The following is a 69,587-nucleotide window of genomic DNA, read 5'->3' on the forward strand; positions in this document are numbered from 1 at the left end:
AAAACACACATATATGAGTTGATTTGTCGGTTTTTGGTATCCAGTTCTTGTGTATTTGTTTAAATGATATATGTACTGGAGAGGTATTGATATATGCTTCTGCTTGTTTACCGAAACCAGATTCTCTATGAATAAAAATATGTTTAAACCAAATTCTTGGAAATGAAGGCCGCATGGCGCGTAGGGATATGGGGATTCCCCACATCGCGGGTTTCCTCAGAACGAAACTGCTGTTTTCATTTTAAATAGCGTTTTTTTAGATCGAAAACTGATATGGGTAGTAAAAAGAATAACCAACTCGTGATGGAGAATAAGAAGTTATCTTTTCTTCGTTATATCCAAGGCTTAAGAATTACGTAATTAATATAACTTGGGATAGATAATCTGTCATTCCCGTCACTCGCTAGTCATTGTCTAAATGTTACACAAGCAATATCTCCAGTGGAACACAGTTTTGGATGATAAATTTTATGTTATATCTTTTTGTGTAAAACCTGATAAAAAGTTTTACCCTGAATTAAAAACTGTCCAACACTGAAGACGTTGTGGAGTCCCAAGGCAGGATACATAGTCATATTATTATTTTATTTGTTTTCTATTTCTTTAATATGCCTGCTAAATATCGATCTATATAATCGCGAAAAAAATGAAACATTTCTCGCCAATGACACTCGGTTCGGTTGATACTACCCGTGTTGAACACAACTAGTGATGACACCTACTGTTGTTAAAATTAGAATTATCCCCGTCTGGAGGTAAACAAGGTAACAAAACAAAGGAACCACTGCATTAATAAAACACACACACACACACACACACACACACACACACACACACACACACACACACACACACACACACACACACCGGCCCCCCTTCCCCTTTACACATGATGTTGTTAATGGCCCAAGTGGGTGCCCAGGTTATCACCGCTGAGGACGGACTACCATTGCTACTACTACTACTGCTGCTGCTGCTGCTGCTTATGATGATGATGATGATCCGCGAAGGTCCGGGTTAGAATTGATCTTCAGCAACCCATGCTTGTCGTAAGAGGCGACTAACGGGATCGGATGGTCAGGCTCGCTGTCTTGGCTGACACATGTCATCGGTTCCCAATTGCGCAGCTCGATGCTCCTGCTGTTGATCACTGGATTGTCTGGTCCAGAATCGATTATTTACAGACCGTCGCCATATAGCTGGAATATTGGTGAGTGCGGCGTAAACCTATATAATGATAATAGTAATAATAGCGGTACGAGATCGCTTTTGACATTAGCCTCTGTAAAGCTTTATTTCATAAATAAAGCTTTTATCAGGCCCTTATCTCTCTCCGCTAGTGTGCATACCACTTTTCGTTCGCCCCCAAAACTTCCTGGTAACTATGACTGCAACCAACAATTTTCTGGTCACGCGAACTATGACTCAAGTCAACACTTCCTGGTCATGTGCACTATTGTGATCACTCTACAGGAAGGTAAGTGTTGTTTGTCCTAGCAATGAATTTTCACATCAATAAACTATATAATGTTGATCTCAGCGAAACAATTTAATGTGAATCTCCTATGATTTCTTTGGTTTTCGTAATGAAGGCTTGTTGGGCTTGTTGTATCCCTTGTTCTATGTACTTTTTTTTCTCGTCCTCACTGATGGCAGTGCTTTTACGAGACTTGGACCGAATCTCTTGTTTCATTCTGTGATATTTTGTGAGTTCTGAGAGTACCAAACGAAACTCTTCCTCTGAGATTTTACCCTCCGTGAGTGCGGTGGAAATATGGTCGTCTGTTGTGTTTACCTTTGCTTCAGCTAGAATTCTAATTTCGTCGTGTTTCAATGCTTTACGATGTAATCTGCGGGATTCAAACTTAAACACCAACCCCACCAACCCTGACACCCCAGCTGTTATTTCAATACCTAGCACTATAGGCGCGGCTACGATGGTCGACAATAACCCGACACCTGCCGCTCCTAATCCCATGCTGGTTGCCATAAGAGTGGTGTCAACCCCATCCACGAAATTGAAAGCTTTATGGTATTTCTTACATAATGCTGTCCGTATGTTTATGTTTATGTTTTATGTCACATAACTGTCTCAACCGAAATCCGTCTACGGTTTCCAGTGTTTTTGCTACTTCATCTACTACTACTACTACCCATTCTGTGTTTGTGTGTTATATATTATAAGATACAATTTAATTGGTTTTTCGTTAATTTCTTATCAATGTATTTGAGGCTTATAAGACCTTCAAAATCCCTGAGGCATCAATAGGCGCATCTAGGTCCAAAATACGGACCCCTCGAGGCTTACTAAGGGTGTCGATCCTGGTTGTACTATGATACGACAACGTTGGTAATTGTGCCTGTCTTCCCAGATTAATACCAACCCGTTTAAAGGGCTTGCATCGTTATTAGTGTTTCCTAGATAGACTTCTATGATGAGTGTGGTGTCTGGTCTCATAGTCAAAAGCTTCTGCTGGTACTCGGGTGATTCTGACCTTAAATATACAGTGTTATCCCTTGGAGCTAAAATGTTGCCCGAGTGACCCGGTATTCGTTTAACTTGTATATCAAAATCCGGAATGAAAGACCCGAGAATGATACCGTAGTTCTTAATCTCGGAGACGTAACCATTTTGTTTAAACGAGATATAAGGTGCGGTGAGGGTTATGTTGATCAACCATTCGGGCTCTTTAAAATCTGCTAGTGACACCCGCTCGTACGCGTTGTCTTTTAAGTGTAGGACGTTCAAGGTGTTTTCTTCGCCGGCCTGATCGAATCCCTCCGTGTCTCCAAGATCACCAAGCGTGACGTTGGGATGATGTTGTTCATCGTCTATATCAAAGTGTTATAAAATAGTTTCCAATTGTTTTTCTGATAATTTCTCAGGTGTGCACTTCAACCCCATGAGATGTATGTTGTTGGGTAGGAAAATTTTGGTGAGAGATATCGTGTCTTCCACGGTAATAGTGACTCCCTGCAGACTGGTGTGGGAATCTACGTTCACCCGCACGTAAACAGAACAAACGTGATATTGATGTTGTTTGGTCAACCGGAGTTTGATTCCTTTCACGATTTCGACTTCACGTGGTGATGGTTCACCGAGGTAGACTTGGATGACCAGCGTGGAATTATTCGGTAGACTTTCCAGGATGTTGACAACGCCGTCGAATTCAGACACTATTTGCAACCCCACGTTTTGCTCCCCGGGTTTACTAGATAGCATGTGGGCTTCCATACTCGAGAGTGCGCGGATGATTACACTGCGTCTATGCGTCAGGACGTAAGCCACGAGCAGGGTCCGTTGTTCACGACTTTGTTTAGGTAGTGGTCTTTGTTTTCCGTCAACACGTAGGGAGAGCCGAGCGTGATGTTGAGAAACCAGTCGACTCGAGATTGTGTCAAAACCCATTTGTTGTCGTCGGTGAAGACGAGGTTGTACTGCTTGTTTCGAGCGACGACCATGGTCTCGACGTCGTTTAAGTCGAACAGCTTGCCGCCGAACGCTGGGTATACCATCCACTCATCCTCGTCGTTGCGGACTAGGTTGTACGGGGTGTTGCTGAGAGCTCTTGATGTATCGACAATATCGTCTAAGTTACTGCCAGATCCACCGACGGCGGGGACTTCGACGCGTTTGTAAATATTGTTTTTCAGTTGCAAGGCGTACAGTTTACCGTCTATTCCTGGTTCGTCGAATCCGCGTGTGTCCCCGAGGTCGGAGAGACCACTATATTAACGCATATCTTCAATCGCATGGCCGTTCCTGGACCTTGGGCGCTAGTCATTATCGTATGTGCAGCGTCACACTGAGGTATCCTATAGTCACAGGATTATGTTTTATATCTAAAACAGATACTTTTAATTCCGAGATTGTGCCTCGGGTTAATTTCTTGTACTGCCGTGACGAAAACGATTCGGTTCTGCCGTCGTTATACTTTTCCGTTTTCACCGGTACCGCTCTCAACAGCGTGGAAGGGCGTTTACCTTGAATGTTGTCCATCGTGCTCAGCTGATCGAGATGAATGCACAGTTCACGGTACAGAGCGAGATCGGGTAATTCCGTGCCGCTCACGGTGGTTTTTGGTGGAATGTCGTTCGAAGTAAACATGAGCTTTTTAGTCAACGGCTTACTGAGTCTCAAGTCGTTTTTCCCATTGTTGGCTAACACGACCGTGCCATTAGAGTCGTTCATTTTGAGTTCGGCTCCCACTGGTTTGAAGATTTCTTCGTTGAGAGAGCACACGCTCTAGTAGCCGTCCATTATTTGGTTGCGTTTGTCGTTGTTGTTGTTGTTTTTGCTGTTGATGTTGGTCCATCGCGGGTAGTAGGTGATGTCGCAGAGTGCGACTTCGAGCTGGTCGGACGTGTTATCGATCATGTGCAGCAGTTGAATGGCCTCACCGCTCGTTATTCCCGGAAGCGCCACGTACATATTGGAAGTATATATTATATATAATATAACAATTCAACATGTACAAACCGGGAGTCTTTTATTCTAAAAGCGATAACATAAGCGCTTCCGATTTCACACACATGAAGATCGTGGTCGATGGAGATGGGTTGCATTTCAAAGCACCATTTATCGATGTGTTTAAATATTACAGGTTTTCGGTGACGAACGTCAAGGCAGTCCACACTTGGTTTAACAACCCGATGCAGTTCTGGCAGAATCAATTCAATTTTGACGTGTGGTGCACTACAACGGGGTGCGGTGTGATGTTGAGCCACACTCGGCATGGTCCGCTGAGTCAGTCTGTGTTTATGTTTCACGTGTACTACCAGATCAGGCGTATCCTCAAAGAAATCAGCGCCCGGCTCCCACATGACAAGGCATGGGATGCAGTGAACAATCCGTACAAACAACGGGCCTACGAACGCATTTGCAACGAATTCGAACTAGACCTGAAGACAGATTGGCGTTTGCCGGGCCCGAACCATGGGTTGGGTATCCCAATCTTTCACAACATGCCCCTCGTGGAAGCCAGCAAAAAAATTAAAGAATGATGTTGCAAGTCGTATCATCACGTCACGACGAACGAGTGGAACGACGATTACATGGCTTTCAATGACAGCAAGGATTATCGCGTTTGGAGGTTTGAGCAGGGGCCTGCGGACGATTGGAAAATGTTCATGCTCGACATGTCGAAAGGGTTTACTCATGCCGGCACCGAACACTTGAACGACTTGATACGAACGTACGTGTGGGCGCTGCTGGGAGCACGCGTTCCGACATCGTGGGTAAAGGGACAGCTTACGACGGGCAGAAACAGTTCGTGACCAATGTCGAGGATGCTATCAATGCTCCAGTTGATCTACTGGAAGCCCAGAGTTGTTAACGTGTGACGTGGCATGAAATATTGTTACTGCCATTAGGGCAATTGTAACACTGTGTTACAATTGCCCCATATAATTTTCCCTAGTGTTATGATAATAAAACAAATTATGTTAGTTCTTTACTAGGTTTATCATAGTAGAACATTTTCAGTTTTATGTTGATAGTTTTAGCCTCGGGTGAAAGTTTTTGGTGTTAGTCTTTGTATTATTTTTTGGGCATACCAATACAAGAATTTTAAACGAAAAACATTTTAAATGTTGATGGTGATAAAGGTTTATTGTTAATCCATTTCCGACTCAACTGATCAAGATAACATCTTTCCACATTTTATTTTGATTTTATTTGGGAAATAAACACATGATAGTGAACTTGAATCGACACTGAGGTTTAAAGCCAAGAAGCCAATGTACTACTTAGTACCGATTAACTTTGTGAGCTGTCGTCTGGGATCGAATTACAATAAGTTAAGTAAAAAGTGTTACAATTGACCCCGCTCTCCCCTATTATTATTATTTTTTCACTCTTTAAATTGGCAATGCTTTGCCGTGATGATCGCCGCCGTCACCGGAGCTAAAAACATACCGTATTTGTGGTACAACACACAGCTGACAGCGCTCAAAGCGTGTTCGATGAACGGATCTCTCTCGAGATTTTCCCACAGATAAAGTCGACGTTCCGGGGGAATAGGAAGGAAGTACGACGCTAAACTGGTTTAGATCTGCGTCATGGTCGACCCATGTTTTTTGTTATCTCGGCCCTGAGCCGGGTTTCGTATCTCGCGTACAGCTTATCGATCTCATCGGTGGGCATTTTCTGAAATTTATCTGGAGTGATATTGTCCCCACCAAAGTATTGTTTGGCTTTGCCGCCGTCCGCCAGCGCCACCAGTCAATCTCGCTTGTCGTCGCTTTTATCATCCGGCGCCAACATTTGTTCGAACAGTCCGTTGCACTCCATTTTATGATATAACAAACGATTTTTAATTCTAATAATATAATACCCGATGCACATGAAACATAGCGAGATGAAAGTTAAGTTACACACGATGAGGATTTCAAAAGTCGACATTTCATATAAAACTATAAACTGGTATTTCATATGTCTCGCTGAGATCAACATAACCGAGTGACCAGGAAAGTGTTGGCTCGCGGTCATAGTGACCAGGAAGTTTTGGGGGCGAACGAAAAGTGGTATGCACACTAGCAGAGAGAGATAAGGGCCTGATAAAAGGTTTATTTATGAATTTACCCCAATATAATTGATTCACAGGGCCTCTTTGATAACGTTTCCTAATAGTGTGCAAGTACTTTCATGTTTGACGATACAACCCGCAATGCATATCGATTTCAGTGTCGACAGCAATATGGGTCAATCAATATTTTCTTTTGACTCGCACAGTTGTCATCACACGATGCAGCTTCATGTACTCATAATTGCCGTATGCCAGCCCCGTCAGTCGGCCCAGAGCTACAGATAACTTGTTAGGTTATTGAGTTATGTACTCGCTTGTGTCAATCTCATTTGGGTATCCTAATTTTACTTTGAGTAACCAAATAAATTGTACCCACCTCATTCAAACTCAATTGGTTATTTTGCCATATTCCATTAATTGTAAAAATATACTAAAGTTTATCTGTTTACGTGTTTGTTATTTATGTTGGATCTGTAATATGAGAAACGATAAGAAAGATTGCAAGTTGCAATGTTCAGATGATGAAATAGAACCTATCAATATACCTCAGTTATTTTATCTATTTTTGTTGGTACGCATGTAAGATCAGATTCATTGAGTATTTACAAAAATTCAAGCCTACGTGTACGCAATAGACTAAACAGGAATTGAGTTTTCTCATAAATATTTGTGAGTAGTGAGCAACAGTACCCTGGCGCCTTTTTCAAAATGGCGGCACATCCGGTCCCCCTGGGCGCCGCCATCTTGGATCAGTCACTTCCGGTCAGGGGAGATCACTCGGGTTCCGGTTCCGGTGCTTCCGGTTCCGGTGGGTGTGCACGCATCGCGATGACGTCACGTTTGGTTCCGGTGGGTGCGCGCTCATGACGATGACGTCATCTCCGGGCCAAGATGGCGGACGCGTTTCAAGAGGGCGGCCCATCCGGTGGGATCGCGTGAGATCTCGCGGGATCGCGTGGATTCTCGCGGGATCTCGCGAGCGTAGACGCCTTTCAAGATGGCGGAACGGACGAGCGGCGGACGGGACGGGACGGGACGGAGAGGGAAGGAGAGGGAGAGGAAAGGAGAGGAAAGGAGGGAGAGGGGGTGAGGCGGACACGATGGCGTGGCTAGACAAGTGTTAGTGTGTGTGTGTGTGTGTGTGGTTAAAACACATTGGATGGAGCCTTCTTTCGAGCGAGGTGGGTGGCCCTGAAAAGGACCGTTGGTATGTGAATCAGTCAGGCAGGTTAGCATTCACAGAGGAGTTGGAGACCCCGAAAAAATAAATTTTCCGGGGCACACATCATCGTGTTGTTGCTGACCTCTCTTGATGATGCCTTCCCCACAGTAGAGGCATATGTAGAAGGCAGCTCCTGGCACGACATCAAAGGGATTGGAAGGATACGCTTTAAAACAGGTAGGGCAAATAATCAGGCGCCATTGGGATGACCATTTTGGTAATGTTGTTGTTGTTGTTGTTGGTGGTGGCGCTACCGTGTCTCCTGTCGTAGGTGGTGGTGGGGCTGCCGCTGCTTCTGTTACCGTTGTGGGCATCGGTTCTGCAGGTGTTGTTGCTGCCTCTTCCATTTTGATGTCAGCCTTCCCTTGTAAGGTAGGGCTGCATCGCAAGCATTGCCGTCTACTACAATTTTTCCTGTAAGGCACCGGTCGCATGACTTTCACTTTTCTTGTATCCATGTTGCATCAAGATAGCCCTCACTGATCCATGCTGGAGTTTATATATGGGCGACGAGACAGCGATGACGTGTCGTCGATGACGTGGTATCGATGACGTGGGTATCGATGACGTCATGGTCGCGCGTGAGGGTAATGACGTGGTATCGATGACGTCATGGTCGCGCGTGAGGGTCATGACGTGGCACCGGTGACGTCATGATCGTGAGCTCTCACTATATAGGATGAGCGGGGTGACGGAAGCAGTGTTACAACCAGCAATCATGTCTGGAGAAAACTGGGATCTGGAACTTATGTCCTTGGAGACAGCATCACCACCCCCCCTTGCCGGCATGGAAGTGTCAACGATGTTATGGCTCCCTGCCCGTGTACGCTAATGGGACTGATGACTATCGTGGTACCTTTCAATGTATCTACTGTCGCACTGTCTTGAAGGACACTTATATCAGGCGTTTAACTCATGGGAGTAAGTGCCCCGTGAAAACAAAGATGACCATCCATCCCTGCCAATATATGACCGAACTGTGGTCACTGGAGTGAAGTACACACCACAAAACGGCCCTTTTCAGGGCCATCCATCTCTCTCAAAAGAAAGCTTCATTTCAATGCCAACAACAATAACAACAACACTAGGTTGACATTTTTTCAAACGTTTTATTTCCCCCCGCTAACAAGAACACTTTGACAAAAGAGACAGGATTAGGGGCGTCCCTGATCTTTTGTTTACAAACGGTATGAACTGTAACATCATAACTGTAACATCAGAACTGTAACATCATCACATCAGAACGATAAGGTTGTGTCCTTTGGCAGGGGTGTGGATCATGGCCAGCGTTGTTGTTGTCTGTCAGGCGTGTGGGTTGAAACCAACGTCTTACACGTTCTTCATTGACGAGGGTATCGTAGGGATCAAACTGTTCCATCACTTCGTCAAAAGACCATCCACGGGCACGATGAGCCAGTACATACAAACAGTACATCCCACAAGAGGCACTGAACCAGGGTTGAAGTGATTGGCCATTCCACTGTTGTTGGAGCCATCCGGCGAAGGTCATGACATTCCGAAAGTCTGGATGCTGTTGATAGGGATGAAGTCCATAACTGTCAAAGTAGTCCATGGCACCTGGTACTGGACGATACACGCACACCCAGTGTTGTCCTGGGAGATGGCTGGGGTCCGTGTTGACAATGTAGGCTTTAGGATAATGTCCCTCCTGCTGTTCACACAGCACGGTGGTGGCAAAGTGATCTCGGGCAAAGGTACCTTGGTAGAGGGGTCGCAGCAGGGGATCCTGTTGTACGTAGGCGTTCAAGTGTCTGGTCGTCAAGCCACTGGCGTCGTCGTCCATCCTTAGACCATCAGAGCGTTGCGGAACCGATCAATTTCCAAAACGCTTTCGTATTCCTCGTCAGCAGACGAGCGTGACGGGCGTGGTAGGGTTCTGCAAACTGAAGTTCAAGTCCCAACTTGCCCGTCTGTCGTGGGTAGTTATACCCTTCATCTGCGCCCAGATCTGCCGTCAGATCCACCACCCACACAGTGAATCCGTTCCTGAATTCGTCAGGGTGAGGTTGCAGGGATGTTCTTGCCACAGGTGTCCCGTGTTGCGGAACAGGTTCATGTACAACTGTTTGAGCGAGGCACTGTTGTCCTGAAAGTCGCTTTTGATTTCGGTGCCATGCACTTCTTGCCCATTGAGTTTCAGCTTGAGACTGGTCACGTTGTTGTGCTTGAAATGGTAGGGGTTCTTTTCCTTGCTACCAGCAAAGCATCATTGTCCACCAATCCCAACACCACTCGTTTGGGCAGTTGGCCTCAATCAGTTGATCTTTGTGGAAATCGCGTCCTCCTCCTGAAATGTCGTGGGCTGTGACTTGGACTCGGGTCAAAGGATATTTGGCCGTGACTGCTGGTGACATGTGTTTCACGTGTTGTTCCCGTATGGCAGGATCAATGTTGACTTGGCGCACGTAAAACTCGGCTTTGGTCAGTTCAAATCGGCACTCGACGTCTCCAGCACTCATCAAGTAGAAATCACTCGGGCTGCGAATCAGTTCTAGTTTCATGGGGACTCCATCCACCAGGTACCGGTCTTGGAGAAACAGGTCACAGTGGAGACGTCCTGTCAGTTCCACGTCTCGGGTGGGTAGAATGACCCCTCGTCGTGCGACAAGTCCTGCGTTGGCATTCTGGGCGACAGCATTAAAGTCCTCCATTTTTCCAGCTTCATCGGTGTACCATCCTGGACACTGGAGATGGGTCCCCTTTGGCTGCCTTCCCATAACTCAGCAGCGTTTCCAAATAGGCTCGGTAGGGATAGGTACCCATGGAAGTAGTAATTTCCAATTGGTTTGTGTCCCACTTGCACGCACTTCACGAAGAGGGAATGCATCATGTTGTTCACCGTGGACACGGCGAGTGCCCCATCGCCCTCACGAACTGCATTCGTACCATCTGTATTCTTGATTTTGAGGCAGATGCGGAGGTAACACTGGCTCAAAGCGATGTAGGCATTGACAGGGTTAGCAATGTTAAATTGGAGGGGGCCCGCGACCGAAGGGGGTGCCAGAGGGCTGTATCGAATCCACTGACCTTCTTGGACGGACGTCACCACAGGGGGCACAGAAAAGAGATCCAGTTGGGCCTTGGAGCATTCACAGGCATCTCGGCGCATCATCTTGACAGCTGATCTGGACCACAGGTCTGGACCACAGGTCTGCACAACAGGTCTTGACCCTACGGTGTCTGGTGTTGAACTGAACTCCTTTCCCATCGGGGTGGGTCTTTATCTCTTTCTCTCAAAACAAGGGTTTACGTTTCTTGGTGGATCCCACAGGCTGTTTCCGTTTTCGTTTGCGAGCGGGTGATCCTGGTGGTGGGTGCTGTCGCAAGGTGGCAAGTAAGGCTTGTTTCCCATGATGTTTCAAACTGTCCCCCACACTTCGGTGTCCTGAACTGATATCTTGCACCAATCCCGACAACATCTTGACGCCTGATTTGAGAGCTGATTTTCCCACCGTCTTGAGGATGGAGAGTGCTGAACGTCCCAAGTTTCCCAAGATGTTACCGAAACCTCTCCCTCGTTGATGAATGCGTCCTCGGTACCATTGCCGCCTAAGCCTCCTCCTCGCTGCTGTCCACCCAAGCCGCTGCCGCTGCGGAGTCTGATACACTGGTGTCCTACCATGTTGAGTCTCAGTACGTACCCAGACGACGGGGACGGTAATGAAGTGTCACGATGGTCTTCCCACTCTGGAATGGCACAAGACGTCCTACGTCATCCGTTAAATAGATTCGAATGGCATCCGTGGTTCCCTGACGCAATCCCATGTAGCGTAGGTGCTGAGGAGTTTTGATCACGACGCTGTCTTCCATCATCTGGCGCGACACGGGGACATACATCAGTAAGGGAGCCATGGTATCCCCCACGATTTGATCTTCCACCGCATCCGAGTAGACGTACACGGTATCAAAACCAGCCAGATGGTGTGCTTCCTGTTCACCCACGACGAGAGGACAGTCAAACACAGCCACTTGCACAGGCTGAGCAGAGACTTGAGTTATTTCTTCTGCTTCATCCACCATGGGGAGCTGTATGAATCCCAGCATACGTACTAAAGGAGCAGGCAACACCAATCGGGTGGTGTAGGCAGACCTGATGTCATCGTGGCCAGGTTGACTTGCGGTTCTGCAGGATGGCTCTGCACATGTCTTTCGGGGTGGGAGCATAAAAGTTGACATGCGTTTTGCCACGCATTTCAAATCGGAGGTCTTCTTTGGGGTACTTCACGGTGACGGTGAAACGACCTCGAGCATCCTGTTGGTAAACATCTTGCGTATGCTTGTCCACCAGTCGTGCACAGGTGTGTTGAAGCAGGATGTTCAGTCTCTGGACCAGTTGGCGACTGGAATACACTCCTTCTGGAATAATGACCTTTTCGCTGACAGCTCTGATGAGGCCTGGGTTCTCTTCTATCACGGTCGCATCTTGTTCTGCTGAACTGTAAGTTCGGGTCATGCGTTCCAAGTTCACATGAAGGACAAACCAGTTGAAGGGGTATGACACATTGTACCATGTCATGGGGAAATGAAGTTCACTGACGCCGACTTCCCACTCCTGACGATTCACTTGAATGGGAAAGGGTAGTTTGACTTCGTAATGATTCACTCTGTTGTCGGGATGAACATCCATGGACGCATCGCTGGGTAAGGTCACGTAAAAGTCCCGCTTGGAAAACACAGACACCGACATCTTTCTCTCTCTCTCTTAGGGAACCAGGCTGGATACAGAGGGGGTTGGAGATGCAGTCGAGGAAGGTGACAACGGGGATGATGACGACGACGACGACGCCAACGTGGGTTGTGGGAGCAAGTACCCCAAGCCACTGGCCAACAAAGCTGTCCACAACTGTTTCTCACCGTGGTCCAATGCCAACTGAACCATGCTCATGATGACCACGCCATATATCAGAAACACTTGGGAGAAAAACACCACTTCACTTCGTGGCAAGTCCATGCCAAAGCAACACCAGCGTGGGGATGGCTTGCCGCTCTCCTTGCACCTTGAGATCGGTTCACTCTGCATGATGGTGGAGGCTCCACTGACGGTGGGAGACTGGAGGCCACGCTATTTAAAGACCAGATGAGCCGCAGGGATCCATGAATCAAAGCTGGCAGGGTATCCTGACCATCTCACCAACACTTCATCCTTTTTTTGACGACGTCGTCGTTTCAGGACCTGATCCACTGTGTACACGTCATCCGTTTTCTGAATGGGTTGCAGTTCTTGCGGGTAAAAGGTGCCTTGCAGCACTTCTCCATGATCATCTTTCACTTGGTAGACAGGAGGAACACGCCCTTTCACCACCCGATCCACGGTGAACAGTTCGGTGGTCCAGTTGGGAAGGTACCCTTTGTCAAACGTGCCCTTGGTCTTGTTCAAACGGACACGGGTCCCGGGTAACAAGAGAGGGTGCTTCTTCTTCTTCTTTGTCTTGAGTTGGCGCTGCTTCTGCTTCTTCTGGCGTTCCATGTGATCCAACACCCGAATTTCATCGTAGGGAGCGTTAGGACGTACATCCACGGGGCGTTGTCCAATCGTACGATGGACACGATGATTGTAGGAATGCATCAGTTGGGGTAAGGCCTTCAGGTAGTGGCGTGTTCCTTGTTGGGTGAAATACCGCCACATACGGTTTTTCAACGTCCTTTGAAAACGTTCCACCACAGAGGCTTTGGTTTCTGGGTTTTGACTGGTGTAGAAATGAATACCCCGTTTCTTGAGGAAGGCTTGAAAAGGGGCATTGACAAATTCAGTCCCTTTGTCGGTCTGTAACTGGGATGGCACACGTCCTTTGGCTTGTTTCAGGATCCGTTGAAAGGCCTCTATCAAAGTGGCACCGGTCTTGGCTTTCATGGGCTGCACCCAAGCCATTTTGGAGAAAACATCGATGACACACAGCAAATACCGGTTGCCTTGGTTCTCTTTCTGATACGCAAGGAGATCGCTCAGATCGGCTTGCCACAATTCATCCACGCCACCCACACGGTAATGATCCCTGGGAAACGAGCGTCGGGCTGGTTTGTGCAAGGTGTACGTGTCCTGGGTTTTCAACCATTGCCGCACCTGGCGTTGGGTGGGCCTTGGCCCCGTTTTGCTTCCCCCCTTCTTGGGACCCCCATTCCTGGGTCCCCCCTTCTTGGGTCCTGCTTTGGCTTGATGTCCTGCTTTGGCTTGATGTCCTGCTGCTTGCCACAAGGCAAGCCACCCTCCATAGCCTGCTGGGTGTTTGGGATCGTAATAGGTGTGGTGGAGCCATCGTGTCCATGCAGGAGACAGAGACGATGATGATGCTTTGCTGATGTTGTTGTTGTTTCTCTTTGGACGTCTCATGATGACACTGTCGTCGACATCACCCTCTGCTCCCTTTTATTAAAAGTGAATCCACTGACGCACCCGGTTGAGAGGGGAGGAGGGGGTCTCTACAGCCTTTTTCTTCTTCTGGGGTTCCAGAGGAAGGTTGGATGCGAGGTGGGGTCAAAAAACAAGTCAACGGGTGGAGGTGTGGACGCTTCACGGGGTGTCAGGAGGCTGGGTGGATGACCCTTTGGTTTTCATCATCCAGGACCAACGTAGAGGGTTACCAATCAGTTCATGGGGTGCGTTGCTGGAAGCGAGATACTGGCCCAGAATATTCCAACCCCGTGGAGGGCCTAATTTGGTACGTTGTCGAACAAGATCATTGATGAGATCCACCATGTGCGTCCCAGGCATGGGTTCCCCTTCCACCACGAATTGACCCGCCTCATTCCAACCCAAGTCGGGATGAGCACGAATACGGGCCATCAACTGCCTGGCCTTGGTCTGTAGCGTTTTGGGAACCGTTTGCACGACTTCATTCAGAATGGCTTCGACATCATCGGGTTCTGAAACAAACAAAAGAACAAACAAACCATGAGCCACTGCTCTACGACCGGCTTCGCGGACTCCTTCTTAGGAAGGCGACCTCTACGCGGGACATGCAGATACACGACTCAGTAAGTCAATCGTACTTACGGTGAGGAGATCCAGCCCTGGGGGTGTCCGTCCTGGCGGTACCCGTCCTGGGAGTGTCCGTCCTAGGGGTGCCCGTGGCTTTTAAAGGTTTGACCGCGGCTTGATCTTGAAACGCCAAGGTGTGTTGCAACAAGGTGTTATACTGCTGCTCGGGTCCTAAAGGGAACCGTGTTATCACGGACGAGGGTATCCATATATCGAAGCGTGTGCACACGTTTCTGTTCCAACAGGTTGGACTTGAGCAAATGCCGTTGACGTTTTTCTTCTTGCAGACTTTGCCATACCTCTTCTGGGACCATCACCATCTTCCGTGCATGCTTCATCTTGGTGGTAGGACGGTGCAGATGCAACTAACCCCAATCTAGGATGCGCCCTCTATTTATGATCTTCCTTGAGGATCTTCCTTGAGGATCTTCCTTGAGGATCATCTACCCAACAGGCCAGACACCAAGGGACCCACCACCGATGCCAAGGCAGACAAGAGACCCAATCCCCTTCCTTTCTGCTGTAAAAGTTGACGTTTCTTGGACACAGACACCTTCTTTTTCATCAACGTATGCATCAGTGACCCATGCTTTTGTAAACGTTGACGTTGCTGTGCTGTCATAGGAATGTTGCCTCCATACAAATTCACCACGCATTCACAGATGGCTTGAATCAGTTCCGATGGGGCCTGTTTCAAAATAGCCTGTCGCATGGCTGGTGTCGCAGAAGGACTACACACATGACAGAGCGCTTCTTTGTGATGTTTTAAACGTGCCGACATGATGATGATGGTGTCGTCCCTGCAGCTGCTACCGTTGAACTGACCAGGATGGGGGTGGGAGGCCTCTATTTATGGTAATGTCGCTGGAGGGAGTGGGGGTAATGCTGCTGTCGTTGTCTTCTTCTTCTTCTTTTGACTTCATAACACCATCCGGGTCAAGGCTGCACCTGGGGCTGAGGGGGAAGTGACCCTTTTCTTCTTCTTCTTCTTCTTGTTCTCTTGTCGGGTGGGTGACTTGCGACGTCCCTGGGGTTGCTTGGGGGCACGGCGGCGGGGGCGAGGTGCTGAGGGCTTCTGCTGTTTTTCCTGTAGGTAGGACTTCCAGTTCAGCAAGATACGGGTCAACACACCAGCCAACGTACCACTTCCACTACGTTTCATCAGGTAAGTCAGGCGTTCATCCATAGGTAGTCGTGGATTCGCAATCTTGGTCAGCACGTCTTGGTGCCTCAACAGCCAGGTCTTGTGCTGCGTCTTCAAAGGAACACACCCTGCTCGCAGATTTCTCACGGCAATGACAAACCATTGCAACAGCCGATGACGTCCTTTGACAGCCACGCTCTCTGCCGAAGGCAGTCTTTTCTTCACGATGATGGGTTTGACTTTTTCTGCGGGCGGGCATGCTTCTGTGGCTTCCTTTCATGGGGTGCCGGGCTGGGGCGTTTAGCACCCGTGCATTTGTTGCCGGTGCGTTTGGTGCTGGTAGTGCGAGGTTGGGTCAAGGGTTGAAAGGGTTGAATCATGGTGGGAGAGAGGGGAGACGATGGGAATGAAGGGGGAGAGGCCGGAAAAGAAGAAGGGGGAGAGAAGGCAGCAGGAGAGGCACGATACGTACTGACAGGGACAAACGTGTTCATGGTGGGTGCTGTGGGGTACAACTGCTTTAAGGAACGTCTTTGTTTGGAGGAGGAAGCAGAGGGAGGAGGAGGAGCACTTAGACTTTCGTACAACCGTTGCACACCCAACCGATGTTGTTCGGTGGGATCACGACCCAAGGTGGTCAGGAGTGTTTTATGGATCGGTTTAAACAACCCTGTGGCAACAGCACGTTTGCGGGGCTGGGTCTGTTTCCGTCTGTCTCCCATGGCAGCTCTGGGTCAACTGACCGTAGGGTAGACGATCATCTCTATTTATCACGACTTGGGAATGTAAAGGATGGTGGGATTACGAAAGAGATGGGACCGTTACACGGTGCTCTTTGGCGTGGTCGGTTTCAAGTCCAGAAACAAATAGGAATAAGGAGCCAAAGTGGCATCCTCATAGGCTTCCCGAAGGAAGGCCGTCTGTCCTGGAAAGATTTGTCTGGCCAAGTGATCCATTTGCGAGGCGTCCCTCGGGTTTTTAAACAGCACCATGTAGTGGGCATTTAAACTAATGGTGCGATGATGAGGCGATGAAGCAAAGAGGTTTTGCGTCAAGTACAACACGACGGGCGTGTTGCGATGATGACTTTTCTTGGTAAACCATCGCAGGACTTCGGCTTCTTCCTCTTTGGTATTGTCGCCCAGCAAATCATCAATGATCAACCAATGGGGCGTAGGCAAACCCTTCTCGGTCTTAGCCCCAGACCCTGCAGGTAACTGCGTGTTGGCTTCCCCCATCGTTTGCACAAACGTCAGGGGTATCCCTAACCTCGAAGTAAGAACTTCCAAGTCCTCATGCATGGGTTGCCATTCACTGTACACCCACACGATGCCCTGAGGTGGAAGATCAAGGATCCCCGGTTGAAACACATGTTCCATGAAGGCTTTGACAAACGATGTTCTACCTGACCCTGTAGGGCCTGCAATTAACATGGTAAAGGGATGACGTAACGTGAGTGGGGTGACCATGGCCTCCACCAGGTCTGAGTCTAACACTGTCCCTGATAGTGTCCCTGACATACTGACACACGTCTTACCACCCTGCGGGTTGCACCGGAAATGACCTCTAAGAGCTACGATCCCTGAAGATATAGAAGACACAACATTTTGACATGGAATTCACATTTTATTGAGGAACAACATCAACATGGCAAACAGATCAACAATAATGATGCATTAACAGATCAACAACAACAGGTCATCCACAGATCACCACCAGTTCAGGTGATCCTCGGGATTGCAGGTCGAACACCGTAAAAAGTCCATTTAACCTGGATGAAAATGGTTTTCATCGTTAAACATGGGTATGTCGATGATGTCCACTGGCTGCTCCTCCTCTGGAGCCGTCTCTGGAGCCGTCTCTGGAGTCCTCTCTGTCGCTGTCTGCTCTGCTTCCATGGTGACAGGCATCGGGAGTAGCTCATACAAGGCTTGCAGATCTGGAGGTAACTCTGCCTGGGGGATCTCTTGGGGGCTAGCAGGACTGATATCCCACAAGTCGGTCATCTCCAACTGTTTCTTGGGAGTCTGAGGTGCTGTGAGACTCTTAGGCTTTGGGGGTGCCTTCTTGGTGAGTGTCTTGGGAGGGGACGTCTTCTTGGTGGGTGTCTTGGTGGGAGCCTCCTTGTTTGGCTTCTTCTTCTGTTTCTTTGGAGAAGCCGGGGCCAGGGTCCCCTGGGGAGGTGGCGTCTTCTTGCTGGGTGCCTTGGGAAGGGGTGGGGTGGAGACCTTCTTCTTCTTCTTCTTTGGAGAAGCCTGGGCAGGCGTGTCCTTGGGAGTGACTCTTTTTCGAGGCACGGGCTTGGGCGTCATGTCGGTGACCTTTTGGATCATTCGAAAACAAAGGGAGAGTGCAAGTGGCATATCGAAGATCATAGCTGGGAGGGTGAGGCCAGAGTTTCACCTGGAGTTTGTCCAGCAGCTTTCTGTACAGCACACCATGCTCGTAGCCCATAGGACGTCCATTCCTCAACTTGAACACGATGTGGAACAGCTTGCTGAGGAAGGTCTCCCCTGCATTTTCCTTGGCATGTACATCGTTGATACCGATGAGGATCAAGCGAACAGAGTTGTTGGCTGTCGGAGAGGATCTCTAAGTGGTCTTGGTGATACGCCATCCAGTAATAGTCTTCCTCAGTCAACTCACAGAAGCGACCCATCATGCCATACAGTGTTTCTCTTTTCGGATGAATACCTGCCAGCTTGCGGATGATCGACGGCAACTTTTGTTCCATCACACGCAGCCGGTCCTGGAGATCCATGTAGTTGGTCTTGTATAACTGGCTTTGAGTCATCATGGTGTTGTGGAGATGGGCCATGTCAGAAGCGAGGTCCTTTGCCTGCGAAGCCAAGTTGACGAAAGAAGAAGGGAGGTTGCCTGGAGATGCCATCTTCAACGACTGAACTGATGCAACTGATGACCCGCTCGATCGATCCTGCGTTTTTATAGGCAACACCAGCAGCGCGAGCTATGACGTCACTTCAAATGACGTCACGATCGTGTTGTTTCTGGATGGCCTCTTGCACGGCTTCTCTGAACTGTTCTAAAAAGTGTCTCTCTTCTAGATACGAGGCGAGCACAAAGAGCAGCGTGAACAGCATGATGGCGAATCACGATGGGGCCAGAGTCTTTTTATAGAGACGCACAGGATGACGTCACGTGGCGCGTGCATGGATGACGTCACGTGGCTCGTGCATGGATGACGTCATTGGAGTTGGCCCATGGATGACGTCACTCACAACAACAACAGCGTGTCACGAAGATGCATGAGCGCTTTTCCCAACTTGTTTTCCCCCCGACCATGTCCAGGGCTTGTCAATATTCGGATGAGATACACCCATTCCTATTCCCCATCGTTGATCGTAGGGGCTAGCTTCAGCTAACGACTTTGGGTAGGATTGAATCAATCTCTGTTTCAAGTCCTTGTTCTGGGAAAATTTAGCCGTGATCGCCTTGGTCATCACCTCAAGACTGACCGTGTCCCACACTGTTTGAGTAAAGCCTTTCACACATCGCCCCAGACGTTTTTGCTTTGTTGGAACAGTCTCTTGCAGAATACGCGTCGCACTGTCGTCATCTCCAAAGTACATGGCTTTAGAGTACATGTAACACTGTTCAACACAATTAAATGTAACACCATCCAAGGTAAACACAGCTGGATGAAAGTTGCTGAACGGTGACTGGATTCCATAGAAGAATAGCCAGGGGACTGTCACTTGTGACTGTGCCTTGTCCGTTGGAGTCTTGAGACCTAGCAAGGTCATGGCTTCTGTTTCTCCACATTCCTCCAAAGCTTTGCAGAAGAGGGAGTAAGCTTGGGGTCCACGTCGGGGAAGCATGTCTAACAATTCTCTGACACGGTCAAAGGAGGTCCGAGGTTTTTCGATAATCTCTGCCTTCATGAGGATGGTCAGGACTTTAAACGTCATCAGTTTGTCGACCACAGCTTCGACCTGCTTGATAGCGAGCACGAGACCACAACGATTCTCCCTAAGCCTATCGCAGTGAACGGGTTCCATCCTTCTCTTTTCTTAGACAACAGAATCTGTAATGACTCTGACAGAAACGTCTCTTTATATATACACACAGGGTCGTGATGACGTCATAGGGTGTGTGACGTCAACCCCCACTTCAAGGGGTTGTATTCGCCACATAGAAAGAAAAAAATTGTCGTTAGCAGAGCGTGGCCTCTGGGTGATGAGCCCAGCACGCTTCCACTGCGCCACTCTGCTCTCCCTTCTCTTTGTGACAGTACCTATGCCATGGTAAACATGACCGTGGCCTCCACCAGGTCTGAGTCTAAGAACAGGGTACAACAGGGTTGAGGGTGACCATGGACTCCACCAGGTCTGGCCCTGAAGAGAGAGACGACATAACACAAAAGTACAATACAATCACAATTTATTGAATGATAGAACAGCAAATGAACAAGGCAATCACAGTTTATGGGTTAAACATCAATACATCAGAGCATGTCTGCATCAAAAGTCCATGGGAGGGATGTGTTCACTCTTTATACCCATAGGGGAGAGTTTCCCTGGGGACGCCTTGGGGGTCGTACTGCACTCGGTGTTTGGTGTAGACCAAGCGATAAGTTTTGGTGGTGTCCTTGGACAGCAATACGTTGCCCTGGCGAAGTCCTCCGCGAATGATGCGGTGTGGGTACGGGACCGTGATGTTGGCTTGATCCCTCTGACAGACGAGGTTCTTCATGCTGTCAAAGTGGACATGTTGGCTCGCCCTGTGATTTAAAGTAAATCCCCGGACCTTGCTGATGCCCACACTGCCGTCAGATTGAGGATGACGTAGCTTGTAGCCATAATTCTTGGGTCCTGCCGAGACAAAGGTTTGAATGCTGTTGCCCCCTCCCAGTTCATCAGTCAGCTCCCCCAAGGTATCTCCCAGTGGCGGATTGTAACTTCGTGGACGGTGAATGTAAATGATACTGTCCGTATCAAAATAGAGGACACGACGATCCAACGGTTGCAAATAAGAATACAACTTGAGACGGGCTTGTGCTGTCACCCAGGCTGCAATGGCCACGTTGTGGGCTGGATGGGGGTCGTGAAAGTCTGCCTGAGGTTCATGAGTGACACAGATGAGGTCTTCATTGATGATGTTAATGTCTTTCACCACACGGCGCTCATCCCGGAGGAGGGCAAAGTACCTCTCAGGGGAACTGATATATTCCGTCTTGGCAAACCCAACGCGTTGACCAAACTTGCCCCAGTGGTTGTTCAGGCAGGCCTTGGCTAAGGCATGTAGTCCTGGGTTTTTGCGAATGTGAGCAGGATCCAAGGTGACTCCTTCTTTTTGCTGTATCTCGTGGATGTAGGCGTTTGGGGCTGGACAACCTTCGGGGTAGCCACTGGCCTCTTGCTTGATCTTGAAGAAATTGTTGACATACTTGGCAAACAGTCCTCCCTCTTGAGTGTCAGGGTCGTAGGTGGCAAGCGTGTCAAAGTGCCAAGCCTCAAAGATGTGAAGCACTTGATAGCCGCACTTTTCAACAGCAAACTGAAGCTCTTTGCTGACGTAGGTACCGATCCATGCCCGGTCTTCATCCCCGTGGGGGCAGGGAGCATCCAACTGCTCTTCAGCACACGTACGGCACAGTGGAAAGAGCAGTTTGCCTTGACACTTGTAAGGAAGAACAGGATGATAGAGGTCGGTGGGTGGCAAGACTCGGCACTGGATCAGGCCGTGGAGCTCAAACAAGTCAGAAACGGGAGGATGATCTTTGATCTCGGGTGTCCCACGGGAAAAAGTACCATACTTGCAGATGTAAAGGGTACAGCGAGCAAACGTCCACATATTTGATTTCTTCATCTTCTTTGGCTTCGTAGTACAGTTTGGTGGCGTTGGTACGACCTCCAAAGAAAGCATCTCTAGGATTCAACGGGTCAGGCATGTAGGCATAGGGTCCTTGCATGGTAGTCAGGAAGGCTCTCAGATCACCGTTGTCTTTCTGTTGTTTCAGAAAATCACATTCCCAGAGGGTCACCACTTGGCCGATGTCGGGATGTTGGCGTAAACACACCCAGTCGGTACATGGTATGATGGTATCGTTCCCAAGGGTGGTACCCAAGCTAGTATGGCGTTCACATCGGTCCGTCTTGTAACAGCGAGTACAGCCATGCCAGAAACAGCCCAAGTATTCGTACACGGTGCGTGTCTTGGCGTCGTAGCCATCTGCCATGTAACGACTTCCGTCAGCACAGTCAAAGCCTACTTCTCCACCATTCCGAGCATGTTGGATGTGAACCCCAGGGTGTTGATGCATGACCCAGTTGAGCCAGTGGAGACACTGAAGCGAGTAGCGACGCTGGGGACGATAACCTTGAGTAGGTAGGATGGCGATGGTGCGGGGTTCCAAAAACTGTTTTCGGAAGGTGAGCATGCAAGCCATGGGTAGAGTCACCGCTTCATAGAAAGGGTCCACGTTGTTCTGTTGGATGAATATGTTGCGGAATGCAGCACAGCCTCGACGCAAAATGTCCACATCACTCTGACAGTAAGTCAACAATTCTTCATCCAGATCAAAGACAGTCCCTTCAGCCACCCGTGCATCGTACCAGGCCAAGAAAGCTTTGCGTTCGGCAGAAAACATACTGTCAGGATCGTAGGTAGACACAGGAGGATAAGGACCCACATAGCCTTGGTGAGCTTCGGTGTTGAAGAAGTGAGGGAAGTAGCCTTTCTTGAGTTCCGTCAATGCAAACGTTTTTGGAAACTGCTTCAGAGCCATCGTGAGGAAGTTGAGGGAATCCTTGAAAACAAGGCGTCCCACGGTCATTTGCAAGATGTGATTCCCTCGAAATGTGACCTGGGGTGCTTTCACGAGATGTTGATGGAAGTACTGTTGGAGCAAGTGTCCATCATACCCTCGGTAGTTGTGAGCAATGACCAACACGTCGTCATCATCAATGGTAGGGGAAATGTCATCTTCGTCGTCTTGTTCTTTGTCGTTGTTGTCTTGTTCTACATCATCATCATCGGGTTCTGGTGATGACAGTTTGGGTTGTTTCGAGGCACGGCCTGACGGCTGCTGCTGGGATGCCTTACGTTTTTTCTTCTGCTTCTCTTTCTTTTCCGCCAGGGACATCAGCCAGTCGCCCATGTCCTTCAAGGTCGTCGATCCCCGAAACACTTTGATGCGACTAGGCCCTTCTCCTTCCTTACGCCAGGGGCACTTGTCACACAGCTGATCCAAGGCCTCGGAAATACATTTTCCACATCCTAGATGCACCACACACAAGTTGGGAACATGAGTTCCTTGATCTTGAGTACATTCAAAGTCGTAGAAGATGAACTGACGCTGTTGTCGTTCTTTGTCTTCATCCATTTTTTCACCGTCTTCATTTTGTTTCGGTGGTTCGATGACGGACATGTAACACTGGTGGTTGGGTTTCAAGGGTTCTTTGCAGATCTTGCAGTCCCGATTCGTGCCACACTGGTGGTTGGCCATGCCCTGGATTTTTCTCACGTTGACTTTGGCATAGCAACGATGACACGTGTGGATGGTGGAGCAGGTGCTGGGATGGTTGGCGGAGGCCGTCCGATGACGTTGAAAGCAGTACGAGTTTCGGAACCACCCGCCACATTGGAGACAGGAGAGCCCTTCATTGTTCACGTCGCCACAGTATCCAAGACATTGGCACCAGTAACATCGAAATTCTCGGGTGCAACGATGATCTTCAGCGTGGTCGTAGCCTTGGTCACAAGTTTCACAATAGTAATTATACCCTGTAAAGGCAGGCATGGAGGTAATGACATCGTAATGGTGATGGTGATGATACAAGTGAAGGATCTTGGTGGGTTGAGCCACTTCACTCTTGTACAGGAGGCGATTCATCACCTCTTGGGAGTAGACTTTGAGCTGATAGTAAGGGGCCAAACGTTGACTGAACAACTCCCACGTGGCACGTCCTGTACAAGGACCTTCGGGGATCTTGAGTTGGCGACACAAGGCCTTGGCAGCCTTCAACTGCGCTGGTTTACGATGGTCACACAGGTATTTCCATTCCTTCGTCCATTCTTTGGTCACAGGATTGGGTTGGTGTGCGTGGTGACTAGCCACGACCAGGGCACGGGCAAAGCAGAGCTGATCCTCATTCTTGATTTGAACGATGCATTGTTTCTTTTCCAGGAAGGCGTTTAAGCCAACGAGGTGCCTTGTCCGTCCGTGTCCTTCACCGATACGATCAGGATCCTCTACATGCAGTAAGAAAAAGTGTCCATGGTGTCATCGATATGTAAGTCGTGGTTGCTTTGTTGTACTTTTTCCACTTCGGCCATGATGTGTTCCCCCTGGAGGTCACCCATCCGCCGAAACGTGATTCGGATGTCTGTATCCAGGGCGGGGTGTTCCAGGGCCAATCCCACGCGATCACCATCCTGGCCACCCACATCGTCTCTCAGATCTGCTAACACGGCATCAAACTGTTCTCTGAGAACGACGGGAAGGTCTTCAGGCTGTTGACGCTGCAGCCAAACAGGGTTGAACTTCAGGTGGTAGCGCTGAGTATCAGTCCGGAATTTCTTGGCTGTTTTTTGAGTCGTCCGCTCCAACTGGTACGGCACAGGCTCCTCTTCAAGTTCTTCTTCCTTCTCTGCTTCGTTCATTCGTGGTGACGGCATGGTGAGAACTGGCAAGACCCACGCTGAGCCTGGTTTATATAGGTCACGTCACCCTATGACGTCACAATAGGTCGTGGCAGTGCACACCATGAGCTCATGTGTTATTTATAGGAATGATGTCATACCCATGACGTCACACTAGCCTATCGACCTGTTGAGTCAGGAGGAGAGTGGTACGAACCGGATGCAGCCGGTGCGAACCAGATGCGCCAAAGTGACGTCATCAACCCAGCTATATAAACTCGAGGTTTTCCAGCTCTCCCCATCAGTTGCTCACTGAAACTAGAAGCATGCAGACGTCTCCCGCCTCCGCCTCCTTCCGTTGCCGGCTGTGTGAAACAGATGACCACAGTTATCTACACTGTCCCAAGGTGTCCTGTACCGAGTGTGGTGCTCAAGGTCATCGCCATTACGTATGTCCCAAGAAGACCAAGGACAACAACAGGCACGATAACAACACCTGCTACAACTGTGGAAGAAACGAAGGTCATCTCAGTTATGACTGTCCACATCCCTGCCGTCACTGTGGTCAAGAGAACCATAAGAGTATGAACTGCTCTAACAAGACCCAGAAACGTCCAGCATCCACCCACCAGCCAAGTGAACCGCCAAAGAAAGTGAGTAAACTTGAAAGCCAACATCTACTGGCTCTACTCCATGACAAGGTCCTCCTCGTTCAAGAGCGCATAGACACCATGTACTCTGTACTTCAACGTATCTTGGAGTTTGTGGAACCCATGGACGATTCCAGCAGCACTGCCTCCAGTGCACCACCATCACCACCATAGATGCCTCGGTGATCTCTCACCCACCCATACCAACGGCCCTTTTCAGGGCCACCCACCTGGCTCGAAAGAAGGCTCCATCCAATGTGTTTTAACCACACACACACACACACACTAACACTTGTCTAGCCACGCCATCGTGTCCGCCTCACCCCCTCTCCCTCCTTTCCTCTCCTTCCCTCTCCTTCCCTCTCCGTCCCGTCCCGTCCCGTCCGCCGCTCGTCCGTTCCGCCATCTTGAAAGGCGTCTACGCTCGCGAGATCCCGCGAGAATCCACGCGATCCCGCGAGATCTCACGCGATCCCACCGGATGGGCCGCCCTCTTGAAACGCGTCCGCCATCTTGGCCCGGAGATGACGTCATCGTCATGAGCGCGCACCCACCGGAACCGAACGTGACGTCATCGCGATGCGTGCACACCCACCGGAACCGGAAGCACCGGAACCGGAACCCGAGTGATCTCCCCTGACCGGAAGTGACTGATCCAAGATGGCGGCGCCCAGGGGGACCGGATGTGCCGCCATTTTGAAAAAGGCGCTAGGGTGCTGTTGCTCACTACTTTTGTGTAATTTACGCAGATATGCAGCTTATCTGTACCTCTGAGTCGGTATATCAAATCCAAAGGAAGATTGTCAGGTTTTTGAATGACAATTAGGAGTGATCTGCATAAGGAAGATGGTCTTATGTATGCCATCTTCTTTATCACGAGTAACAGAGAGAATAATTTATTTCGGTATAAAGGCCATTGGCCCATGTACAAGAAATGCAAAGTGGTATATGTTATATCGACAATAAGATTTAAACATATACATAAACATATACGAGTAACAAACCGTTTCGGAGTATATCCTTACTCCTTCGTCATCTGATGGATACACGACCCGTGAAGGTCCGGGATAGAATGAGCCTTCAGTAATCCATGCTTGTCATAAGAGGCGACTAACGGGATTTGATGGTCAGGCTCGCTGGCTTGGTTGACACATGTCATCGGTTTCCAGTTGTGCAGATCGATGCTCATGCTGTTGATCTCTTGATTGTTTGGTCCAGGCTCGATTATTTACAGACCGCCGCCATACAGCTGGAATATTACTGATTGCGGCGTAAAACTAAACTCACTCACTCACTGATGGATACACATATACATATATAGAAAAAGCAAACTATTATGACCAAGGTAGAGAATTTTATGGATATTAACTTCTATATTATAAAGGAACAAAACGTTTCAGATTATATACTTACTCCATCATCATATACAGATAATACAATCGTATTACGACCACGGAAGAGAGGGTTTTATGGATGTCAACTTCTTTATTATGAGGAACACACCGTTTCGGAGTATATATTTACTCCTTCATCAAGTGCAGGAGTAATTAAAGACTCATAACGTATGACAGTGGGTGAAACGATTCAGATTCCGATTCGTTATTTACCTTTGTCTTTACAGACAATCAGTAGTACTTACAAACACGAGAGTTGGTACAGGTGGATGACTAGACATTGATTATAATGGAGAAAATTACCTATTATTTAGCATCATTTCATTTCTGAGACAACAGACTTTATACAATTATTTACCTACTGTTTTACATTTATAACACTTAAAAGTTGAATAAGTTTATGCATTCATGAACATCTGTAGTAATATGGTTTTATATATAATTTTCAATAATTCATATAATATGGACATACTAATATAAAATGGTACTCGTATTCAATGTCGTCTTCACAAAAAAACACATTTTCTTTCTGTTATTTCAACATTACTGTATCTGCCAGTTTCTATTGATAAATTATGAAAGCTTAGTCGGAATTTAGATAAATATTTCCTAAAGAGGAATCGTCAGAGAAAAATTATTCATTATTTTTCATTTTAATGAAGTTTCTTTTTCAAATTACATTTTGTGAAGTTTCTTTTTTCACTCAGTATATATTTCTATATACAATACACCAATATGTTGAGACAATGTTGATGGAATGTACTATATACAATGCTCCAATATGGTGACACAATGTTGACAGAATGTACTATATACAATGCTCCAATATGGTGACACAATGTTGACAGAATGTACTATATACAATGCTCCAATATGTTGACACAATGGTGACACAATGTTGACAGAATGTACTATATACAATGCACCAATATGGTGACACAATGTTGACAAAATGTTCTATATACAATGCTCCAATATGGTGACACAATGTTGACAGAATGTACTATATACAATGCACCAATCTGGTGACACAATGTTGACAGAATGTACTATATACAATGCTCCAATATGGTGACACAATGTTGACAGAATGTACTATATACAATGCACCAATATGGTGACACAATGTTGACAGAATGTACTATATACATTGCACCAATATGTTGACACAATGTTGACAGAATGTACTATATACAATGCACCAATATGGTAACACAATGATGACAGAATGTACTATATACATTGTACCAGTATGTTGATACAATGATGACAGAATGAACTATACACACTGAACCAATATGGTCAAGCAATATTGCTGGAAAATATTTATACATTGCGCCAATATGTTGATACAGTGTTGGTGGAATGTACTATTTACTACTTTTTATTGTATATGAGAAAGTCACATTCCAGTCACATGCATTGGTCCAATCCTTGAAGATCCGGGGTAGAAATGATCTTCAGTAACACATGCTTGTCGTAAGATTCGACTAATGGAACCGGGTGGTCAGGCGCGCTGACTTGGTTGACACATGTCATCGTATCCCAATTCTTTAGATCGATGCTCATGTTGTTGATCACTTGACTGTCTGATCGGGATTTGATTACTTACAGACTGCCGCCATATAGCTGGACTATTGTAGCGATAGACAACCAAGCAACCAAAACCATTTGCTAAAATACGTTTTCATCCCTATAGTATGTTATTATGGGGTTTCCATTGCTTTCAGCTTTACCATACCACATGGAAGCTAACTTGTTATGGCAACTGGGGGAAGTCAAACACAAATACAATCTGACGAGAGTGAGTATCTTTCCTTAGCAGACAGACAGACAGATTATTTATTAAAGTCTCACATTCCTTGGACACGGTCTAATAACTGCCTGGCGTGTCTGCATGGTATTGTCTATTTCGCCGATGTCTTTAAACCATAAACGTTCACATAAACACCTCTCGACCTGATACCGTAAGCGTAGATATTTGCCGAATCATTTTGTACTAAGAATCAAATCCATCGTAACAGTAAATACAACAGTGAGTGAGTGAGGTCAGTTTTAAGCCGCTTTTAGCAGTATTCAAGCACTATCACGGCAGGGGACACCAGAAATGGTCCTCACACATTGTGCCCATTGTTGGGTCTTCGGTTTGACGAGTAATTATAAAAACAATAGAACAATTCTTCTAGTCAAGTGATTCGTTGTGGAAGGAGTGGGAAGGGATTGTTTGACTTACACTATCCTTTCCTTTGCAGGACAATGTGAAGTATGCAGGAAAGTAGAGCCCGCGTATGTCTCTCGAAACAACGCACCGAATGTATTCATAGTACACGCACAGAGAGAGATCATCACTGGCCCAGGGAGGAATAAAGACGTGAAAAAGAAGAAGAAAGAAATCCTTCAGGACATTGAAAAGAAGGTATCGGCACTCAGGAACACCCACGGAGGGCATCTTCTTGTTCACTTAGACGGCCATGAAAGGGGCGACAGATTTTTGGAGTACTTTCATGAGTTTGCGGACAAAACCCTGCAGTATTTGATTGAGTGTGGAAAGTCCTACACTGACAGTTATGTTTGCACGTGGCTTTGTGATCTGATCGGATTCGAATTGTTTGCGGATGTTTTATTAATTACCGTTGAAAACACCTGCTGTATTTCCACTGTTAACTTCAACACAAAGATTACCAATGATTTCGAAAAGTTAAATGCGTCTACTTGGAATATTGTTTCCATTCTCGCACATGTTCCGGAGAGAAAGAATGTAGATGCTACTTTAAGACATCTTAAACAGCTCCCCCATGAGTGTCGGAATACCGAGTTCAAGTCCTTGCCAGACCAAGGGGAAAAGTCAGACTTAGATCTGGTGGGCTACATCTGGGATGATCTGAAGCTAAAAGATAACTTGACATCTTTATCGAAGGTCCATGGAGGGGGGTCATATTATGTAGGACTAGCGGAAAAGGTGGACACAAAGGGTGGTTATAAGAAGAAAGTTATCACAGAGGAGGGTTTTCAAATTACCAATCCAGAAACCTTTAAGAAAGCTATTACTGATAAGATCAATGCAAATGTGTGCGTGTTACATCACAATGGAACATTCGATCAGCTCCCTCCATCTTTGATAAAGATTGAAACATACAATATTTCACCCACAAAATATGTTTTGGAAGTGGCTGTTGGATATTTCAGTGGTTTAGTATTCTCTGACAAGGGCGGACCTCGTACCTATGAAATATTAGAGGGAAATATTGAAAGGATGGACAAAGAAAAGTGGTGGAACAGAATAACACAGCTGCCTTCCTGGAAAGGAATAAACACAAAGTCAGCTGAGGAATGAGGCATCGTACATCATTTTTTACTGCTATAAAAGGTATTTCAGTAATACAAGGGTAGGCAACATCAGAAATCTGCTTCTTATGCTGCGTACTTGAACTGAACTCTGTCCTCCACGTGAACATTTGAACGACTACATTGACGACAACCTTTGAGCAGTATGGATTCATCCGTGGACAGTGACGACTCAGAACTGTCCAGTAGCTACAGCTCTGACGATGTTGTCGAGTGCTCTAACCACAAGTACAGAGGAATGCATTCCCAAGGAAAAAGGCCCTTGGAGTTCAGTTGTAAGTGACTCGATCATCATTCTGGGTCCGGGGATTGGGGGCTGTTGAAAGAAATGGAGCGTATTACCGAACAGTCAACACCATATCCCGCCTAAGTTATGTTGTGTTTCGAACAAACATTGATGCAAAGACCCTTTCAATATGAAACTTTTCATCGCAGAGAGACGAATAAATCCTATTCAGCAATCCCATTGCTGGTAGATATCGGCCACGTTCTATATTTCTAACTATTGTCAGGGGCCCCCTTTTACGAAGCAACCTTTGCTAAGGTTAACCTTAACTCCCATTCTTTAACGTTGCACTAAGATTACCCTAGTGACTTACAATCACCTTAGTGCTTTGTGAAAGGAGGCCCAGGTAGGCAGTTGAACGTAGTTAACTGCACTGACCTTTTTAAGCGTCCAAATCAACGTGATTGTATTTTGCTCATGATCGTTTAATTTTACTCTCTGACACAACCTAATTCTTTTTCAGGTTACTCATTTCTGGTATACCACAATCACTGTGATATTGAAAAGGGTAAGTATATTTGTTTGCACCTTGTAGCATATGCAGGAGTGTGTACTATAGTCTGAGTAAATATTCTTGCTCAACGTGGATACGTTCACTGCACGATATGCATGATATGCACCATGATATGCATCATGACTGTAAAATATTCTACATCTCGATAACATAACACAATCTCGAGGGCGATGGAGCGCCTTATGTTTAAACCGTTTGCACATCAAGCCGAAGACCCGGGGTTGATTCCTAATATTGGTACGACGTGTAAAACCTAATTCTGTTGACAACTACAGGTTATTCAGCTTGACCTGAGCTACTCTACATATGCATGACCCGGGAGGTCAAATGGCACAAACAGCTGGTCGAGTTAACTTCATTAAATAGGGGAGCAGAAAATGTTGTTATTGTTGCGTTCGTGCGAAACATGCATACAACACTTCTGAAAAAACAATCACTTCATGTTTCAATTGAATTATTTATACAGTCATATGCTATCTAGTTTGGTTTACTAACTTTACAATGTACAGTCAGTTACTTTCAGAATCCTATTCACTCTCGCTATCACTCTCTCCACCCAGTTCAATTATCACTTTTTCTATTTCATGTTCAACTGCAATATTTCTGTCCCAGTAATCGCTTTGCAAATTTTCAACATGGGCACAGCAATCAGTCCACTCGTTTACACCAATTTCAAGAAACCTCGCCTCTGTTAATTTCCTATCATCGGTAATAGTACACTTCACATTTTTGGCAGCTGCAAAACATTTCCCATTGGCCCATATAAGTTCGATTGGGTTCAGATCTGCGTGGTATGGAGGTAGCCTGATTCCTGTGTGACCGTGTAAAGAAAGTAAGGACACTGCTGGCGATTTCTCGACACTGAGATGTCAAACGGCGACTTTGTCTAGGCTGTTCGGACATGTTGACATTCAGCTGACAAAGGCCCACACCTTCACAATACTAGACCCAATCAGTTGTGACACGGTCACGTAATGCATTAGTATTCACTTGATCAGGTCAAGCTGAACAACCTGTACAGTGATACTGATGAATATTGCTCAAACCTAAATCACTCACTCACTAACTCAATCATGAGCTGAGAATGCCTAAGCAGCAAAGTATAGACCTACGTTTGTTTGATGGTGATCGGGACCGAAACCGACATGAACTGATTATGTCAATGGCGATGTAATTGGTACAGGTGTTATAGCGAGTGAGTGAGTATGGGTTTACGCCGCTTTTAGCAATATTCCACAATTATCACGACGTGGGAAACCTGAAATGGGCTTGACACAGTGTACCTATGTGGGGAATCGAACATGGGTCTTCGATGTGACGTGCGAACGCTGTAACCATTAAGCTACCCCTACGCCAAGTGACATAGACAGCATTACATTCTCATGTCAATCAGTATCAGTGCACTGGTTTCAGACAAGTAATGTTTTTAAAATGTTTGTCAAATTTTCAATTGTGTTAATTCTTTTGCTCTAAAGTTTTATTTTATTGGAGACGAAATGGTAATGTATCAGTGTCTAATATACTTTTGTTGTTTGTCATAGGTGGCATTTACCCAAAAGATGTGGAGCTGTACCTTCCCAAAGATATTCTTCGTTCCATCAAATCAATTCCTGCGACGCACTGTATCTACGTCAACTCTCCACTGCTCACGTTCCTGGAGCCAGAAGAGGAGGTTCCAGCTCCACACAGCGTCATATGTGATGCCTATGTCTTTGGGGAAGATAGGACGGTTAAAGTCCTTACGTTCGTAGAAGCTGAAGTTGATGATGCCTTACACTACAACTCCACACTCGCCCAGAGTCTCACATACATTGTAAGGAGGAAACATGGATCCAACTTTCATCTCCTTCATGGCGTGATAGGACCCGATGAGTGGAAGCATCCTGACAATTTTCATAAAACTCTCGAATGCCTACAATCAAATGTTGAGAAGTATACACTCCATGGATCTCTACAATATGATGCAGAGTTACTGGATAGCGCCAGAGAGATATTTTTCAAAATGATGCTCGATCAACAAGTATCTGTTAGGCAGAGTGGTGAGCAGTTTCCCTTTGTTTTGAACAAAATCGCGTGGACAACTTTTCTAGTCCTTCCAGCCTCACGTAGGGTATCATACTTTCATTCCTTCTTGACAACGGTACAACCATCTGTGTTCAAAACGTCGCGAAATACAAGACCTTGTTATCTATAATGTTTGTCAGTATTGTGCTTCCCAACTTCTAAAATGCCAACCAGAGATGATCACAATCTGTAGCCACAATACGATCCACAACATTTAAAGAAAATATGATAACCATTTAGAATTAATTGGAAGGAAAAAAGTCGTCAACATCCTATTTACATCACGTCTGGTAATAAATAGTCCATTGGGACACCTCTAACCATAGTGTAGTAAGTTCAGGGTACAAGGTTCTGTTTCTAACACAGATTCCAACTGTTAAGCACATTAATGCTATTGTCAGGTCCATCTTTGTTTCAGAATGGACTGATCTATTTGTTGAGACGGCTGCTTACCATGACGCCCGTGCAAAACTGCAACAAAATGGACTTCTCATACTAATTGGTAGCCATGGTGAAGGCAAGACCACAATTGGACAAAAACTCTGTTACGACTATCAGCAAGAAGGCTACAACACTGTCATCTACAGCAGACTGGAGGACTTCAATCCAAAAATACTTCAGTCAAAGCAGCCTACACTTGTGGTGCTCGATGATATGTATCCTTACATCCGTGAGACACTCTCGCGTAAAAGGAAGAACGTGCATCTAGTTGTCATAGAAGAACACGATAAGGAAGGAGCCCAATTTGTAAAACGTCTGTTCGGGACAAATACAATCACTGTGAACGTTACAAAAACACGAAACATGAACTCGGAGAGAACCAAAGAAGAATATTCTCGAATGTTACAGCTGCAGACAGAAGCTCGGGATGAGATCACTGCACCGCTGCCTCGGTATTATCTTGGTTTTCCGAAGGTCATTAAACGGTTCTGGAAGGAAGCCCTGTGGCTGATCCTCTCACATATTTTACAAGCCCTCACAGGTACTTCAGTACAGAAGTAGAAAAACTATTTGAGAATCAGAACTATGCTGCTGGAATTTTGTATGTTCTGGTATCAGGAAACAAAGTTGATACTCTTGAATCTGAATCTGAATCTGAATCTAAGTCTGAATCAAAATCTGAAACCGAATCGGAATCGGAATCTCTGAACATTGTTTCAGAAGAGTATATGCGCACTGAGGGCTGATGACCTGTATGCTACTGCCAATAATTCTGTTCGTGTTGATGATGTTCCGATTGATCCTCCCCGGAATGAATATGTCTTTAAAGCTGTTGACGGCAATGCACTGGACGCAGTTGACCCGCTCTTTCCTTCTGTTCACAAAAGCGGCCTTCCTGACATCATACACAAACTAAATGAGATCTACCTGTCCCAAAAGGGCAACACAGTATGTTTCAATGACCCTTTGACATACGATGTGTGTGTGTTCTATGTAGATACAAAGTTCCCCGGAAGTCTGTGGAAACACTGCACTGCATGTTTTTGAAGGTGATGACTTGGCATCGCCCAATCAGAGTGCTATTCTTATCTCCAGAAGTAACAACGACAAGCTCATAGACCAGTTGATTGGATGTGTTAGGAGAGGGGAATTCAGAAATACATTGTCCCACCCAGTCCTCACCAAGGAGGACAACATAGACAGGTTCTTTGTCGAACTTGGAGAAGATCTCAAGGAGGTGTTAGACTTATGAGAAGAACAGGATTCTGCTATTGCACACGATTTCCTGTACTGGGTCTTTCGGTCTGGCAATGATTACATGCGTAAGAAAGTATTACAGCAAAAGGAACTGTCACGGGTACACATCAGTGACGGTCTCACATCTTGCCTTAGACTGAACCAGACAAATTATTTCTTGTATCTATGGCAGAATATGCTTGATCCAAACAGTCAGCTAAGCTTTAGTGATTCAGACGGAAACTCCTTTTTTATGCTTGCTGTGATGGGAAAGAGAACGTCAATTGTGAAGTTCTTGTTGGATGCTGGTGCAGATCCACTTACGAGAAACAAGACTCAAAACACAGCTATTCATTTTGCATGCATGAATGGATATACAGAGCTTGTGAAAACACTCATACCGCATCTTGGTGATAGATGGAACACAAAAGGTGAACACTCGCGAACAACACTCATGATGGCAGCTTACCATGGTAACAGTCCACTGTACCACTATCTCACCAATAACAGAAAGGCTGATCTGACTGGTGTTGATGATTATGGTAACACTGTGCTACATTTGGCATGTGAGGGTGGTTACCTAGCAATTGTTAGCCATATCATTTCCAGTAAACTGTTCGATATTAACCGTGTTGGACAGTATGGAAAGCCTCCGTTGATGATAGCTGCTTTCAAGGGTCACAGAGATGTGTTTCAATTGCTTCTCTCACAGAATTGCCACCTATCCACAGAACATTTCAGTATGGCGGAGACACTACTCTCCGGGCATATAAACAATTCCAAACATTTGACAGAATTTCTGCAGGCTCGAGAGCATGGCGGCAAATTTAGGGCAAAACCCTGTAGAAATGATGCATCACCACTTCGGACATGTCTAGAAAACAAAGGATCGAGTATGTTACTTGTGGATGAGATTGGACTGACCCTGCTTCATACTGCGGCCGAGACTGGCAATTTGGACCTTGCAGTCTTCCTTCTGTCAAAGGGAAAGGTTGACATCAACACCAGAGATGCTAAGGGAAGAACACCGGTTATGTTGGCAGCAGCCAAAGGGCACTATCCAATGTTTGACTTTCTTGTAGACAAAAACTGTGACTTGTCACTAAAGGATCATCAATCAAGTGGAATCCTTCACTTTGCAAGCAAAGGTGGAAACGTGGAGATCATACAGTTATTGGCAAAGCACAATGTGAATGGGGAAAGTACTTGCAGAAAAACGCCACTATCATATTCTGCTAAGAAGGGGCATAAAGAAATATTTGAGATACTTTTAGACAGAGGAGCAGATATATCAGTTATTGACATTGCTAAAAACACTCTGTTACATCTTGCCTCTGAGGGTGGAAACCTGCTTATTGTGGAAGATATTTTAGCATTTCCTGGCCTTGACATCAATGCTGTGAACAGTGGAAGGAGAACACCGCTGTTGGTGGCAGCATATAACGAACACACAGATATATGTGGACGCCTGCTGTCTGCTGGTGCTGATGTAAACATCCGGGACTGTGACGGAAATGACGTCATACTCATCGCTGCTATGACAGGTAATCGTCAGCTTGCCGTTCAGCAACTGTCCCTGAAGAAAACACGCAGTTGTCACGGCGATAAACGTGGGAAAACAGCTCTAATGTGGGCAGCAGAGAAAGGTGACCCGGAGATGTTTGATCTTTTGCTCACAAGGTCCAATATGTCTGACATGGACGAAGACCATAACAATGTCCTTCATTATGCCTGTATTGGAGGCAATGCAGATATTGTAAGAAACATCATCCAGGGCAATAAAATAAACATTACTTGCAGAAGTCATAAGTTGGAAACCCCAGTGACATTAGCAGCAAAGAAGGGACACGAGAGAACATTTGAGTTCCTTGTTCAAAACGGGATTGACTTGACAGAACTGTCCGTCACTCACCGTAACATACTTCATCACGCTTCTTCTGGTGGCAGTGTACCTATTGTGGAGTATCTTCTCTCAGACCAAAAAACAGACATTAACAGTAGAAATGAACTTCACATGACTCCAGTGATGTGTGCTGTTGAAATGGGACATAAGACGTTGTTTGACTATCTTGTGAGTAAAAATTGTGATTTGACACAAAGTGACGTTTGGGGCAACAACATTCTTCACATCGCATGCCGTGGTGGATATGTTACAATTGTGGATGACATAATTCATCTGGGTCTGTCTGACATTGATTGTAGAGGACAAAATAGGAAGACCCCAGTTCTGTGGGCAGCTGAGATGGGACATAAAAGTGTGTTCGACCTCCTTGTACACACTGGATGTGATCTTACCATCTCAGATGAGGATCGTGACACTATCCTCCATAAGGCCTGTTATGGGGGTAATGTGGACATCATTGAGTACGTTGTTTCTTGCAACATTGTCAACATGAACAGAAGAAATAATTTTGAAAAGACCCCTGTGATGTGTGCGGTAGAGAAAGGACAAAAACGAGTATTCGACCGTCTTGTCAGGAAAGGATGTGACCTGAACTTAAAATATATTAACGGTGATAACATCCTTCACAGGGCATGTTTTGGAGGTGATTTAGACATCATAGAGTACATTCTTTCACATCAAATTGTGGACGTCAACAGCAGAGATCATTTGGGGAGGACAGCGGTGATGTGGGCAGCCCAGAATGGACACAGACACATCTTTGACCTGCTTGTGTACAAAGGTTCCGACGTATCTGCCCTGCCCAAATATGGTCATGGTGACACTCTGCTTCACAATGCTTGTAGTGGAGGTAATGCAGAGATTGTCGAGTACGTCGTATCGTGTAATGTGGTAGACATTAACAGCTGTGGTTGGTTTGGGAGGACACCACTTGACATAGCTAAACACCTAAACCACGAGGCAGTCGTTGACGTGTTGGTGCGTTGTGGCGCTTCTTCCAAGCATTAATAGGATGACAGTGGGATGTGTCAATGCGTCCTTTACTGTAAAGATCTTGAGGAATTAGTAAAGTTGTAACCTCCAGGCTAACCACGAGGTTCGCCCGATGTTATCAATGATTCATAAACACGTGTTCATTGTATACTATAAACAAAATGTATGGGAACACCCGAAGATTTGATAGTCATATATAAACTTAAACGTGGTGAGGTCATTTATACTTTTATAAGGTCATTTATGAGGTAAACGCAACTTTTTGTGTGCTTAATGGGCACTTTAAACGACATGTTAGAACTTGCAGTGAAGCAACTGATTAAATATTCGTTGAGTTTGAGTGAAACAAAACATTGTCAAAAAGTTGCATTTACCTTGGAGTATAAATAACCTCATCACTATTAATTTTACATATCACCATCAAATTTTAGAGTGTTCCCATATTTTTTTAGCAGTATACTTCGAGTGAGTGAGTGAGTGAGTTTGGTTTTTAGGCCGGTTTTAGCAGTATTCCAACAATGTCGCGGCAACAACAGAAATGGGCTTCACACATTGTAGCCATGTAGGGCATAGAATCCGGGCCTTCAGCGTGACGAACGAACGCTTTAACCATGGGCTACCCCATCGCCCCTATACTGTATGGGGCTGCAGTCTTCAGCAGCTGTTTCAAAAGCTTTTGGCTAAACAAACGTCAGAATTGCTAGCCGTTTATATAGATATGAGGTGTTTTATCAATTTTAATATCTTTTTACATTACATGACGCTTTTGTTGAACGCTGTGTGTGATACTTACGCTGACGTCTTGAACAGATACAGTGAGTGCTTGAATGCCTGAGAGCGTGAGTGCGTGAGGGAGTAGTCGGTATTCAGCATATTTACCACAAGATTTTCACCTCTTTACAAAATGGTAGAGAGACATATCTTCCTTTGACCTATGTAAACTAGATTATGTTGATTGTACCTTTCGCCTTGTTACATATCAATATTAATCGTCATAGATTAAAATTAGTTTTGAGTTTGTGAAAATATAATGCACTTTATTGCATCGAAGGAGACATTAGACATTCTTTTGTGATTATGGACAGTACTTGTAGTATCTGTCACAGTTAACAGATTAGATAGTATGAGATGATTTATTACTTAGACATAAGTCCCGGCACTGACTACCAGTCCAGAAGAGAATCCAGTTCAAAGTCGTGACACTCACCTCCTAATGTGTCAACGGAACAGTGCCAAGCTATCTTTGCGAATTGAACAGGGAGTGTCATCCAGCCAGAAGACACAGATCATGTTCGCAACACTTCGGATGTCGATCATTCTCTAACGTATCCACACAGCCGTGGCACGCTCTTCCATCAGTGACCCAAATCAAACGTCAGCTCAAGACGTTCTTATTCAACTAGCAGTTTGTGTTCCACCTGTGCTTCTCTGGCATGTACATTTCCACTCTCCCTGTCGCGCTCTGAGGATACAGTGCATGGAATAAAGCGCAATGTAAGCTACATATTATTATTATTTTTATTATTATAATTATTATCATCATAACATGATTATGTACATGAATGAGTGGGATCCAGTTACATCACAGCATAGGGGATAGAAACCCGAAGTGATGCAGATCTGAGATTTGTACCGACGTACATGGGTGCAGTGTTGACAAATCTAGAAACTTAATCATCATTCCTACCCACAACTATAGGCTTCTGGTGTGTCTAAGGGAGACAACTATGTTATTCGCGTGTTGTTTGCATAATTACTGCTGATTGTAAATAACTGTGCAATGTTATTTATTATCTGAAATGGGGGTTTTAATCTACTATAGGATGGATATATAAGTCTCTTGAGACCATGGGATTCAACCTTTGTTGATATTTATAACCGCTGTATAAATTGCAGGAAGTTATTTCATAAGACATATTTACAGTGTAAGAAGACAGCGATGATATACTGTTTGTTCTTTGGCTTTCATGTGACATTTACCCTTTGTTGATGTTTTGTTGCTTCTAATAAAATGTTTAATGTATGTTATACTGTGTGTTCTGTACATGTGTAAACAATATGTTCAACGTATGTGTGGTTGTCGATGTATTTGGCTATTTAAGTCATAGTGCCCGAATATAGAAAACATAAGGGAACGCCAAATCATTGCAGTCTTCCCATATTCGTTCTCAGAATTTCACCCACAGTGCTGAGCGTGCTAGGAAACCTGGAACAATAATGGACCGCTTGTACTTTCCCGCGTTCCCTTGTTTGTTTTCGTCAGTATACATGTACATTCAAATCCTTATGTTGACGGTGTTGAGGAACATTATATCGAGATCGATTACTGGTAATATAAGACCTCAGCCGAACAAAGGAAATCATGATCACACAATGTCATTTAGAAAGTGGTCAAATGTAACATGTTATATTTGGAATTACACTCTCTCAGTTAAGTGCAGGTTCTAGTACTTTATGTTGGGTTTAGTCCAATCCGGGATTCGAACCCACAGCCTCAGAGTCACGCACCTAATCGCCAGTGGCTGAGCGGGATAGGCAGCTAACTTTGTGTGCTGGCGATCAGGTGCTTGACTCATTGCGGAGGTGCGGTGTTAAACAACAATCAGTCAATCAATCATTCTGGCCGTGAACAGTACATAAATTTATGAAGCCTATATAAACGTTGCTGCAAGGGGACATAACTCTTTACATTCACAAGGTAACGTGTTTACAGGCCGACATATGCACAAACTTAGACCATCACTAAAATCTGGTCATAAAATTAGTCGTCGTAAAAGGCGTGATGAGGTTATTCTTTCACGTCTCAGATTTGGACACTGTGGGCAAAATGATTACAGGAGTGTTATAGATAAGACTGTCTCTTCTAAATGTGGCCATTGCAATTTGGAGACGCCTAAAATATCGAACATTGTCTAATCACATGCCCTGGTCATAACAACATAAGACATAATCTCAGAAGTGCTGTACTTGAGGTTGATGATGTATTTTCATAAGAAACAGTTTTGGGCCCCAATATCATGTATGGGTCTGTGCAACGGGCACTTTTAGATTTTGTCTCGTCATCTGGAAAATATGATGTAATCTAGACAGGCTCTCGAATGGCTTAGACAGATTTAGTTCTGTGGTTTTAAATCATTTTAACACTCTGTCATATGAACCTTCTGCTTTTTTAATGAATGAGTATTTCATGTTTCAGAAATGGAAGTGATTACTTAAGGTTTTTAATCCGTAACACAAAGCAGAGGTTATTCGATATATGTATACATCCATCAATTTAATACTAATATCTTTGTCGTTTCTTTTATCTTAACTAAAAGATTCCTTTTGGCGATGAAATTACCTATGATTATTTATTAAATGAAGTCAATGTGTTGGGCGCAAATAGGCCTCTTATTAGCCCACGTCGCCCTAAAACTATAAAACCAACCAACCAAGGTAACGTGTTCAACACAAAATGAAGTGTATCATTGCTCCACTTATATATATGACATGATACCCATCAATTTCCGAAATCACATTTTGCAGGTACACCCATAAGTTCAAACTGAGATCTTCCAACGTTTGCTGAACATTTTCACATCAGAAAAATCCATCATCGATACATATTCTTGTGTTTAGGAAAAGACGATATACTAAACATCGGAATTGTGTACTAATTCATCATACAAAGCATCATTTCGTGTATTTCTTGCACGAGTTGAGTTTGGCTTAACCGTGCTGACACATAAACAATATTATGTTTGTCATAACGCAATATCTCGAATATACTCTTCAAAGAAAGTGGGGGAACCTGAACTTTCAATTTGGATAGGAAGTATAAGAGTTAAAAAACATTTCAGAGACTGATCTTATGAACACACAGCTATTTGTCTTTATCACCACCCCTAAACACAACACATGGGGTACACGCGCACAACGAAGTAGCGCCATACACGTGCATGGGGTGTCATTCTTGATTTTGACGGTTTTCAAAAAGGTCGATCAATCACTGTAGACCATTGATGTTGACAATCATCTTGCATCAAACAGTTGTTAGTGTTTGTTTCAAGTCGAGTTTTTGTTTTTTTGTTAAAATGAAAATCGTGCACATGCAAATTGCACGTCAGCATCATCACACCAAGCATGTTCCAAGAGCGATTACTGTACGAACACGTTTGTTCAATCGTAAATTAAAAATAAAGTCCCCCTACTTTTGTAAAGAGGTGAGGTGAAATTGGGTTTAAGGTTGTGCTTGAGAATATTTCGCTCATATGACGACGTGCATGCGTGTGTATGTGTATATGCGGCTGCTTGTACTAGCCCAGACTGAAGCTGGTTTTATAGTGCTAGCCCACTGAGATACCATGCCGCAGTGAAGCATGAATGCCCCACTGAGACACATTATACTGAGCCGACCAGTCCTTGTTGTACCCATTAATGCCGAGCGCCAGGCAGGGACCAACAAGTACCATATTTCAGGTCTTTTGGTATGACGCGGTCGGGCTTCTCCGGGCGGACGCTCTAACCACTACACCACGGAGGCGGTCCTTTTGTAAAGAGTATTATGAAGAAACAGGCCATCATAAATATAGTTTCCGAGAGACGGAACACCATGCAAACATCATCCATCCAACAACACAACTACTCGGTACAGTAGAGTTTATTTCAGCAACTGCTCACATACAAAAATAACATACATTGATTGAATAACAATGACAAGATGACAAGAACCACAGTAATTACCCATTCAAACACAACTTCATTCCAATTTTGCACAATTGTTGAGCAGATGTTAACAGAGGGTTAAATTTCATGATAGTGGTTTGAGAACAGTAATACAGAGGACGATATCATATTCCTGAGTTATGCTAGGCAGGAAATGACATTCTAGAAGGAAATGATATTCGTTTTCGATTACATTATATATCTTCTTTCTTCACGAGTTATTGGTTCCCACCAACTCTTACTTGGAGTTCGGATGATCTCAACAGAAGCTGCAGTCGTCGGCGTAAGTCTCTGGTCGTAATGGCGGACATGTAATATTCTGTATTTAGCAATGATTTAATTCCATGATAGGTGGTCAATCTTCCAGATTCACAAACTGTATCATACCATTCTTGCTGATGACACTCTTCGATTCTTTGTGTAAAAACGCTTATAGAATGTGACACAAGGACCAGTAGACCAACTGTGGGCACATACACACCCTTCAACCCGTGTGCAAGAGTGAGTGAGTGAATGACGTTTGTTTTACGCCGCCTTCAGCAATATTCCAGCAATGTCACGGCCGGGGACACCAGAAATGGGCTTCACAAATTGTACCGGGAATCGAACATGGGCCTTCGGCGTGGCGGGCGAATGCTTTAACTGCTAGACAACCCCAGCGCCCCTGGACTTAAGAACATCACATCTCAGTATCAACTCCGACCACAGCATCCAAGTGAATCTATTCTGTGGATGTGAAGAATTAGCAGCATAAGAGACTCTTGATTGCACAAACTGTTACAAAAGTAATGAAAGTGGGGTGTGAACAATTAGCTGAATATTACGGAATCCTAGAACGGACATTGTCGCCTTGTGGCCCTTACACAGACAAGCAAATCCAGGTGAAACTGACCAAAGTGCGACAATGCGACAACACGATGTTTTGGCCATTTATCGCATTGTCGCTATGTCTCGCAACGTCGCGCTTTGAATATGTTTATTCGCCCAAAGGGCGACAATGCGACATAGAGACAATTTGTAAGGTCAAAATATGTCGCGTTGTCGCCCCATTTAAGATGAAAAAAAAGCCTTAAAACGAGCGACAATGCGGCAATCCGACAACGCGAAGATGTCCATTGTAGGATTCCATAGAATATTGTGTGCAATCTCTTCACTGTAGTGTTATATTTAGTTGCTGCCTGAACATTTCATTCCAATAAGTCCTGTCAGTATCGTTGTTGAGGCAGCTGTGATGGACGGGCGCAGAATGCCGTTGTTGACGCTGCTGATTCTTGTGTCATATTGCGTACTGGTTCGTATGTTATGTGACGATTACCTCCAGGTCCAGAACACTTACCTCAACAACCACCATTATGACGTCACACAGGCCTCTTCAATGATTGACTGCGTGGCTACATGTTACACTCAACCTCGATGTCAGTCGGTCGGGTTCGATCCTCAATCCCTGGAGTGTCATCGTCACACTCGTAACAGCAGCACTGCCCGGGGGAATCTTGTGTCCAGGCCGGGCTGGATACACAGAGACGTGACCACGTGGACAGAGGTAACGTATTACCAACACTTACCATATAGTATTGGTTTGCCACCTTATACACATGGCACTTAAGTAAGCACTGATATATTTCATTATAGTTATGAACCTATCGACGATGATATTATCTCAATCATGCCATTGTATAGTAGCACATGTCAGGTACTGAAAAGCAAAGGTTTGAGTGTGAAAGGACGTGCCAAGACGCAGCCCACATGTAAGTGAAGCATGCTATCTACTCATGTCATGAAAAACATCAGCTCTACCTGACCGTTCATGGAATATAACTTGTGAATATGCCATCCGTTTCATTCATACACGTTACGATGGCGAGGAGAGTTTTATTGGGACTGAGATGGAAGATAGTGGGTACACATGCAGTTGGAACGTCATTCAAGACGTCTGTCGTTAATAGACCAATCTTGAAACCCTAAGAAACAGTCGCTGTTCAGGATCGACCACGTCCAGGGTAACCCAGGAAGACCAGGGTAACACAGGAAGACCAGGTGTTACCCAGAAAGACCAGGTGTAACCCAGGAAGACCAGGTTTAACCCAGGAAGACCAGGGTAACCCAGGAAGACCAGGGTAACCCAGGAAGACCAGGTGTAACACAGGAAGACCAGGGTAACCCAGGAGAAGACCAGGTGTAACACAGGAAGACCAGGGTAACCCAGGAAGACCAGGTGTAACCCAGGAAGACCAGGGTAACCCAGGAAGACCAGGGTAACACAGGAAGACCAGGGTAACCCCAGGAAGACCAGGGTAACCCAGGAAGACCAGTGTAACCCAGGAAGACCAGGTGTAACCCAGGAAGACCAGGTGTAACCCAGGAAGACCAGGGTAACCCAGGAGAGACCAGGTGTAACCCAGGAAGACCAGGGTAACACAGGAAGACCAGGGTAACCCAGGAAGACCACTCTATCAGGGCCCCGTTTCAGAAAGCTATCGTAGCGTTACGTGAGTGAGTGAGTTATCATTTAACGTCACATCGGCAATATTTCAGCCATATCATGACGAGAACATTTGATAGTGAAATAAAATATATGTATACTATAAAACACCTGCCGACGAAGGACAGTAAAACAACTAGAGTATCATAGATATACATGTAAAACTAGTAATTGAATCTAAAACATTTTAACTATAGGGGACAACACAATATAAAAATGGGCTATAGATCGCCAACATCGTAGCGTTACGACTGTCGTAAGTCTATGTTACAGTATATAAACTAAACTCACTCACTCACTCGACCGCCTCCGTGGTGTAGTGGTTAGAGCTTCCGCCCGGAGAGCGGAAGGTCGCGGGTTCCACCGCGTCATACCAAAAGACGTTAAAATATGGTACTTGTTGGTCCCTGCCTGGCGCTCAGCATTAATGGGTACAACAAGGATTTGTTGGCTCGGAGTCAGTATAATGTGTCTGAGTGGGGTATTCATGCTTCACTGCGGCGTGGTATCTCAGTGGGCTAGAACTATAAAACCAGCTTCAGTCTGGGCTAGTACAAGCAGCCGCACATACACCTACACACGCATGCACGTCGTCATATGAGCGAAATATTCTCAAGCACGACGTAAAACCCAATTTCACCTCACCTCACCTATGTTACAGTATAGGATTTACGACAGTCGTAGCTCAGCGATAGCTTTCTGAAATGATGTCCGTCCCCAGGCGTGAACTCTTCGCTACGAGCACTCGTTTACATCAACTCTGGGTGGCCAACAGACGTTTGTCAACCAACACCTGAAGGTCCTGAAGAGTCGGAAGATGTTCAACTCTTGCCCATGAACATCAAAGGCAAGGTCTGCAGTGTTTTGCTTTTCGGCGCTGGAATCTTTGAACCTGGGGATGGTTCCATTGGTCAGATGAAAGTATCGATTCCTTAAACGGGTCAGCCAAATGTGGTTGTCTTGCTGACGTGACGTCCCGAGACAAATCTCTCGTGTTCACTTTATGTTGAAAACTTCTCCAAAGATCGTGTTTCCATGGATACCAAAATGGCTGGCCACTTCATTTTGGGTCGTTTCAGTCCCCAGCATACCCACGGAGCGGAGACGCCGTGGAACGACGTACTTGTAGTTTAGATTGACGTGTTTTCCAGAACATTCCGAGTCGAGAGAATAATCAACCGTTCTTCAGTTTCAAATATCAGGTGTGTGAACTTCAGGTGTCAAAAAACATGCAAAAAGCGAGTAAGTTCATGGTGCACAAAGTGCACATGCCACGCGCGATAATTGACACCAAATGTCATTAGGGTTATTTTTATAACTTTTCAAATAACCTTTAATGCATGCAATTTTATGTTATGCACAGGTACTATTTTAAGTATTCAGATCATGCTGTCAATTGAAGCAGACATGCCGCCTTCTCTGACAGGTGAAATGTATTCATAAACCACCCCATATACCAAATATATCGATGGCTACATGGCAGTAGTAGTACGAGGTCAGGAAACACTGTGTGACAGCCACGGGTGAGTAAGTATCGTTTTACGCCGCTTTTAGCAATATTCCAACAATATCATACCGGGAGTAGTGAACCTGGTCACCCTGGCGGGATTTTCAAGATGGCGCGGCCATCTTGGATCAGTCACTTCCGGTCAGGGGAGATCACTCGGGTTCCGGTTCCGGTGCTTCCGGTTCCGGTGGGTGCGCACGCATCGCGATGACGTCACGTCCGGTTCCGGTGGTTGCGCGCGCGCATGACGATGACGTCACCTCCGGGCCAAGATGGCGGACGCGTTTCAAGATGGCGTCCCCTCCGGTGGGATCGCGTGAGATCTCGCGGGATCTCGTGGAGTCTCGCGGGATCTCGCGAGCGTAGACGCGTTTCAAGATGGCGGAACGGGCGAGCGGCGGACGGGACGGGACGGAGAGGGAAGGGAAGGAAAGGAGAGGAAAGGAGAGGGAAGGAGGGAGAGAGAGGGGGTGAGGCGGACACGATGGCGTTGCTAGACAAGTGTGTGTGTGTGTGTGTGTGGTTAAAACACATTGGATGGAGCCTTCTTTCGAGCGAGGTGGGTGGCCCTGAAAAGGGCCGTTGGTATGAGTGGGTGAGAGATCACCGAGACATCTATGGTGGTGATGGTGGTGCACTGGAGGCCGTGCTGCTGGAATCGTCCATGGGTTCGACAAACTCCAAGATGCGTTGAAGTAGAGAGTACATGGTGTCTATGCGATCTTGAACGAGGAGGACCTTGTCATGGAGTAGAGTCAGTAAATGTTGGCTTTCACGTTTACTCACTTTCTTTGGCGGTTCACTTGGCTGGTGGGTGGATGCTGGACGTTTCTGGCCCTTGTTAGAGCAGTTCATACTCTTATGGTCCTCTTGACCACAGTGACGACAGGGATGTGGACAGGCGTAACTGAGATGACCTTCGTTTTTCGGAATCGAGCCCACCTGTGACCGGGTGTAAAAACCTTGGAGTCAACTTTGTGTGCAGAATATTTTAGTGTTGTCACAACCCCTAGTGTACAGTACACAACCCTGTGCACTTAAAAGAACCCACGAATTCGTTGGTAAATGACCGGATGGTGGCCACATGAATACGTGCAAACACCTAGTTGCGGGTACAGCAACATGCAGTAAACTTGGACAAAGTACTGTGAGTCTGACTATTTGTCCCAGTCCACCCAGCTGTGACTGGGTACCTCGTAAGGATGGGGAAGCCGCAATAACTCGGTGCGCCTTGTGGCAGCAAGAGTTGTATGATCCCCAGGAGTTGAGATTGATATGTGCGCTATATATATCCAATAATAATAACCAGCCTACCAACCAACCAACATAGCAATCACACTAAACATAAGCAATACGCTGCAATGTTTAACTTAATAGATCGCAATGCAATAACCTCACCTTCTGGTCGTGAAGACGACTCGTGAAGATCCGGGTAAGATATTGGTCTTCAAGCTTGTCTTAAGAGGCAACTAACGGGATCGGGTGGTCAGGCTCTGCTTTGGTTGACACATGTCATCGCTTCCCGCATTGCGCAGATCGATGCTCACGCAGTTGATCACTGGATTGTCTGGTCCAGACAGATTATTTACAGACCGTCGCCATATAGCTGGAATATTGCTGAGTGCGGCGTTAAACAACAATCAGTCAATCTATCATTCTGGCCGTGAACAGTACATAGGTAGGTAAATTTATGAAGTTATGAAGTTACTGCAAGGGGACATAACTCTATATATTTACAAGGTAACGCCGTAAACAAACATGAAGTATATCGTTGCTACACTGACATACAACATGATGCTCATCAGTTTCCGAAATCACATTTTGTAAGTACATCGATAAGCTCTAACCGAGACCTTTCAACGTTTGCTGGAGATTTTCACATCAGAAAAATCAATCATCGGTATATATTCTTGTGCTAACGAAAAGACGATATGCTCCACATCGGAATTTTGCACATGCTACTAATTCATCATACGAAGCATGATTTCGTGTATTTCTTGCATTTCTTTTTGTGAGTTTGGCATAACTGTGCTGAAACATACACAATGTCATATTTATCATAACGCAACATCTCTAATATACTCTTCAAAGGAAATAAAGGAACCTGAACTTTCAATTTGGATAGCATGAGGTGAGGTGAAATTGGGTTTAACGTCGTGCTTGAGAATTTTTCGCTCATATGACGACGTGCATGCGTGTGTATGTGCGGCTGCTTGTACTAGCCCAGAATGAAGCTGGTTTTATAGTGCTAGCCCACTGAGATACCATGCCGCAGTGAAGCATGAATACCCCACTCAGACACATTATACTGAATCCGAGCCGACCAGTCCTTGTTGTACCCATTAATGCCGAGCGCCAGGCAGGGACAAACAAGTACCCATTTTAACGTCTTTTTATGACGCGGTCGGGGATCGAACCCGCGACTTTCCGCTCTCCGGACGGACGTTCAAACCACTACACCACGGAGGCGGTCCAATTTGGATAGGAAGTATTTATAAATAAGCGTTAAGAAACATTTCAGAGACTGACATGTTATGAACGCACCACCATTTCTCTGTATCACCACCCCTGAAAACAATGCATGGGATGCACGTGCACAACGCAGTAGCCCCATACACATGCATGGAGTGTCATTCTTGAGTTTGACGTTTTACAACAAGGTCGATAAATCACTGTAGACCATTTATTTTGTCAACCATCATGCAACAAACAGTTGTTATTGTCTGTTTCAAGTCGAGTTTTTTTGTTTTAAACTGAAAACGTGCATTTGCAAATTGCACGCCATCATCATTACACCGATGTTACATACATCGTCACTGTTATACGGCAATCCTTGGTCGTACACTTCCATACTAAAGGTTTCATCACGTTTCCTTTTGTTGACTCTGTACATGAAACCACCCGAACAAAGATATCTGCCGCCTCTCGAAGTTGGGATGAACTTGACCTGTAGCTGTGCATTTGCCATGGTAGGACTTAGTGGCGAAAGTGGTCCGGGACCTCTATTTATATTTGTCATAAAATTGTTGAACAGAGTTCACTAATAAATGTCAATTAATTTACAGTGACTTGAAGTGAACACCAGTTCAGCTCATTAGCGTCTTTGACTTGAAGTGAACACCAGTTCACTATTAGCGTCTCTCCTCGAGTGACCAACTGACTAATCCGTTAATCCCTAATCCGTTAATCCATATTGGATTAGAAACTTCAAAAGCAAAATCGCCAGTGACTTAGTGCGAATAGTGTTCACCCTACTGGTGACTTCATGAGAAGACACCATTACACCAAGCATTTTGTACTCTGTAACCATTCATTATTATCATACCAGCAATGATTGATTCCGATATACCTCCCAATTTGTTCAATCGTAACTCTAAAATGAAGTTCGGCTACTTTTTAAGAGCATTATATTTTTAAAGACACAGGCCAACATAGATCTAGTTTTCACGAGACGTAACAGCATGCAAATCACCATCCATACAACACTACTGCAATAGAGTATATTCAGCATTCTGATACTCGGTTCTGATTGGCTGAGAGCTCATCAAAACCGTACTTAAATGGCAATTTAATGACATCTAATTAAAGTGACAGGTCTTTTCCAAATTAAGAACAGTAGCGTGGTTATCAACAATTACTTCCGTGAATAAAGTTAGCGGCGATTAAACTTAGCGAGTTCACGGCTTGAATTGGGGCTAGTCGATTGTCATACAGTAGGGGAGACTAATAATTCGCTTCCAAAACACAAATAATTGTACTTGCTCACAGTATAAACTGTATTTTTAAAATCTATTTAAGCTTTGTGTTACAAATACCAGCCTATTGGTTCCAGAATAAAGGATTCATGATGTTGTTATTTTGTTCATTACACAATCCGTCCCTCAGCTGGACGATTCCAAGCGATTTCAAGAAAAAGGCCCCTTAGGCATTATGTTCTTGGGCGCCAGAGTCCGGTTTTAAAACGCTTATCATGTCGGGCTAGGATGTAGATAAAGTGTTCAATTTTCCTAACGCGTTCGGATTTTCAATTCCAGTTAGCTGCCTTAAATCAACGGTAAAGGACCGCAACATTAAAAAGAGTAGCTCTTCTAATTAAACCCACATACAAAAATTACACACATTAATTGAATAACAACGACAAGGTGACAGGAACCACAGTAATGACTCATTCAAAAACAACTTCATTTCAGTTTTACCAATTGTTGAGCAAGATAATATTTTCTCGATGTTAACAACGTATTACATTTCATGATAGTGGTTTGAAAACAGAGGAAGATATCATATTCCTGAGTTATGCTAGGCAGGACATTCTAGTAGGAAATGATATTTGTTTTCGATTACATGTAGGACACACATTATATATATTCTTTCTTCACGAGTTATTGGTTCCCACCAACTCTTAGTTGGAGTTCGGATGATCTCAACAGAAGCTGCAGTCGGCGTAAATCTCTGGTCGTAATGGCGGACATGTAATATTCTGTATTTAGCAATGATTTAACTCCATGATAGGTGGTCAGTTTTCCATATTCACAAACTGTATTATACCATTCTTGTTGATGACACTCTTCAATTCTTTGTGTAAAACGCTTATAGAATGTGACACAAGGACCAGTAGACCAACTGTGGGCACATCCACACCCTTCAACCCGCGTTAAAGAGTGAATGAGTGAATGAAGTTTGTTTTACGCCGCTTTCAGCAATATTCCAGCAATATCATGGCGGAGGACACCAGAAATGGGCTTCACAAATTGTACCCATGTGGGAATCGAACCTGTGTCTTCGGCGTGACGGGCGAATGCTTTAACCACTAGACTACCCAACCATCCCCGGAGTTAAGAACATAACATCTCAGTATCAGATCATAGCTTTCCAAATCCCACCACAGCATGCAAGAGAATCCATTCTGCCAACTCTACATTGTGAGGGTGTAACGTATTAACAGCATAAACGCCTTTTAGTTGCACAAACTCTACATTGTGAGGGTGTGAAGCATTAGCAGCATAAAAGACTTTTGGTTGCACACGCTTACATTGTGAGGGTGTGACGTATTAGCAGCATAATAACCTTTTGGTTGCACAAACTGTTACAAAATTAATGAAAGTGACGCATGAACAATTAGCTGAATATTGCGGAATCCTAGAAGGGACATTGTCGCGTTGTTACTCCCACACAAACAAGCAAAAACTGGCGCAATTGACCAAAGTGTGCCAATGCGACAACGCGACATTTAGGCCATTTGTCACGTCGTCGCGCTTTGAATAGTTTTTATTCGGCCAAAGGGCGACAATGCGACATAGAGACAATTTTCAAGGTCAAAATATGTTGTCGTTGTCGCCTCATCTAATATGTGTAAAATAAGCTTTAAAATGAGCGACAATGTCCCTTCTAGGCTTTCATATAATATTGTGTGCGATCTCTTCACTTATGCATGCGAAGATATAAACTGTATATAAACTGTGATATTTAAGCTGCAGCCTGAACATTTCACTCCAAAAAGTCCTGTCAGTATCGTTGTTGAGGCAGCTGTGATGGAGGGACGCAGAATGCCGTTGTTGACGCTGCTGATTCTTGTGTCATATTGCGTGCTGGTTCGTATGTTGTGTGACGATTATCTCCAGGTCCAGAACTCTTACCTCGACAACCACCAGTATGACGTCACACAGGCCTCTTCAATGATTGACTGCGTGGCTACATGTTACACTCAACCTCGATGTCAGTCGGTCGGGTTCGATCCTCAATCCCTGGAGTGTCATCGTCACACTCGTAACAGCAGCACTGCCCGGGGGAATCTTGTGTCCAGGCCGGGCTGGATACACAGAGACGTGACCACGTGGACAGAGGTAACGTATTACCAACACTTACCATATAGTATTGGTTTGCCACCTTATACACATGGCACTTAAGTAAGCACTGATATATTTCATTATAGTTATGAACCTATCGACGATGATATTATCTCAATCATGCCATTGTATAGTAGCACATGTCAGGTACTGAAAAGCAAGGTTTGAGTGTGAAAGGGTGTGCCAAAACACAGCCAACATGTAAGTGAAGCATGCTATCTACTCATGTCATGAAAAACATCAGCTCTACCTGGCCGTTCATGGAATATAACTTGTGAATATGCCATCCGTTTCATTCATACACGTTACGATGGCGAGGAGAGTTTTATTGGGACTGAGATGGAAGATAGTGGGTACACATGCAGTTGGCACGTCATTCAAGACGTCTGTCGTTAGTAGACCAATCTTGAAACCCTAAGAAACAGTCGCTGTTCAGGATCGACGTCCACGACCAGGGTAACCCAGGAAAGACCAGGTGTAACCCAGGAAGACCAGGTGTAACAGGAAGACCAGTAAAGAAGGCCAGGTGTAACCCAGGAAGACCCAGGAAGACCAGGGTAACCCAAGAAGACCAGGGTAACCCAGGAAGACCAGGGTAACCCAGGAAGACCAGGGTAACACAGGAATACCCAGGAAGAAGGGTAACCGAGGAAGATCACTCTATCAGTGCCCCGTTTCAGAAAAGCTATCGTAGCGTTACGACTGTCGTAAGTCTATGTTACAGTATACAAACTAAACTCACTCACTCACTCAGGAAGACCGCCTCCGTGGTGTAGTGGTTAACGAGCTTCCGCCATATCGTGAGAGCGGAAGGTCGACGAAGGACAGTTCAACACCGCGTCCAAAACATACCAAAAGACGTTAAAATATGGTACTATGTTGGTCCCGGTGTAGTGGTTTTCTGGCGCTCAGCATTATGGTATGGGTACAACAAGGATTTGTTGGCTCGGAGTCAGTATAATGTGTCTGAGTAGGGTATTCATGCTTCACTGCGGCGTGGTATCTCAGTGGGCTAGAACTATAAAACCAGCTTCAGTCTGGGCTAGTACAAGCAGCCGCACATACACCTACTACACACGCATGCGCGTCGTCATATGAGCGAAATATATTCTCCACACGACGTTAAACCCAATTTCACCTCACCTCACCTCACCTATGTTACAGTATAGGAGGTGCGACAGTCGTAGCGCTACGATAGCTTTCTGAAACGATGTCTGTCACCAGGCGTGAACTCTTCGCCACGAGTACTCGTTTACATCAACTCTTGGTGGCGAACAGACGTTTGTCAACCAACACCTGAAGGTCCTGAAGTGTCGGAAGATGTTCAACTCTTGCCCATGAACATCAAGGGCAAGGTCTGCAGTGTTTTCTTTTCGGCGCTGGAATCTTCGGACCTGGGGATGGTTCCATTGGTCAGATGAAAGTATCGATTCCTTAAACGGGTCAGCCAAATGTGGTTGACGTGACGTCCCGAGACAAATCTCTCGTGTTCCCTTTATGTTGAAAACTTCTCCAAAGATCGTGTTTCCATGGATACCAAAATGGCTGGCCACTTCATTTTGGGTCGTTTCAGTCCCCAGCATACCCACGGACGCGGAGACGTGGAACGACGTATTTAGTTTAGATTGACGTGTTTTCCAGAACATTCCGAGTCGAGAGAATAATCAACCGTTCTTCAGTTTCAAATATCAGGTGTGTGAACTTCAGGTGTCAAAAACATGCAAAAGCGAGTAAGTTCATGGTGCACAAAGTGCACATGCCACGCGCGATAAGTGACACCAAATGTCATTAGGGTTATTTTTATAACTTTTCAAATAACCTTTAATGTATGCAATTTTATGTTATGCACAGGTACTATTTTAAGTATTCAGATCATGCTGTCAATTGAAGCAGACATGCCGCCTTCTCTGACAGGTGAAATGTATTCATAAACCACCCCATATACCAAATATATCGATGGCTACATGGCAGTAGTAGTACGAGGTCAGGAAATACTGTGTGACAGCCACGGGTGAGTAAGTATCGTTTAAGGCCGCTTTTAGCAATATTCCCACAATATCATACCGGGGGACACCAGAAACCGTCTTCATACATTGTACCCAAGTTGGGCATCGAACCCGGGCCTCGGTGTGACGAGCGAAATCTTTAACAGCAGGCTATCCAGAGAGGTAACTGCCGAGTCATAAAACCCTTTCCACATCCAAATGCCAAAAGCAGAATCGATTGTACAATTCCGACTTTAGTACGAGCATGCGTGATTATAGTGATTATATCAGGTGTTCGCGACAAGGTCAGCGTATCCTGTCCCAACCGGTGGCACCCGTCATAAACACATGCAGAGGCTTGTCAATTTTTCACCTAAAAAACCACGGCGGTGGGGAATAATACTTTGTCTATTTTGAAAGCTTTTCCGATACCTTCGATGTTGTAGCCTTAGAAATATTGGTTATAGAGCATCTTTGGGTAGAGTTGTTGGAATATTGCTCGACATGAAGAGAAAGTTGACTGTTGGAAAGTCTGAATCATCCCTTTTGTCATACAGCCTTCATTCTGAAACTCTATGCATGGATTTAAATATTACAAAAACAAGGGGCGGTTTCAATTGTCTCCTTTTCAAGTTCCGGAGGGTAAATCATTGGAACGGAATTGGCCACTGAACGATATTAGATCAACCGCATACCTGAAGCTTAAGTAAAACATTTTCGCCTTCTTTGCGCCGTGAAAACTAATTGTTTGATCGGCATTCTAGAAGTTGGTAATAATTCATACAACTTTATAGCTAACAACTTCCTGTTTATTGCACAGAGCAATGAAAGCTTTCACTTTTGGCTTGAAATGTTGCTCCGTGCAGTCTGTTTCAGGAGAAATTGAGTTATATATGGCATTGACGTTTGACATTTTCACCAGAACTGTCTATTTATCGCTCCTTCGTGAGATGAGTTGGAACGGTAATCGAGTATATCAGCTGTCGTTAGTTCTGCTTTATTAGCTGCATTTAGTGAAAATATAAGTCTCATGAATTATTTTGATCTACATAACTGGGATATGATGACATGAATCGACCAAGTTAACAACCACTCCACAGATTTAGTCGCCTCTTATGACAAGAATGACTTGCTGATGTGTGGATGAGTTGTTCGAGTATATCAGCTATCGTTAATTCTGCATCATAATTGCTTGTAATGAAAATAAAGGTCTCATTATTTTGTTTCACCGAAGTTATCACCAATAATTTAAGCTTTCTCGTGTTATCTGACTAAAGTCAGATAAACCAAATATATTAAGCATACTTTCAAGGCTTCTACCTTCATGTATCCTCAGATCCTGAATGTCGCGTCCTTGACCTTCAACCCAATCGGTGCCTTCGGTATTTAAGGACAATCTCATCTCGCGAACACCGGGTGTCATTCTGTCTCGGTAAAACGATATTTTCACGGCCTCGGTTAATCCATTGTTTTGTTCACTGTGTCACCGTGTAGTTGTATTTTGAAAATATACAATTAGTCTCTAGAAGTGTCACTAGAACAACCTGGAGTCAGTGATCTGAATCAACAGACTATGCGAGCTTTGAATTCAGCTAACACCCTTTGGTCCCTTTCTTTCGAAGTGGGGAGCTGGGGTAGCCTAGTGGTTAAAGCGTTCGCTCGTCACGCCGAACACTCGGGTTCGTTCACATATGTGACAACGTGTGAAGGCAATTTATGGCGTCCCCGGCGGTGATGTTGCTGGAATATTGCTAAAAGTGGCGTAAAACCATATTTACTAACTTAGAGTAGCCCGTGACAGGACATTGAATAGTCCCGCTTGACAAATTGAAAGGAATCTGACACTGATTTACCTTAGGCTCTCTTGCCATGCTTTCTTCTGCTGACTTACACACGTAAGTTTGATCGGCATTTTAGAAGTTTGCGAGTCACTGATACAGCATGCAACTTTATCTTACCTTCATGTAACATACTTTAATTTCATTGGTCAATGACGTTTTATCAAGTTTCCGTGTCACCCCTGCCAGGAGGGTGACAACTGGAAACAATATTACCCGGTGCCGCAAAACTCTCTGCCGAGAATCTGTGTCACTATAACAATCGTATGACGTCATAATATGACGCATGCAGTGGACTGAGTTTGAAAACCGTTCCATTAGTTGTTTTTGAGTTCACTATGTTCACGTCTATTTTACCGAACTTCTCTGATTAATTTAACTATTTTATACATTGAATCGTTTGCAGGCTCAACATAAACATAATTAACCATTTTTATTGCAGTTTTAACCTTGTCAGAATATGTTTCACTGATTTTAAAAATCCAGTCGAGTAGCGAACTTAAAAATAAAATAAATGGATATTTTGTACAGTACAACCAGAAATTATTGAGATTTTAAAGATTGTAAATTTTTAATTTTTTTCACTCATTACTCACGTATCAAATGTGAATATTAGCAGAACATAACTCCAGATTCAAAGACAGGTGAACAGTTAGTATTTTGTCAAGTCACCATGGGCAGCAATGCAGGCTTCAATGCGGCGGGGTATACTACTGATCAAAGAAGTTAGAAATTCGTGGTCTATGCTGTCCCAATATCGGACCACCTCTTCTTTCATTTCAGCAATATTTGTCAGATTTTTCTTATTGACACTTTCCTTCATAAGTCCCCAAACATTTTCTATTGGATTTAGGTCATGGCTATAGCTTGGCCAATCTAATAATGTCATAGTTTAGGTCCGAAACCAGGCCTGTGAATGCTTTGAAAGACGTTTTGGGTCGTTGTTCTGCTGGAAAATCCAAAAATTTCGATAGAACACGTGAACAGATGCAAGTAAATGTCCCTCGAGAATATCTGTGTACCGCTCACTGTTCATATTCCCTTCAAATACACAGAGGGGCGTTGCCCCTTTTTCAAAACACGATAAACAGTGGACAAAGGGATGCCTGTTCTACTTGAAATCACTTTAGCTGATCTGATGTCCTTGTTATAATACTCTAAAATCAACTTCCTCTTTTCTAAATCATCCATACTGAGGATCACTGAAAATGTCGTCTGCTAGCAAGTAAACAAAGGGGGATAACTCTTCACAAACTAATGAAAAGGGATTAACGGAGTTGTCTCTCTTGAATGAAACCAAGCACTTGATAGCTGGTCAAGGTTGTTTATACTAGAAATCCAATTAAACATATTCCTAAAATTCTCAATAATTTCTGGTCATACTATACATTTAACATAGCGGTAAGATAAATACGGTCTGATGTACGCCATTTTGTGGCAGTGTCATCCCTTGCCTACCGGCTCAGGTGACACCGCTACAAACAAGCGTACATCAGACCGTATTACTCTCGAGAGAAGCACACAAGTTATAATATAGATTACAACTGCTTGTTTATTGCATCAAACTTAAACTGAAAACTATGAAATAAGCGTGAAAATAGTGCAAATACCTACACGAAAACGTCGTACTCTATGCAATAAACAAAAAGTTGTTATCCATAAGGTCGTATGCTTCACCACATTTAAGATCTAAGTATGACTTCTGAAGCAATGAGCAAGTGAGTTTAGTTTTACAGCGCACTCAGCAATATTCCAGCTATTTGGGGGCGGTCTAAATAATTTAGTCTGGAATAGACAGTCCAGGGATCAACACCATGACCATCGATCTAGTAGTATTGACAGGTGTTGTATATACCTGTTTGATCGAATTTCGATCAAAACGTTTCGGGGGGGCGTGGCCTATTCCCAGCATCAGGACACAAAGAGTCGATGACGTCACGAATCACGCGATGCCAAAATACGGTCCAAGTGGAAGAAGCGGCCAATGAGAGGCAATCAACCCGATGACGTCACGAAAGACGCGATGCCAAATATGGTCCCATAGCGTCCCTCGCAGTACAATGGTTTGGAGATGAGTGGTGATTGGTTTTCGATCATAATTTAGCCAATCAAAAGCAGTACCGATAGAACAAAGCCTATAAAAATATATGAACATAGCGTCCGTACGTCAGCGTCATTTCCTTCGAGTCATCGTTTTGAAAACTGTGTGGCGATCCCACAAACTCAATTTCAACTGAGGTGAGAACCGAATTACGTATTTTCATTATTTATTGATTGATTGATTGATTTTCAACTTCCTTTTTTGTATAGTACGTGAAACTGATCGTAATGAACTGACCGTTTGAAAGAATACAAGACAAAAACAAAGACGAAAAAACGGTGTAGTAACAAGCCTTATAAGCCAGTTCATTCATACGCTATTCGAGACCGTTTACATTCCATTGGCATAAGAATGCTGTGTTAGGGATGATAGAATAAACGACCCCCAGCCCTAAACAAGCCTCGTTGAACGTTTCCGCGAGAGCGACCCCGCGCTGCGGGAGACGAAGGCAAAGTCATTCATCTCTCGCGCAAGGACCGTCATTTGAGAGCTGCCTGCCATACGGTGGAAAATCATTTTCATCTCTCTCTCTCTCGCGAGGACCGTGATTTGTGACAGCACTCTTGACCATAACAAATAAAAACACACACAATACTCACAGTATGTCGATGACGTTCCAACGAATAAACAAATCCGAAAGCACAATAAATCCACTGTAAATTTCCAAGAGCGTTCAGATATCGAGAAATCCTCGTTTTCCTCCGAGTTCTGTCGTTCATTTAGTCGGGTGAATCTCTTATAATAATGCGGCCGAGATTTCGTGTACTCGGTAGACATATATCATAAAAGAACCCCCCAACACATTATTCAAAAAGACCCCAATTTCATAGAAGTTTTGTTTTTAGTTTTTAATTTTTTTATATAATTTTAAAAGTTTGTGGGGGTTTTTTTTACTTTCCCAAACAGCCAAAATAGTAATGGTTTCTAACTAAACTCTATCTGTTCCTGTATTTTTGTTTTAATTCTTTTTTTTCTAATTTAAAAAAATTTTTTTTTTACTTTTATAGCCAAATAGTAATCATTTTTCCTAAATAAATTCTACTAACTCCTGTACTTTCCTCAGTAACTGGTTTGCCTCAGCCACCAGGAGTAAGATCTTCTGAAAGGATTAAAAAAAGAAAAGGAATTGGAATTAGAATAAAACAAACTTAAGATTACTGGTTAATTGTCGCGTCTATAAAAAAATGAATGAATGAAATGAATGAGTGAAAATGAATGAATAAATGATACTCACATGCCTCGGACTGGGTGTTTCCACCCAGGAGGGCGAGTTCCGAGTCGACGGAGTCGTGTCACCGTTTCTCTCCCTTCAGAGTAGAAGTAACAGAATACATTTTAGAATTATCAGAAACCGTATGCATTGTATCACGCAGAACAGAAAAAAAAGACTACCATTAAATCAAGCGAATGCTTTCTATGGGTTGGTTTAAACGTGTATACCGCGCATTAAAAAAACGATTTCTATTTGTAAATGTAGTATCATGTGGACTTACGTTGTCGGGTCTCTCCCCAAAACCAGACATTTTCTCGCATTTTTGGGCGAACTCTCCTCTACGCTCTCCACCCAGGAGGGCGACTTCGCCGACGAATTGGGAGTTGGCGTGTCTCCCTTTCTCTCCCTTCAAAGCAAAAAAAAAAAAGAACAAATTTTGAATTATACGTTATATAACGTGGTGTCGTACGAGAAAACCGTTGAATAAAACGCCTAAGCATCAAGACTATCGACAAATCAAGTATACCGCGCATTAAGTATACCGCGACATTAAAAGCAATTTCTAGATGCAAGATGTAGTAAAATAGCGACTTACACGGGGGAGGGCAGTTCTCCCTGGTAGGAGAGACGCCTCTTGAGCGTCGTTACTCCCAGACGACCTACGGGGTGCTGCTCCAGAGACTACAAATGAAATTAAAATGAAAAATAAGGGGAAAAGATGAACACGACTCGTTAAAAATTGTAATCCAATGATCCTTCGTTCGTAAAATTCTTTTGTCGACATAACATTCTAATAAAATTACCTAAGAAAGTACTTACGGATAATTCATAGTTGTGGGAGAGGAGGCGCTGTTATTGCTGTTAAACAAACAAAAAAAACATAGGAAAAAAACAGTCAAACCAAATTAATTGCGATTAATAACAATATTATAACGTAATAATGTCATCGTGTTTCCAGAAGTAAAAAACATACCGAAATACTCACATAGTAAATGAATTCATTCTTAAGGAAAACGTCAAAGTCGCGAAGAGGTATGAGGGATGTGAAGTTATGCTCGGAAGGCAAAAACGCCAAAGTCGCGAAGAGGTACTATAAGATTTCAAGTTTCAAAAAATGAAAATGGTCTTTGCGACATTGCCATTGGTTAAAAATGTTATGAAATCATGGGGTACGGCCGACGCAACTGGCGTTGTAATTAACGTTCGTGGAACAAAGACATACCAGGTCGTACTAAACGATAAACATAGATCGGGAAGAATCTTTTAGGGTTTTATTTTGTTGTTGTTTTTTTTAAAATGTAACTTTTCAAACAATTGCAGCTGTCATTTTGAGATACGAAAATCAAAATAGGCAAAATAATGGGAATGACCCTGAAAAGAGTATTCTCTTGATTTTTGTTTGTTTTCGAATTGCGTTGAATAACATATGAAATAATAACGCCGATCATGTAAAAAAAGTCTCCAAAACGAACGTGTTTGGAAGCACCGATGAATAAAATGTTCGTTCAACGTTGGAAATAATGCAAAAAGTTTCGTTTAAATCGATCCATTAGAACTCCAGTTACAATCATCCAAAGCTGTTCACTGTCGTCAGTTATAGGTACCGTAATAATTTTAAAAAAATGCGCCGTATTAACGCTCTGAACTAAGAAATATTCTCACTACCCTACCTTGGGGTCGATTTCCAATTTTATTTGAATCATTTGTTTTTTAAACAAAACGCGAGTATTAATACCAACCTTATCGTCGGATACGAGCTCGTTATGACGTCATCGTTTTCGTCATATCTCGCACTTAAAGACCGATGCCGACAACATAGCGCAAAACGGCTAGACAAGGTGGCTCCAACGCACTACTCCGCATCGAGATCGGACCCATACAGACCAAGTAATGATCCATCTAAGTTAGAAGTGGGTAAAACACATGACGCCATAAAAAGACGTCTTTTTTTAATTTCGGCGATTTCTCGCCTCCTTTTCGTCCGATCTTTTTTTTTAAGGACATCTACTCCCAAAGACCTTTCCCGTGAACGTGGCGGCGGCGTCATACGACGTCATCTTGTTTTGTAGTTGGGTTATGTGACTGTTACGTCGTTTCTATGCTATCGAATCGAGCGAAAATAATGGCATCGTGAATGTCTTGACCTAATCTACTGTTTCCTTTAGTATAACACCAATTAGAATAACTGTATCATGAAATATATATATATATATATATTTTAGGCATGGTATCATTCATGTTTCAGATGGACAAATACCGTTCTATTTATAAAAAAATAGTGAATTCATTCACATCGAGCAAGGATCTCAGAGCTTGGTCCCTAAGACATGACCTCGAGAATGAAGAGTACGTCATCCTGCACGAATTTAAACTCTTGTGCGATGAAAGTGCTCAGGATCACCACTCCCCATGGATTTTGGTATCCATTGTCCGGTCAACTGGTCGACTTCTCCAACCTCCGTTGTCACGCCCAAGAGACTTTGTCATAACGAAGAGAAAGAAGCAGCTCAGCGGGCCTCTGCGTGCCTTGCCGACGGGGACTGGAATGACAGTCCGTCTCCAAAAAGGTTCTGACAATCACTGAAGAGACTTCTTCCTGACGATAAGGAGGATGCGGTTCAGCTGGCCGCTCTTTGCATTGCCGACGGGGACTGGGAGGACTACCCTTCTGAAAGCACAACACCTTCTCTTAAACACTTGAAATCCTCCGATCAAGGGAGGGGAAAGAGTATCCCTTGTCGACGTTGTGGTCAGATTTTCAAAAAAATGTTAGATCTTAGAAGACATCGATCTGCATGCACATCATTATCTGCCAGCTGGACCATCAACCAGTGGGCAAATAAGCCAGTCTCTCCAAACACATCCACGAAAGAGTTTACTCAGTTCCTACCAATAATTAATCCAAGGGTCAACCAAGATTCACCGAGAACATTGTGGTCAGATTTTCGAGTCAATAACTTCTAACCCTGAAAGTTAGATCTCCCGTCAATCCCCGAAGTCCCCAGGATGTGTTCTTTAGCCCTGACACTGCGCAACAGGGGATCAGAACAAAGCCCTCACGCAGTTTCATTTCGAATGAAAAGACTTTTGCTAAAAACGCAGCCATCCAGCGTGTGTATGAGGTCAAATTTAACGAACAATGGCAAGGACAAAGATTGCAAGACTTGGAAGATGAACTTCACAGTATGATGGATGATGTTTTAAGGAGAGCCAGGGGACATCTCGGCGACAATGATTTGGGTTGCGTTGTTATTCGCCACGAAGGTCTAGCGAATGCTATTGTTGTACCTCTCAGTAAATTACAGGATCTTAATGCCAAAGTTGTCCTAGACACCATTTCCAAAACTTTAGCCAGCCACAATGAGTTGAAACTGGACTCTTCATTCGAAGTAGATGTTGGCATGATCGAGATGCCAAAAGGGGCTGGAAGTGACCATAAAATTACCAATGTAAGGGAAAGCATCAAATTAAAGAAAGCCATTGTTGAAATACGCAACCAGGATCAACTCTGTTTGGCGCGATCTATCTCTGTGTCCTTAGCCAGAGCCTACCGAGTCACGGGAAAAGAATGGAATGATTTGGTCAAGGCACATCCAGGGCAAGATGAATTTGATCTCGTTATAACTCATAAGAAATGTGGCCCCCGATTATTCGCAAACATTAAAGATCCAAAGAGTGTAGTTCAAAAAATGTTTGCTGAAAAATTAATGTATCGTGCCGGTTTGCCCCAAGACCACCCTTCGAGTCTAGCCGATATTCCCGACTTTGAGAAAGTGCTGAATTGCGAAATACTGGTCCTCAGTGCAGAAATGGGCAACAAATTTATTCGCAAAGGAGAAACTCACAGCTCCAAAACAAAACTATTCATCTATTTAATCGAAGAAGACAATCACTTCCACTCGATTACGATGATCTCTGGATTTTTTGGCAGCAACTATTGGTGTGACAACTGTCTAGCACCCTACAACAAAAGGCATCAGCATACATGTGAAACGTACTGTATCGTTTGCAAATGCCCTGGCTGTAAAGTCTCCGATACACCGGTCATCTGTAAAGATTGCAACATGACCTGTAGGTCCAAGGACTGTTTCATACGTCATAAGGCACGACCAATTTTGAAAAAGAAGAAGAGCAACAGAGCCTCTGAGTGCGACCAATGGAAGAGGTGTCAGCATTGTTTCAAAGTATTAAACGTGAAAGAACGCGATTTGGATCAGCACACTTGCGGGGAGTACAAATGCAAATGGTGTAAAGAATACGTCCCTCAAGATCACAAGTGTTATCATCACCCTACTTCAAGAGAAAACAAAGGCATATCCAAATTCCTTTTTTTTTATTTCGAATGTACGCAGGATGACATCTACGTTTGCAAAGATGGATACGTCCCATCTTCCTGTCAAGTTTGCACCGTCGACACTGTCGGCTCCTGCACGCATCACCTTCTCTGCAACAACTGTAAAAGTTCATCTTGTGGAAAGACAGAGCACAAAGCTAATTACGTTTTAGCCCAGTCAGTTTGCGATGTGTGCAAGGAAGAGGACTCTTTGGACAAACCTTGCCCTTCTTGCAGGACGCGTTGTAAGACTTGCGGAAAACGTGACAAAAAACATCAGTACATCGACAAGTCCTGAACTCAGAGAAGTTAAATTCTGTGGTAAAGACACGGCCTCGGAATTCTGTTCATGGTTGTTTTGAGATCAACACAAACAATTCACCATCTTTGCTCATAATTTTAAAGGATATGACGGATACTTCATTCTTTCTTATCTCATCCAAAACTCAATGCTCCCGCACCAAGTTATATATAGCGGAAGCAAAGTGATGTACCTCCACATCGAAAGAGGTTTAGATATGCGTCTTCTGGACAGCCTGTCCTTTTTCAATACCCGGCCTCGCCAACCTACCAAAGATGTTTCACTTAACAGAGCTGAAAAGGGTTATTTCCCACACTTCTTTAATACTCACGAACATCAAAACTACATAGGACCAATTCGAGCCCGCGATACTATGGTATTGATTTTATGGGGCCCAAAGACAGAATAACTTTTCTGGACTGGCATGCGGCACAAGGAGACAAAATCTTCGATTTCGCCGCTGAAATAGAAACCTGCCGTCGTTCTGATGTTGATATCCTGAGGCGTTCCGTCATGGTTTTTAGAGATCTAATGATCAGCATCACCAGAGAGACAGAGACGACCAAAGATCCTAAAACGGGTCTCGATGTGGAACGAGTTATCAAACAGGGCGTGGATCCGACCCAAAGCATTACCATTGCCAGTGTCTGTATGAAAGTCTTTAAAGAAAAGTTTCTGAAACCCTATCGTCACATCAAATTAGACTGCGACGATGAGAAATGGCTCCAACTGAGGGAGAATGATGAAGGAATGAAATTTGTTGAACGAGGCAATGAATGGGTACTGCTGGAGGATTTACTGCGACGACTGGGAGCTACCATCGTCGAAGAGGAAACCTTACCCAGTCCAATAGCCCAAGTACCACACGAAGGCTACACCAAAAAGGATCAATACAGCCGAGTGTCTATTCAATGGCTGGAATGGCAGGCTCATTCCAAAGGCATTCGCATACAACACGCGTTGAACGATGGTGAATTTCGCATCCCGGGTCACAAATACTCAGCGGATGGGTATTGTTGGGAGACAAATACTATCTATCAGTTCGACGGTTGTATGTTTCACGGATGTCGCGCATGTTACCCTCACAACCGTGACACAACAGTTCTGCCACAAACGCAACAGTCTATTTCAGAACTGTACGCACTCACCATGAAAAGGAATGAATTTTGGAAATCTCAAGGGTACAATTTGGTCACGCTGTGGGAGCACGAATTTACCGAAAAGGTAAGAAGCATGCCTGAGCTCAAAAACTATGTTGAGAAACTGGATCTGCAGGAACGCTTTGGATGTCAGGAGACAGCTTTTGGAGGTCGCACCAATGCCATCAAACTCTACTCTGACGGGCCAGTGAGGATGAAGAAATTCTGTATCAAGAATTTACTTCATTATACCCGAAAGTGTCAACAAGTATGGAAGATATCCAGTTGGTCACCCTACCATCATCACGCGGAACTTTAAGGCTTTGGACCAATACTTTGGCATTGCCAAAGTGAAAATCCAACCTCCCAGAGGCCTTTATCATCCCGTCTTGCCTTACCGTTCCAATGGGAAACTCAAGTTCCCGCCTGCCGTACTTGCGCGGATATGGAACAACGTGAGCATTGCTAGCATACGGAAGTGGAACGGTGTTTCATAGGTACATTCTGCACTCCAGAACTTCTCAAAGCCTTGGAGAAAAGCTACGAAACAGTAAAAATTTATGAAGTGTACCATTGGTCCGAAAGCACTCAATACGATCCAGACACCACAACAGGGGGTCTGTTCGCGGATTATATCAATACCTTCCTAAAGATCAAACAGGAATCTTCCGGATGGCCCGCTCGGTGTAAAGATGAGTCTGACAAGCAAAAGTACATCGCAGACTATTTCCGACACAAAGGAATACAGCTAGAATATGAAAAAATTCAAAAGAATCCAGGACTAAGAGCCTTGTCCAAACTGTCTTTAAATAGTTTCTGGGGTAAGTTTGCGCAGCGTTCCAATATGAAACAGACCAAATTCATCAATCACAATGACCTCGACACATTTTACAGTTTTCTCACAGATCCATCAAAATCCATTCAGAATTTCCATATTCTTACCCCAAGAGTTTTACAACTGCATTGGTCCCATGCTGATACATTCTTCGTACCGGACAACGAATCTACCAACATATTCATAGCTTCCTTCACCACATGCTATGCCCGTTTAAAACTGTAACGGCCTCCTGGACATGTTGCAAGAGCGTGTACTTTACATGGACACAGACAGCGTCATCTTCAAGAGTAAACCCGGTGACATCAATCCACCCCTTGGCGATTATCTCGGGAATTAACCGATGAGTTAGAAGGGGATCCCATCAACATTTTTGTCAGCGGTGGAGCCAAAAATTATGCCTACAAAACCAGAAGCTGCAAGGAAACCTGCAAAGTACGCTGGATTCACGTTGAACCATATGAACTCTCAACTCATCAATTTTGGAACCATCCGTGGAGACAGTGTTGTAAACCATTCAGGGATGGAAACATCTCAGTCACCAACCCTTCCAAAATATCGCATGACCAAATCAACTCAAAAATATAACAGAGTCGAAAAGATGAAATATCGGATGGTATATACAAAAAGGGTAATCCAACCCGATTTAGATACTCTACCCTATGGCTATTAGATCATCGATGTGTCTCTGACATTATAGTGTCCCTCTAGTGTCCCTTTAGTGTCCCTCATTTGTCCCTGTTGTGTCCCTCATTTGTCCCTTCAGTGTCCCTGTTGTGTCCCTCTAGTGTCCCTGTTGTGTCCCTTTAGTGTCCCTTTAGTGTCCCTCTAGTGTCCCTTTAGTGTCCCTCATTTGTCCCTCCAGTGTCCCTGTTGTGTGTCCTCTAGTGTCCCTCATAAGTTTCTTCGGATATAAAAGATATGAATGAAGGTATAAATATGAAAACTCTTCCAACACTGAGTCAGTCCTCATATATTCGAGCAACGCAATGGGTCGAATCAGAAAGGACTGTCCTGCACCCGGATGCTCAACGAAACAGCTTTCAAAACTTTCCAATCATCTCACTCAAGTTCACCACATAACAGAACGCTCCCCTGGCTCAAACCGAACAAAGATGCCGTAACAACAACCACCCCAAAGAGTGCGATAACCTGGAGTCCTGATGTAGTCGTAGATCCCACCAAACGTTGTTGGGGAAACGCAAAGTTTAACACCTGTTGAACCATGCTCCAGTATTTGTGTGTCTGGACCTACGGGGGCGGGAAAGACTCAGTGGGTGTACAGACTACTGAAACATTTACCAGGGATGTACGTGAAGGACCCTCCCGAGAAGATTTTGTACTGTTACGGTGTCTACCAACCCTTGTTCGATGACGTGGAACGTACTATACCCAACATCACCTTCCAACAGGGGTTACCTACTCCATCAGACATAGAAGCATTCGCTGCAGGATCGCACTGAGCGTCATCTGAGCGTCATCTTTATCACTCAGAACTTGTACGGTCAGGGCAAATCTGCTTGAACGATTGGTACTTGGTGCTGTTTAAAAACGTGGGAGATGCCTCGCAAATTTCCACTCTGGGGCGCCAACTGTTTCCTGGACGTGTGGGTATTTTAGTGGAAGCTTACACGGATGTGGTCAAGAGACCTTATGGATATTTGGTCATAGACATGTCACCCCGAGTGGAAGATAAATTGAGATTGAGAACGCGTATTTTTCCGGGAGAAGACACTATTGTGTACGTGCCTAAGACACTATAAATAACTGTACATCCTTCGAAAAGTATCATAATGTTCAAGATCATCAGACAGAACACACCTTTCCTGTACATGTTGGTGGCGAGTCCATCGCCCCACAAAAGAAAGTACTGTTACGATCCATCGCCTCGAACAATTAAAAGCAGTATGCACCATCGTATTTAATGTGCTACATAACACCGGTTTACCCCATGAGTAAATCGGCGTCTGACGAGTTGAAACGACATCGACGCGTGTGTACAGACAGTTGGCTCACAAATCCATCCCATCAGCTGAGAAAAAGAACTGTTGATCAAAACGCCAACGCCGTTGTGCTGGCCATTAAAACAGTAGCCCCGTTGTTAGCAATTCGTATAATCCTGCAGCATATTGCCAAGCGTGCTAGTGCCATTTTGAAAATACGAACGTCTGGTCAACACTACTAATCGTGATCATGAGCCTATGAGGGATAGAGAGATGGAAGTAGACACTCCGAGAGGGATGCACCGGAGGAAGAAGAGCGCAAACCCTTGTCCCGAAGTAATCGGAGCCTTTACCCAAACCTTATCGTCAACGCGGGGCCGCTTCTGTTGACGTTTATCCACAATAACAGAGATGTGTTGACTTGGACGGATCGAGGACAACTGGTGTTCAAAGGCCAGCTTCTTCCCGACACTCACATCGTAGACCTCTTGAAAGATTCTCAATATTTGTATAAACGTCTTCGACCTCGAGGCATGAGGAATTTTAACGAAGCATTACGGATATGCATGTCCCACAATCTCTCATCGGTAATCAACAGCGATGGGAAGTGGACAAGAATGATCTCCCCCGATCACCTCCAACACGACCTCCAGGCATACCCATTCAACAGAAGACAAAGAAGGATGAGAAGAAGAAGAAGATGTCTTTTAAATGGTTGTCTTGGTAGATTGTAAAGTCAATGATAGGAGTGCTCCTATCCTATCGTTTGACTCATGAACAAAAAAACAACAACAAAAAACGGAGCTATTTAATATAGGTAGAAAAAAATGGTATATCTTGATTGTTTGGTTGTGAAAAAAAAATTAGTCTAACCCTTTTTATTGTACTCAAGTTTTTATTCTCTAGCAACTACAAGCTACGAAGTGAAAATGGACACGACAGAGGTTACATCGAGATCCCTTATGGGGGGCCGGGTGTTCACTATACAGTACAAATACATTTTAGCGATGAAAAGGTCCATTAAGATATAAAACGTGGAGTCTTTCCTGGTATCCACGAGTAAACACATATTGTCCAAGGGTTCTCGTGTTCATACTCTGACACCGTTCATTCTGCCAGAATGTTACGGGCTTCGTCCACTCGTAGTATCTGAGGTTCTTCGGAGTAGACCAAACAGTTGACCGTTTCTGGTAGACCTTGGCTGAATTGCAGCTGTACTCGTTTTATTTGATCCAAAACTCCTTACCATAGTAAGGCTCCAAGGTAAATTGATACAGAGCGTATCCTGTAGCAAAGTCTTCCCTGCGGATCATGGGAGATTGCCAGATATGACGGGGATCGAATAGACAACTAGGGGCATTGTTATAATTCTTGTTCGACAGACTCAAAGCTTGTCCGGGAAGCGATTCGCCATTGACATATAATCCGATGGTGGCCAGATTGTACATTTTGAAGTTGAACGGATTCTGGTATAGTCTCCGCTCATGCTTTCGGCCGACACAAGACCTACAATGATGTTGTTTGGACAACAGTTTTGAAAGATTTGATCCCAGACGAAATTGATTGGCCCTTCGGTATCGAAGAGCAAACTTCACGTCAGATTTGATGTAGGGATAGGTCGCCGGACTTTTAGACAGCAGCTTAGCGTGATTCGTGACGAGAGCGGTACGGGTCGTATTTACAGAGGCGTAGATACACCGTCTTCCAACACGATCTTGTAGTCTTTATTTTCCACATTACTCATCAAGTTGAAATGAGGTTTAGTCGGATAGAGTTTGATCTGCATATCGACACCACTGATGAGAAACTTGTCACATTCCGTGAAATCTTCGTAGAGAGGACCGGACATATCCACGGACTGAGTGAGTTCTGTGAAAGACGGCTTCTGCTAAGTGGTCCAGTGTTCGAGTCTCGAATAGGTATCTGCAGAGTCTATCGATATTCGGCGCAGCGGTACCATCGTCTTTTATATAACACACTGGGAAGCGCCATACCCCGTTCCTTCAACCCCTTTTTTAATCAGAGCTTTGAGATAGCTTTTGT

The 69,587-nt window shown here is 44.7% G+C and overlaps 2 protein-coding genes and 1 long non-coding RNA gene across 3 annotated transcripts; 2 read left to right on the top strand and 1 right to left on the bottom strand.

The window, feature by feature from the left end:
- Window positions 1-28,261: 28,261 nt before the first annotated feature.
- On the top strand, window positions 28,262-34,672 carry LOC124283327. Its single transcript, XM_046719366.1, has 5 exons — window positions 28,262-28,342; window positions 28,791-30,158; window positions 30,633-30,677; window positions 32,225-32,722; window positions 33,166-34,672. Exons 2-5 carry the CDS (start codon window positions 30,029-30,031, stop codon window positions 33,747-33,749), a joined length of 1,257 nt encoding a protein of 418 aa, XP_046575322.1. The 5' UTR covers window positions 28,262-28,342; window positions 28,791-30,028; the 3' UTR covers window positions 33,750-34,672.
- A 77-nt stretch (window positions 34,673-34,749) lies between these two features.
- LOC124283316 (serine/threonine-protein phosphatase 6 regulatory ankyrin repeat subunit C-like) lies at window positions 34,750-37,438 on the top strand. The gene has a single exon (XM_046719354.1). It carries the CDS (start codon window positions 34,789-34,791, stop codon window positions 37,333-37,335), a length of 2,547 nt encoding a protein of 848 aa, XP_046575310.1. The 5' UTR covers window positions 34,750-34,788; the 3' UTR covers window positions 37,336-37,438.
- A 21,362-nt stretch (window positions 37,439-58,800) lies between these two features.
- On the bottom strand, window positions 58,801-59,944 carry LOC124283366. Its single transcript, XR_006900335.1, has 5 exons — window positions 59,813-59,944; window positions 59,589-59,674; window positions 59,274-59,399; window positions 59,015-59,087; window positions 58,801-58,879 (listed from the first exon to the last, which is right to left on the bottom strand). It is a non-coding gene; the product is annotated as an uncharacterized LOC124283366 (long non-coding RNA).
- Window positions 59,945-69,587: the final 9,643 nt, after the last annotated feature.

This window comes from Haliotis rubra, unplaced genomic scaffold (genome assembly GCF_003918875.1).
Source record: "Haliotis rubra isolate DU_JTF1 unplaced genomic scaffold, ASM391887v1 Scf1091, whole genome shotgun sequence".
NCBI lineage: Eukaryota > Metazoa > Mollusca > Gastropoda > Lepetellida > Haliotidae > Haliotis > Haliotis rubra.

Coding starts and splice junctions, on each gene's coding strand:
- LOC124283327 (XM_046719366.1), top strand. CDS start 30,029: ATGGATTCATCCGTGGACAGTGACGACTCAGAACTGTCCAGTAGCTAC. Junction 30,159..30,632: donor AAGGCCCTTGGAGTTCAGTT/GTAAGTGACTCG, acceptor ATTCTTTTTCAG/GTTACTCATTTCTGGTATAC. Junction 32,723..33,165: donor AGTATCTGTTAGGCAGAGTG/GTGAGCAGTTTC, acceptor TCTTTGTTTCAG/AATGGACTGATCTATTTGTT.
- LOC124283316 (XM_046719354.1), top strand. CDS start 34,789: ATGAATGGATATACAGAGCTTGTGAAAACACTCATACCGCATCTTGGT.